The 71380-nt window shown below is 41.9% G+C and overlaps 3 protein-coding genes across 12 annotated transcripts; 2 read left to right on the top strand and 1 right to left on the bottom strand.

Annotated features, from left to right (window-relative positions):
• The first annotated feature begins 10583 nt into the window (after positions 1–10583).
• On the top strand, positions 10584–13720 carry setd6 (SET domain containing 6, protein lysine methyltransferase). Its single transcript, XM_085461101.1, has 9 exons — positions 10584–10664; positions 10956–11036; positions 11121–11265; positions 11340–11481; positions 12036–12230; positions 12325–12457; positions 12759–12939; positions 13023–13159; positions 13283–13720. The coding sequence occupies exons 1-9, from the start codon at positions 10638–10640 to the stop codon at positions 13619–13621; spliced, it is 1380 nt and encodes a 459-aa protein (XP_085317227.1). The 5' UTR covers positions 10584–10637; the 3' UTR covers positions 13622–13720.
• Positions 13721–17991: 4271 nt separating this feature from the next.
• On the bottom strand, positions 17992–48884 carry cnot1 (CCR4-NOT transcription complex, subunit 1). Of its 9 annotated transcripts, none has more exons than XM_085461095.1 (49): positions 48752–48884; positions 47066–47364; positions 46501–46608; positions 43513–43611; positions 40514–40582; positions 39963–40017; positions 38358–38561; positions 38058–38226; positions 37599–37725; positions 36892–37002; positions 36579–36749; positions 36331–36458; positions 35818–36058; positions 35533–35652; positions 35096–35218; positions 34810–34961; positions 34117–34267; positions 33718–33916; positions 33508–33636; positions 31999–32123; positions 31605–31891; positions 31432–31510; positions 31032–31271; positions 30764–30904; positions 30493–30672; positions 30163–30279; positions 29963–30073; positions 29760–29837; positions 29243–29420; positions 28797–28951; positions 28280–28576; positions 28046–28186; positions 23624–23728; positions 23353–23472; positions 22898–23092; positions 22590–22732; positions 22359–22467; positions 21986–22155; positions 21414–21645; positions 21079–21327; positions 20821–20984; positions 20588–20705; positions 20391–20492; positions 20097–20270; positions 19850–19999; positions 19584–19764; positions 19250–19382; positions 19034–19168; positions 17992–18942 (listed from the first exon to the last, which is right to left on the bottom strand). In XM_085461095.1, exons 2-49 carry the CDS (start codon positions 47165–47167, stop codon positions 18864–18866), a joined length of 7146 nt encoding a protein of 2381 aa, XP_085317221.1. In that variant the 5' UTR covers positions 47168–47364; positions 48752–48884; the 3' UTR covers positions 17992–18863. The 9 variants fall into 9 exon arrangements, with proteins under 9 accessions (XP_085317221.1, XP_085317225.1, XP_085317218.1 ...); XM_085461099.1 differs by having other exon boundaries at positions 28797–28930; XM_085461092.1 differs by having other exon boundaries at positions 31032–31281; positions 31433–31510.
• Positions 48885–54107: 5223 nt separating this feature from the next.
• Positions 54108–64219, top strand: LOC146704134 (nuclear receptor coactivator 5). 2 transcript variants are annotated; one of them, XM_085461090.1, is made up of 9 exons: positions 54108–54329; positions 54439–54525; positions 56096–56169; positions 56345–56468; positions 58648–58847; positions 61704–61982; positions 62101–62271; positions 62444–62683; positions 62773–64219. In XM_085461090.1, the coding sequence occupies exons 1-9, from the start codon at positions 54268–54270 to the stop codon at positions 62808–62810; spliced, it is 1275 nt and encodes a 424-aa protein (XP_085317216.1). In that variant the 5' UTR covers positions 54108–54267; the 3' UTR covers positions 62811–64219. The 2 variants fall into 2 exon arrangements, with proteins under 2 accessions (XP_085317216.1, XP_085317217.1); XM_085461091.1 differs by lacking the exon at positions 54439–54525.
• The last annotated feature ends 7161 nt before the right edge of the window (positions 64220–71380 follow it).

Raw genomic sequence — 71380 nt, 5'->3', positions numbered from 1 at the left:
TGAGTCCCATTGTCGCATATCAAAGCAGCCTCTTTACATGAATCCCTCAGTAATTCTAAAGATGACAAAAAAGATTTTAATTCAATTTTCAATACAGTTAGGGAAGGTCTTTTACTTTTCCATTTGCATTTGTGTATGTGGTATTTGCCCATAATTATCACCACCTTGTGTAGCATGGACAGTTCCTTAGATGGATCACCATTATTATATAAAACTTGTGTTAGAGTCAGTGGGGTCATCCCATCTATTCTTATACTCAACCAGTCTACTAGATCTTGCCAAAAGTCAGTTGTTACTGAGCAGGAAAAAAACAAATGATCAATACTTTCCGCATTTTGTGAACAAAATCCACATGGCTCTACCTCAAACCCAAACCTCTTTTTAAGCATTTCAGCTGCTGGGTAATATCCATTAATTATTTTAAATTGCATTTCTTTGACTTTGGGGGGGATAGGCCATTTTAAAAAGTGCGTATATTTGTTCGTTATTTTAACATTACTCCCTTTTAGTTTTGTGTTACTGTTAAAGTCGTGAAATAATTTGTTTTTAAATATCTTGTTCATGGTTTTATTATTACAGTTTTTATCCGTCAAAGGAATCTGGTTTAGATGTAAAGAAGGTAGACTAATTTGTGCCTTAGAGTAATACAAATAACCTTGAATCAAACTCAACAGAGGTAAGGGGATTGCCTTACAAACCTTGTCATATTCTCTAAGGGAACACTGAATGTTAAACTTCGCATTAAAAACGCCCACTGAGAGAAACTGACCCCTTTCATCAAGTAAGTCTGTTATAAAGATTATGTTTTTTTCAAACCACTCTTTAATAAACAATGACTTCTTATTAATTGTAATTGTTCTGTTATTCCACAAGGTGGAGCAATGTGGTGAAAAGTTATGGGCAAACACCATCTTCCAATAAGACAAGACCTGCTTATGATATTCTGACAGTTTCACAGGCAACTTCAATATATCAAAACCACATTTCAGGAGAAAATCCAACCCTCCCACCTTTTTGAAAATATTTTTTGGGATATGGAACCATATGGAGTCAGGTTTCAAGAGGAAGGCTTTTATCCAGTTTATTTTAAATACTCCAACCATTGATTGAAAATCAATTGACTTTATACCACCTTTAGCGTAATCTTTGACAAGTTGTGATTTTTTAATGTAATGTGTTTTATTGCGCCAAATGAATTGATAGATTATAGAGTTAATCTTTTTAATGCTTTTCGGGGTAATGTATAGTGAGTATGCTAGATAAACCATCTTTGAGACGCCCTCTGATTTGGATAATAGATTGCGTCCAAAAATTGTAATATCTCTCGTCAACCAATGATTTAGTGTTTTGGACATGCCATCAATTTTGTCTTTTAGGTTTTTTGATTCTCTAGTGTTGATGTCTTTGTCTAAATAGATGCCTAGATACTTGACTTCATTTTTCACTGGAATCGTCCTCATGCTATTTTCCAAACAATCATAAAGTGGCAAAAGTTCACACTTCTTTAGGTTCAGACACAAGCCTGAAGCTTTAGAAAAAATTGAAATGACATTCAATGCTTTCTCGAGTATTGATTTATCCTTTAAAAATATTACTGTGTCATCTGCAAACTGACTTATTTTCAGTTCAATATCAAAAATGTTTATTCCTTCGATGTCTGAATGGTTCACAATGAGGTAAGCCATTAATTGAGTGCAAAGAATAAATAATTTTGGAGAAATTGGGCAACCCTGTCGAATTCCACAGAATATGTCTATCCTAGATGTTATGCCTGGATTGAGTGAAACATAACTATAAATTTGCTTGTAGAACAGTTTGATCACTTTGCAAAATTTGTTTCCAAATCCAAAAAGTTCTAAAGATCTAAATAAAAAATTATGGTCTATTGAATCAAATGCTTTAAAAAAGTCAATAAATAGTATTAAACTTTCTGAATTAATAAAGGATCGATAGTCAATCATATCTAATATTAATCTTATGTTATTATGAATCTGCCTTCCTTTAATAAACGCTGATTGGCACTCATCAATCAATTTGGTTAAGACGCTTTTAAGCCTATTTGCATATACTAAGGCTAATAATTTGTAGTCGTTACATAAAAGTGTTATGGGTCTCCAATTGTCTAGCATTTGTAAATCTTTGTTTGGTTTGGGTAATAAGGTTATTAATCCTGTTTTCATTGTTGGGGATAGTTCTTCATTTTTTAAACAATCCAAAAAGCCATTAAATAACAAATCTTTAATGTCTTGCCAAAAGGTTTTATAAAATTCAATCGTTAAACCATCAATTCCAGGCGATTTTCCATTTTTCATTTGTTTTAGAGCTGTATCTAATTCGGATATTTTCAAATCTTCTTCTAACCATGTTTTATCATCCTCTTCCAATTTTTTAACCTGATCTTTAATCATATCAAAAAAGATATCTGGATTTTCTTTTTCAGTTCTTGATTTATACAGATTACTATAGAACATGTTAATTTCCTCACTTATTTTGTTTGGTTCCTCAATTATAGTACCATCCTTACTCAATTTAGTTTGTCTACGCTTCTCTAGACTATAGAAATAAGATGAATTTTTTTTTCTCCATGCTCAATCCACTTGGCTCTAGACCTTACATATGCTCCTTTAGCTTTAATCAAGTACACCTCATCTAGCTTATTTTGTAAAGATTGTAAGCGTTCTGACTCTTCCGCAGTCATACAGGGTTTACCACATAATAAATGAATTTGTTCAATTAGATTTTTCTGTTCACATACGCGTAGGGCAGACACTTTCTTTCCCGTTTCTATAGCTAATTGTTTCACATTATATTTAAACCATTCCCATTTACTGACATTAGTCATGCTCATATTGTTAATTTCTGATTTAAGTTCTTTAACTTGTTTACAGAAGTCTTCGTTTTGTAATAAACTATTGTTAAATTTCCATATGTTGTCAGATCTTTGTTGTTTACGTAGAGATAATAAGAGACTTATCAGACAATGATCAGTAAGTGGGGTTGACTGGGTCTCACATTTCGTAACATATGATGATACTGTTTGGGAGACAAGCCAATAATCTAATCTTGAACATACGTTTTTATTTGATGGACTAAACCAAGTATATTTCTTCGTATTTGGGTTTGTCATCCTCCAATAATCGATCATATTGGTTGTCGTACAAAAGTCACAAATAATGCTATCGTGTTCTGGTTGATTTCCTCTTTGTGGTTGTCTGTCAAGCCATGAGTTAGGAGCCAGGTTAAAATCGCCTCCAGTTATCACCTGGGTAGAACCATATGTAGTACTCCACTTTGCAATTAATTTACTTAAGTTAGACATCATATTTCTATTTAGCGACCTGTTATTGTATCCATACACGTTAATAAGAATAATTTTCTGTTCACAGACTTCTACCAACACCATGATCCAATGCCCCATTCCGTCGCTTTTATGATCAATAACTCTCCCTGCAAATTTGTTGAATAAGATCATAACTCCTGCTGAGTGAGTAGTACCATGTGAATAAAGAATACTATCTCCCCATTGATGTTTCCAAAATGTTTCCTCTTCCTTACCAGAATGTGTTTCTTGTAAAAACAAAATGTTTGCCTAAATTTCCTTGCAGAATAAGAACATGGCCTTACGTTTGACATTGTTTTTTAAGCCTCGAACATTTAAGGAACTTAATAGAACAGCCATCTATAAGATAAAGAAAAAACAAAAACGCAAGAACAAAATACAAAACAAGAACAGTAACGGCTTCCTTGGCACTTACTAGAAGAAAAAAAAAGTGCTTGAAGCAGGAATAAGCCTAGTGTCCTACCTATGTAATCATAACAGTACTCCGACCCTATCACAGTACTACCTCTTTATATATGCGGCAATTTTAGCTCTGGATAGCCCACGTTTAACTACGGCTTTGCTTTTTGACCCTCTCCTATTTTTTATTTGTGTATTTTTAACAGATATGTATATATAAACATATATATACACACATACATACCCACATTTTATGGTTAACTTGTAGTGACTTCTTCAAGTGCATCTCACAGATCGATCCTTTTACCGTCTATTATTGCATAACCCTCCTTTAGGAATGCTCTTTTGCCGTTGTTTCGAGCTTCCTGCACCTTGGGCCACAGCTTGATCCGAGCTTCACGGTCTTCTTTGGAGAAGTCTTCTTTAAATTTTATGTTCAGTTCTTTGCAGACCCTGGCCTCTTTGGATTTCCTCCATACTTCATCCCTTGCCGTCCTCATGCTGAACTGTATGATGATTGGTCTTGGCACCTTGTTGCTCACTGCATTGTCTTTCTTCCCCAGTCGGTGTACTGTATCAACCATGAGCTGCAGTTTTTCCACTGATACAGGAACCACTCTTGTTAGAATGCCGATCACTGTTTCACGTGTATTCTCGTTGTCCTTCTCTGTCAGACCCAAAATTCTGAGGTCCCATCTTCTGCGGTAACGTGCACTCTCCCGACAGCTCTCCTTTAATTCTTTGTTTTCCTTCATCAGCGACTCCACCTTCGTCGTCAGCTTGTCAATTTCCTCTCTGTTTTTTTGGGTCGCCTGTGTATTTACTTCAATGCGTTGTTCGAAGGCTTCCAACTTCTTTTCAAGCGAATCAAACCTTTCCTCGCATCTCTTTGTGAAGCCAAGTAAAACTTCATATACATTCTCGATGCTCACCTGCTTCTCAGTTATTTTGCTTTTCATTTTTTTGGGATTGGGACTTGGTAACGGTCCGCCATCTTTCTCTCCCCCGCCTCGGGTAGTGATAGTGACAGCAGCCTTTGGATTGGGACAGCCTTCGGCGCGCCGCTGTGACATAATCGGCCTTGAAATGCGTACTTTAAGGCTGCAGACCCTGAATTGGGAGACAGCCACTGTTACACTAGGCAACCTGGGCAGCGCGGGGGAGAGAAAGATGGCGGAATAAGCGGTTGTACAATCTGCGGGTCTGATTAAGAAACGTGATTTTGATGTCCTGTAAAATACTTTACTGACAAACTGTTACTCCAAAGGAAGTAGAACGCAAGCGAAACCCCCTGGAAGTTACTTTGACAGACCTTCAGGCAGACACAAAGATAAACTTAGAGCGATAAAAATGGCTAACCCCAAGCTAACAGGTAGCCTCTCCGACCATGATTACAACCTTGCTGCTATGCGGGAAGCATGTGAGGATGAAGATATAGAAGAGATGGAACTTCAGAAAGAGATCGGAAGACCCATAGGTGACCACACTCCGTTACCAAGTCCCAATCCCAAAAAAATGAAAAGCAAAATAACTGAGAAGCAGGTGAGCATCGAGAATGTATATGAAGTTTTACTTGGCTTCACAAAGAGATGCGAGGAAAGGTTTGATTCGCTTGAAAAGAAGTTGGAAGCCTTCGAACAACGCATTGAAGTAAATACACAGGCGACCCAAAAAAACAGAGAGGAAATTGACAAGCTGAAGACGAAGGTGGAGTCGCTGATGAAGGAAAACAAAGAATTAAAGGAGAGCTGTCGGGAGAGTGCACGTTACCGCAGAAGATGGGACCTCAGAATTTTGGGTCTGACAGAGAAGGACAACGAGAATACACGTGAAACAGTGATCGGCATTCTAACAAGAGTGGTTCCTGTATCAGTGGAAAAACTGCAGCTCATGGTTGATACAGTACACCGACTGGGGAAGAAAGACAATGCAGTGAGCAACAAGGTGCCAAGACCAATCATCATACAGTTCAGCATGAGGACGGCAAGGGATGAAGTATGGAGGAAATCCAAAGAGGCCAGGGTCTGCAAAGAACTGAACATAAAATTTAAAGAAGACTTCTCCAAAGAAGACCGTGAAGCTCGGATCAAGCTGTGGCCCAAGGTGCAGGAAGCTCGAAACAACGGCAAAAGAGCATTCCTAAAGGAGGGTTATGCAATAATAGACGGTAAAAGGATCGATCTGTGAGATGCACTTGAAGAAGTCACTACAAGTTAACCATAAAATGTGGGTATGTATGTGTATATATATGTTTATATATACATATCTGTTAAAAATACACAAATAAAAAATAGGAGAGGGTCAAAAAGCAAAGTCGTAGTTAAACGTGGGCTATCCAGAGCTAAAATTGCCGCATATATAAAGAGGTAGTACTGTGATAGGGTCGGAGTACTGTTATGATTACATAGGTAGGACACTAGGCTTATTCCTGCTTCAAGCACTTTTTTTTTTCTTCTAGTAAGTGCCAAGGAAGCCGTTACTGTTCTTGTTTTGTATTTTGTTCTTGTGTTTTTGTTTTTTCTTTATCTTATAGATGGCTGTTCTATTAAGTTCCTTAAATGTTCGAGGCTTAAAAAACAATGTCAAACGTAAGGCCATGTTCTTATTCTGCAAGGAACTTAAGGCAAACATTTTGTTTTTACAAGAAACACATTCTGGTAAGGAAGAGGAAACATTTTGGAAACATCAATGGGGAGATAGTATTCTTTATTCACATGGTACTACTCACTCAGCAGGAGTTATGATCTTATTCAACAAATTTGCAGGGAGAGTTATTGATCATAAAAGCGACGGAATGGGGCATTGGATCATGGTGTTGGTAGAAGTCTGTGAACAGAAAATTATTCTTATTAACGTGTATGGATACAATAACAGGTCGCTAAATAGAAATATGATGTCTAACTTAAGTAAATTAATTGCAAAGTGGAGTACTACATATGGTTCTACCCAGGTGATAACTGGAGGCGATTTTAACCTGGCTCCTAACTCATGGCTTGACAGACAACCACAAAGAGGAAATCAACCAGAACACGATAGCATTATTTGTGACTTTTGTACGACAACTAATATGATCGATTATTGGAGGATGACAAACCCAAATACGAAGAAATATACTTGGTTTAGTCCATCAAATAAAAACGTATGTTCAAGATTAGATTATTGGCTTGTCTCCCAAACAGTATCATCATATGTTACGAAATGTGAGACCCAGTCAACCCCACTTACTGATCATTGTCTGATAAGTCTCTTATTATCTCTACGTAAACAACAAAGATCTGACAACATATGGAAATTTAACAATAGTTTATTACAAAACGAAGACTTCTGTAAACAAGTTAAAGAACTTAAATCAGAAATTAACAATATGAGCATGACTAATGTCAGTAAATGGGAATGGTTTAAATATAATGTGAAACAATTAGCTATAGAAACGGGAAAGAAAGTGTCTGCCCTACGCGTATGTGAACAGAAAAATCTAATTGAACAAATTCATTTATTATGTGGTAAACCCTGTATGACTGCGGAAGAGTCAGAACGCTTACAATCTTTACAAAATAAGCTAGATGAGGTGTACTTGATTAAAGCTAAAGGAGCATATGTAAGGTCTAGAGCCAAGTGGATTGAGCATGGAGAAAAAAAAATTCATCTTATTTCTATAGTCTAGAGAAGCGTAGACAAACAAAGAAAAAAAATAACTAAATTGAGTAAGGATGGTACTATAATTGAGGAACCAAACAAAATAAGTGAGGAAATTAACATGTTCTATAGTAATCTGTATAAATCAAGAACTGAAAAAGAAAATGCAGATATCTTTTTTGATATGATTAAAGATCAGGTTAAAAAATTGGAAGAGGATGATAAAACATGGTTAGAAGAAGATTTGAAAATATCCGAATTAGATACAGCTCTAAAACAAATGAAAAATGGAAAATCTCCTGGAATTGATGGTTTAACGATTGAATTTTATAAAACCTTTTGGCAAGACATTAAAGATTTGTTATTTAATGGCTTTTTGGATTGTTTAAAAAATGAAGAACTATCCCCAACAATGAAAACAGGATTAATAACCTTATTACCCAAACCAAACAAAGATTTACAAATGCTAGACAATTGGAGACCCATAACACTTTTATGTAACGACTACAAATTATTAGCCTTAGTATATGCAAATAGGCTTAAAAGCGTCTTAACCAAATTGATTGATGAGTGCCAATCAGCGTTTATTAAAGGAAGGCAGATTCATAATAACATAAGATGAATATTAGATATGATTGACTATCGATCCTTTATTAATTCAGAAAGTTTAATACTATTTATTGACTTTTTTAAGGCATTTGATTCAATAGACCATAATTTTTTATTTAGATCTTTAGAACTTTTTGGATTTGGAAACAAATTTTGCAAAGTGATCAAACTGTTCTACAAACAAATTTATAGTTATGTTTCACTCAATCCAGGCATAACATCTAGGATAGACATATTCTGTGGAATTCGACAGGGTTGCCCAATTTCTCCAAAATTATTTATTCTTTGCACTCAATTAATGGCTTACCTCATTGTGAACCATTCAGACATCGAAGGAATAAACATTTTTGATATTGAACTGAAAATAAGTCAGTTTGCAGATGACACAGTAATATTTTTAAAGGATAAATCAATACTCGAGAAAGCATTGAATGTCATTTCAATTTTTTCTAAAGCTTCAGGCTTGTGTCTGAACCTAAATGGTAAATGGACTAGTTCTTATATAGCGCTTTTCCACTCTTCTGAGCACTCAAAGCGCTTTACACAACTTGTGCATTCACCCATTCGCACAAGCACAACTGACATTCACACACATTCATACTCCGATGAACGCATCGGAGAGCAATTTCGGGTTAGTATCTTGCCCAAGGATATTTGGCATGCAGACTAGGGGAAGCCGGGAATCGAACCACCAACCTTCCGATCAGTAGATGACCTGCTCTACCACCTGAGCTACAGCCACCCAGAAGTGTGAACTTTTGCCACTTTATGATTGTTTGGAAAATAGCATGAGGACGATTCCAGTGAAAAATGAAGTTAAGTATCTAGGCATCTATTTAAACAAAGACATCAACACTAGAGAATCAAAAAACCTAAAAGACAAAATTGATGGCATGTCCAAAACACTAAATCATTGGTTGACGAGAGATATTACAATTTTTGGATGCAATCTATTATCCAAATCAGAGGGCGTCTCAAAGATGGTTTATCCAGCATACTCACTATACATTACCCCGAAAAGTATTTAAAAGATTAACTCTATAATCTATCAATTCATTTGGCGCAATAAAACACATTACATTAAAAAATCACAACTTGTCAAAGATTACGCTAAAGGTGGTATAAAGTCAATTGATTTTCAATCAATGGTTGAAGTTTTTAAAATAAACTGGATAAAAGCCTTCCTCTTGAAACCTGACTCCATATGGTTCCATATCCCAAAAAATATTTTCAAAAAGGTGGGAGGGTTGGATTTTCTCCTGAAATGTGGTTTTGATATATTGAAGTTGCCTGTGAAACTGTCAGAATATCATAAGCAGGTCTTGTCTTATTGGAAGATGGTGTTTGCCCATAACTTTTCACCACATTGCTCCACCTTGTGGAATAACAGAACAATTACAATTAATAAGAAGTCATTGTTTATTAAAGAGTGGTTTGAAAAAAACATAATCTTTATAACAGACTTACTTGATGAAAGGGGTCAGTTTCTCTCAGTGGGTGTTTTTAATGCGAAGTTTAACATTCAGTGTTCCCTTAGAGAATATGACAAGGTTTGTAAGGCAATCCCCTTACCTCTGTTGAGTTTGATTCAAGGTTATTTGTATTACTCTAAGGCACAAATTAGTCTACCTTCTTTACATCTAAACCAGATTCCTTTGACGGATAAAAACTGTAATAATAAAACCATGAACAAGATATTTAAAAACAAATTATTTCACGACTTTAACAGTAACACAAAACTAAAAGGGAGTAATGTTAAAATAACGAACAAATATACGCACTTTTTAAAATGGCCTATCCCCCCCAAAGTCAAAGAAATGCAATTTAAAATAATTAATGGATATTACCCAGCAGCTGAAATGCTTAAAAAAAGGTTTGGGTTTGAGGTAGAGCCATGTGGATTTTGTTCACAAAATGCGGAAAGTATTGATCATTTGTTTTTTTCCTGCTCAGTAACAACTGACTTTTGGCAAGATCTAGTAGACTGGTTGAGTATAAGAATAGATGGGATGACCCCACTGACTCTAACACAAGTTTTATATAATAATGGTGATCCATCTAAGGAACTGTCCATGCTACACAAGGTGGTGATAATTATGGGCAAATACCACATACACAAATGCAAATGGAAAAGTAAAAGACCTTCCCTAACTGTATTGAAAATTGAATTAAAATCTTTTTTGTCATCTTTAGAATTACTGAGGGATTCATGTAAAGAGGCTGCTTTGATATGCGACAATGGGACTCAATCTCTATCCTTTTAATGATTGTGTTTTTGGTGTACTAAGTAAGCCACATGTATGTTAAAGTGTTCGCAGAAAGGAAACTGTTATATGTCATAAAAATGGCCTTCATATATTTATGTATATGTATATATGTGTTTTTTTTGTTTTGTTTTGTTTTTTTTGTTTGTTTTGTTTTTTTTTCGTTTGATTTCTTATTCAACCTTTTCAAGATGTTGTTGCATAAATGTTGTCTCCCAACGAGAGATTGTAATATGTGCATAAATTTAATTAAAGTATTTAAAAAAAAAAAAAAAAAAGCCTCTCACTTCCGCACTTCTCGTACTACGAGTCACCGCGAGGGCCAAACTTAACCTGCACATGTTTCACAGTGCGCATGCTCGAGTTAGCTTCGAGTGTACTTCTGCGGGATGGCAGCAAGAGCGAAACGAGCCAAGGTAACAGTTTGATCCGGTTTGTTTTTAAGCAGCAAACACGACGCCGCGTGTTTCTGTGTACGTGTAACATGCTGTGGTGCACACGCTGGGTTTACGCAGTCGATCGTGATCTGCTACTTAAAACGTGCCGCCATTCAGCTCACTTTATCACTTAGCATTGATGCAAGGAACACAGTTACCTTCTTCTAACTGTAATCACGTGGCTTCGTTTTAGAAGCGCGTGAAACCACGTGCACGATAGCATTAGATAACACGTGCCTGTTCGTATTGCTGATGTTTCTGCGCTGACAGGTGGAGGATGGCTCAGAGCTGAGCCCTCTGCAGAGCTTTTTACAGTGGTGTGACGGAGTCGGCCTGGAGCTCAGCAGTAAGGTTTGTTACGGCGTCGTGCGACTGCATTTACAGCTTCTTAGTCAGCACTAAGACCTGGTTTAGGACTGACGTTTGTACCTGTAGGTGTGCGTGAGTAAAGAGGGGACCGTGGCCGAGTACGGGATGCTGGCCAAGGATGACATAGAGGACGGGGAGGTTTTGTTCACCATCCCCAGATCAGCTCTCCTCCATCAGGGAACAACCAAAGTTTCTACCTTGCTGGAAAAAGGTGACGTGCAACGCTGCAAAGATGCTGCCTGCCTGCATCCCTCAGTTTGTAACTTTCTCCCTTTTCCTTCACAGAGCAGTCGACTCTGCAGAGCTCGTCGGGTTGGGTTCCCCTGCTGCTGGCTCTGCTGTATGAATACACATCCTCACAGTCCCACTGGAAAGCCTACCTCTCTTTGTGGACAGACTTCAAAACACTGGATCATCCCATGTTCTGGTGAGGAACACGCTTCGGCTCCCATCCTATCCAGAGGTGTGGTGTTACTTCCCTGGTACGATGGCGCGTACATCGGCGTGCTCGCTGGAGTTGTGTTATTTGTTTCCAAACCTGTTTAAATAGCTCACTTAATGAAAGAGCAGAATCCCTTTCCTTTCTGTTCTTCTAATATTTTGTTGAAACTGAGCTTAGTCACATTTCTGCACAGAGATCGGTGTAATTAAAACGTCTCTTCTCAGCAGTGAGCACACAGAGCAATGTCCATGTAATTTCTTTTTTTGCTAAAGATTTTCTCTGAGCCACACACATCAGGTCCAAATGTCTGTCCTTCCTAACTGCACGTGCCAATTTTTGAGCCGCTAATTTGCGTTTGTTTAATTGGCCTGATCTTATTTCAATAATTACCCTGCAGGTAATTATTGAAAGAAAGTGACTGTATCTTTGTTTAGTCTTTCTAAATTATACTACCGTACATGAAATAGTGTTAAATTAATATTTTATTTCCTCTCTTATGGGAAAGAGGAGGAAAACATTTGAGCTGTCCATCCTTTCAGGTCTAAAGAGGAGAGAGGCAGCCTCTTGAAGGGAACAGGTGTGCCGGAGGCAGTGGACAGGGACCTGGCTAACATCCAGCGGGAGTACACAGATGTGGTCCTGCCATTCATGACCAGACATCCTGACCTCTGGAACCCTGGCACACACACTCTGGACTTGTACACACAGCTTGTGGCCTTTGTCATGGCCTACAGGTTAGCATGCATAAATACATAAGACAGTTACAGCAGGGCACGAGTATGTGTGTTTGTTTCTTCTTTCCCATCCCGTCTCTCCATTCGTCTGCAGTTTCCAAGAGCCACAAGATGAGGATGACGACGATGAGGATGAGGAGAAGCCTCCCAACCCACCAATGATGGTTCCCATGGCTGACATGCTTAACCATGTGTCCAATCACAATGCTAATCTGGAGTTCACACAAGTGAGGAGACACATCTGTTGTGGCAGCTTTGCACCTTTGAAAATCATATACTGTAGATAAAAAATGGGAGAAGCCAGCGTGATGCCCCCCATTAGTTTTTGATGTCCAAGACAAGCAAGAGGTGGCGAAACACTCGTACAGCACCTGTCTGTGTATGCTTGGACAGTAATGTGGCCATGATGTATAAAATTAGCTTGAAACGAGGGATTGTGGTCATGAACTCATCAGGAAAGCGTAGAATAGAGTCGCTGTGTTTCCAAATTTTAGTTTTGAACAATGAATTTGCGCAACATTTTTTCAGGATAGCTTGAAGATGGTCTGCGTGCGCCCTATTCATAAAGGCCAGGAGGTGTTTAACACGTACGGGCAGATGGCCAACTGGCAGCTGCTTCACATGTACGGCTTCACCGAGCCGTGTTCCAGCAACAGCAACGACACTGCCGACATCCCCGTCGCTAAAGTCTACGAAGCTGCCGCACGAGGTGAACGATAACAACGATAACAGCTTTGTTTCAAAGCGTTGTGACGTGACGGTGTGAACGACATCCCTCATTTTCCCTCCCAGGTGCTCAGTCGGATCTGGACCGGCAGCTGGTTGAGGAGCAGTGGGGGGTGTTGTGTCAGATGACGGAAGAGGAAGCAGCCTTTGTCTTTGGTAAACAAGGCTGCCTTACAGACACAGAGCTCTATACGGCGCTCAAGGTGAGGGAGCACGTAAAAACAGCGCTAGTTATCGTCTGTTTTTACTTATGACAACAGTCGGGACAAACACTTGAAGCAGCGCCGTTTGAGATAAGATTGTTTGCTGATTGACTTTGTTTTCAGGTGCTGTGCATGTCAAAGGAGGAGCTTTCAGAGTTTAAAGACAACGAAGGATGGGAAGAAGACGACGAGGATGATGAGAAGATATCCCTGGCGCTTTCCAACGAGGGTCTTTCCGAGTTAAAGGCTTCATGGAAACGACTGATTTATGAGGCGGCCCATCTGACATTGAGGTCCTACGGAGACGGAGAGGACGAGGAAAAAGTCATGGATGTCGACCGGGCGTTAATGGAGGATAAGGCGGCACTCGCGGGACTGAGCTGCAGGCAGTGGAAGGCGCTGCAAGTACGCTATGGACAGAAGAGCATCCTGCATGGACTCATGGAGCTAACCAAGTCATGAGTTCGGCTCTGACGGGAACCGCAGCCGAGGTTTTTAATCGTATGTGTGCGCAATCGTTTTTAGATGACACGGTTAATAAAACAAATGTCTTACAAGATGGTTTGGGGCTTTTTTGGACTGTTTTCTTCACTATTAATATTGAGATTTCACATTTCATCAGAACATCTCGCAAAAACAAAATCAAGTATTAATATACAGAACGTGAGCCGCTTTAACTCGGACTCGCTCCCACCAACACTGACTTCACTGTCCAGTGAAGGAAAATGTAGTAAAACTATTACACTGAGAACTGACCAGGCTCTAACCATGAATGTCGTGTCACGGTACAGCATACATCTGGAATTAGTTTTAAAAAGTTATTTTGGATTTTCTCCAAACCACTGAGGCTCATGTCTTATCCTCATCAGAAAAATCAAAGAAACAACCGGTTCTGGTATACCCTCCAGTAGGGCTGCCACAAACGATTATTTTGATAGTCGACTAGTCACCGATTATTTTTACGATTAGTCGACTAATCAGATCATCATCCATTGGACGTAAAACTACAGCTTATTGCACCAGCAGCATCTGCTCTTATGTAACTGTCATTAGCTTACAGCTTTTAAGGTCTGTGCTAACTAAAAATAAAGACAAGATGATAGTTTATTAAATTTTAATGAAATTTGCAGATTGTTTCGGTGAAGTTTAATAAACTCCTTGCTATCTAAAATATAACAGGACACCGGAGTAAATTCTCGAGCATCTCACACTTCTGATAATCAGTTGTCTGCTTGACGTTTATTCAGCTGTGTAAAAACTTTAATCTCAAACTGATTTACTCAGGAACAAATAAAATACTAAAAAAAAAAGCCAAACAATAACATTTTAAGTTATCTAAGTGACTCATATATATTTAACCTGAGTAGCGAAAGATGGCGGTTGGTTTGAAAACGATTTGCGGGGAGTCCGGTGTTCTCACGGCGCTAGTGACCTAGCCCCCGGCTCGCTATCGAGCTAGTGGGTAACAGACGTCTCCGAAAACGTCGGAGCACTTTTGAAAATATGTGGTGTCCTGATAAACTGAGCAGATATTTGAGGTTTACACAGCTACATTCTCACCTGAAAATATGTTAAACGTTTATTTTGTGACCCAGAAAGAATAATAAGAGTAACATTAAAACTAACTAGCTGCCGCCATTGTTGGAAACTGCGCTGGGCCGCGCTATGAATTCTGGGACACAGCTGCTTCTGCTTCTTCTTCTTCGGGGTTTAACGGCAGCTGGCATCCTTGTACATGCAGTGCTGCCATCTTCTGTTTCAGTCCGTTATTACACTCTTAAATCCTGCCACTTATTCCTGCGTCTTTTGTGATCTTACAAAGCTTCAAACGACGCGTCGACTATTAAATCAGTCGTCGACGATTTTGATAGTCGACGTAATCGTGACTAGTCGACAAATCGTGGCAGCCCTACCCTCCAGCCACCCGCAGGTCTGTTTCTGATTGTTTGGTCAGGAACATTCTGGTGGAGGTCATTTCTCCTCTCACTCTCTTCAGATGGTGCTGGGAACAGCAAACCTTCTGGCATCAGCATGTATTGATGTGCTATCTTGGGTCCAGATGTCTCCTGTTAGGCATACTGATCTGAGCCAAATGTTGAACTGGTCAAAAAATAAATGTCAGTGGCCTCGACCTGTAAAATCAGTGGTGACGAACTCCAGGCAACACAGCTGATTTAAATGGCTAAATGACCTCCTCAACATGAAGTTCTCCAGAGGCCTGGGAATGAACTCATTTGATTCAGGTGTGTTGACCCAGGCTGAGATCTAAAACCTGCAGGACACCGGCCCCGAGGCCTGGAGTTCCCCACCGTTGTGTGAAATCATTCCTGTTTTGGGCATTGGCTCATTGTTACCTCTGGACTTAGGGCTGTTCGATACAATGATATATATCGGATGACGATATAAAAACAGCTATCGTTTATTTTACGACACCACGAAACAAACTGTTTACGGCAATAGTTTTTCATCGTTTTGATGGTCACTGTAGCGGCTATATTCATTTCTTAAAGTTCTCTTATATTTAATATAACCACACTACGGACGGACAAGCGCCTGTTTTTACGTGTTGTCGTTAGCAACAACGACAGTAAAACCATCGCGTGGCTCTGCTTTTTTTTGACGTAAACCTTTCACAATAAAGCTCACGATCCTGTTGAGACTTTTCAAAAGAAACTGAATCACGTGAAAGAATGCAGAGAGTTTATGGATGAGAAGCAAAAGCCGTCAGGTGCTAAAAAAAACCCCAAAAAAAACCCTTAGACTCAAACTTTGAAAGAAAATGTCGGCCGTTACAACTTTTGTCTAAAAATATAGTTTCATGATCTGTTAAAACACTCGACTCCAGGTAAAGGACGCCAGCTGGAAACACTTCACACAAGTCGAGCTGCCCGAGATTCACAGAATTTACAGAAAATGTTACATTTTTGTGATTTATATCGTCAGGACGATACATGTCTTAAATCAGGATATGAGATTTGTCATATTGCACAGCCCTTTCTGGACCTGTTGTTAACTTTAAGACTAAGTCTGTCAGACTCGGCCCCCACCGGTCCAGCACCATCACACTCAGCACCGGGTCTCCACAAGGATGTGTTTTGAGTCCCCTCCTGTTTACGCTCTCCGACTGCTCCCCTACCCATCTCTCAAACACCATCATAAAGTTCGCGGATGACACCACAGTGGTTGGACTCATCTCAAGGGGGGATGAGTCGGACTACAGAGATGAGGTCAACAGACTGACTGAGTGGTGTTCAGTTAACAACCTCCAACTGAACACCACGAAAACTAAAGAACTTATCTTGGACTTCAGGAAGGGCAGAGCAGACCCGGCCCCACTCTACATCCACGGGAACTGTGTGGAGAGGGTACAGTCCATGAGGTTTCTGGGCGTGCAGATATCTGATGACCTCTCCTGGACTGCAAATACTACAGCGGTGGTTAAAAAGGCCCAGCAGCGTCTCCACTTTCTGAGAGTGCTCAGGAGGAACAACCTGGAGGAGAGGCTGCTGGTGACATTTTACAGAGCCACCATAGAGAGCATCCTAACGTACGGCATAACAACATGGTATGCAGGGTGCTCAGCTGCAGACAGGAAAGTACTGCAGAGGGTCATCAACACAGCCCAGAAGATCACTGGCTGCTCTCTGCCCAGCCTGGAGGTCACTGCAAACTCTCGGTACCTCAGCAGAGCTGGCAATATCATCAAGGACCACTCTCACCCCAGCAACCAACTGTTTGAACTATTACCGTCAGGCCGACGGTACAGGTCACATAAAACCAGGACAAACAGATTCAGGGATAGCTTCTTTCCCAGAGCTATCACCGTAGTAAAGAAGCACAAAAACAATTGAACCTATTCCATACCGTCACTGTCATTATATTATGCTGCTATTCATACTGTCATTATATTAATGCTGCTATCCTGTATATATTGTACTTACTATTGTTTGAGTACTTACGATTGTTTTTTTTGTACTTTTTATATTTTACATTTATATTTATTATTGAAACTTGCACCAAGGGAGTGGCACTCCAATTTCGTTGTACTCTGTACAATGACAATAAAGGCTATTCTATTCTATTCTAAAGCAGCTGAAACTGATTTACAACCCTGTTTGATAACTTAACTTCCCAGAAGTTTTGACTTGATGCTTAAGAAGTGTTTGATCTTTTGAGCAGTGCTCATATACTTAAATCTGTTTAAGTGGTGCCGTCTTAACGTGACACAGCCAAGCCTCATTAACAATCGTGATAGTCTACAACTGGTAGTTTCTCTTTGGCAGCATATACAGGATTTGACATCAGATTGACCAATACCAAGTCCAAGGACCTTCTCCAACTGAGAAGTTCTCTTTAAACCATCACCTAAACATCTGCAGATCCCTAGATGATCAGTTCAAACCCAACCCAAATGGTTGCCCTCAGATGTGAGGAAACCGGTTATGTTTAGAAACAACTCCAAAGACTCCACTATAAACTGCTGCTGCACCAGCATCACCGTCTACAGTGAAGTATTTGGACTGAGAGTGCGCCAACCAAGAAGCCCGGCTACAAAGCAAAGACATTTATGCTTAACTGAAATTACTAACTGCCCATATGAATAAGCCAAATGTTTTCTGGACAACAGTTCAAATTTAAATGAACTCTGGTCACTCTTTAGCAAACAGACGGCCAGAAACTCGCTGACTACAAAAAGCATTTGGTTCAAAGAGTCCATTTTTCTGGCTTCCTAATATTTAAAAACTAACATGCTTGAAAACTTATTACTGCTAATACAGTTAGTCCCACTTTGTTAATCTTAGTCATGCAGTCCTGAAAGAAGACAGATGAAATAGCAGTTTGAATGCTTTATTTACTGTATGTATGCATACTGCAGTTAAGTAGCAAGAACTAAAGGCAAACTAGAAAGGACTACAAAATACAACACATGGACCAATACATTTACAAAACATTCAAAATGTTACAAAATGGGCTGTATTGGTCCTTCTATTGTTGTTCTTCAATTTGGATCTTTATACAAATTTGTCAAGATACAAGGTTTCCATCACTGCATAATTTTACACGTGCCAGGGAGAGACTTCCAGAGCCAGTTTCAAATGGACAAACCATCAGCAAACGTTCTCCACCAACACACCAGGAGTAGACCCCCACCCCACATGGGAGAACTACATCTTTCTGTCCCACTTGGAGATAAAAGGAATCAAATGAAAGTAGGCAGCTTTTCTCGTCACTCTACCGTTCAGCCGCTGAAGAAAAACAACAACAAAAAAGCCAGGAAAAAAAGGATGTGTGGGAGGGAAGCAAACAGAGGACTTTGGTAGTGAGTGAAAATATGTTTACATGTCTTTACATGTCAAGGTACATTTTATTTGACATGTGCATTGCTTTCCACTTGTCTACTCCCCTATTTTCCCCTTTTTTTTCTCCAATATTTACATCAAAGCGTCAAAAAAAGTATATTAAACAGCATGTCCCGATCCATCTCATCTCAACTCCAAAGGGATATGACAAAAAAGGGGGAGGGAAAAAAAACCTAACTAGATCCATGAGCAGTAGTCCTTTCATCCACAGTCCAAATGACTATGGTTGCCAGTTTATCCAGTGCCAACAGTAAAGAGGGAGGTGTGTATGTGTGGGGTGGTGAGGGGGGTGGATCAAGGCCACAGCATCTCTCCGGGGGGCTACGAGCTGGCTGGTACACAGGCTAACTGGCACCGGTGCCCTCCATCACCTGCTGGGCCTGCTTCTGTCCCATGCAGCACTGGGCGACAGACTGAAACAGCCTGAGGAGAGACGGGAGGAAAAGACAGCGTCGGTTTAAGGCGCCACAACAACAGCTGCTCCCAGACATCGCATATCAAACAGGCAACATACTTTTCAATCTCGGGCGCACAGTGCACAAAGTCGTGGCTCCAGAACTTGAAGGCAGGATTCTTGATCAGCTCGATGAAGGTGATGAGGAGACCCCACGGGTGAGGCCTGTTCACTATCAGCCTCTCCAACAGAACCCTAAAGAACAAGGAGGAAACATTAACCAAGTATTCGCAGACGACGCTCAACGACATCGTCTGGACCTCGGATCGGTCTCACCTGGTGATCTGCTCCTGGATGGCCTCAGTGTTGGCCTCGGCAAACAAATAGAGCATCGTGCAGCTGAAGTAGTGAGTGTGACTGTTGGGGTAACGCAGCTGATTGGCGATCGCATTCAAGAACAGGTAACGCCCTGGAAAAAGACAAAATCAGAAGCCTGATGATTTGCTTAAGGTCAGATGCTCAACACCTAAAAATCCAGCTCCGTCTGCACTACCAAGAGCCAGCAAAGACATTCGTTATTTGGGTGAAAAGAGCTTTAAACACAGTTGGTTTCTAAGGAGTAGTGTCTAAATATCTATGAAAAGACCTTAATTTAATGCTGCTAGCCTACCCTCAGTGTCCAGGTCCACAGCCAGATTCTGGAAGATGTCCATGTGAGCGGAGTGGGTGATGGTGCTCATGGAGGGGGTGCTGCCCTTATTGTGGATGTGAGCGATTGCCTGTGTCCCCACATACAACACTAGAGCATTGATCAGCTGGATGTTGTAGCGGTTTCCTGGTTCATTAGACACCTGGGAGACAAAAGACCGCCACAAGCTCGTCACACCTTTGTGCTTCTCTTACTCCTGATTTAAAGTAAACGGACACCAAGCCTACCTGCAGGTTACTACGGAGCTCCGACAGGAATGTCACAGGTGAGCGCGTCTTCAGATACGAGTCCAGATCCTTTTTGAACTGTGACGGCATCACGCCTGTGAAGTTTGTGAGAATCCGCGGAGCGATGTTGATCTCGCTCAGCATGTCCACCTGCGGCAGGAATCGATAAAGGACAGGCCTATTACATCTTTCGGTCTCGAACCAACTTGGCTCATATCCACGATTCACACCAAAGCGCTAATCGAACCTTCAGGTTGGGTGTGAAAGGGTCAGGAAGCCTCATGTTGCGTGGAAAGGCACTGAGGATGAGGTTGCGGAGCTGGATGCAGTTGGGTGGGATGACGTCACAGAAGCCGTAATGGTAATCGCACAGAAACTCTGGGAAGTCGTGAAGCAGAACCAGGAGCACTCGCAGCGTGCCCTGAACAGATCATCAGAACAGCAGACGTTTTCTACACATCACTCAAAATACTCCTTGCTTCAAGAGCAACATTAACACTTAAAAGCCAGGATATTGATTAAAATGACCCTGAAAGATCACCTTGTAGAGGATTTGCATAGGTTTGTTGAGCTCTACGTTCCTCAGGAAAGGGGCCAGGTACTTGAAAAGATCAATCAACAGTTGTGCGTACATGGGCCAACCCTAGAGGACAGCATCGGTTTAGAACAAATATTCAAAAACTATTCAAACAAAAACAGCCATGTGATGTTATTTATGTAAGATTTCTCCTTAAAGACCTTCTGCTGCGGGGTGTGTGCAAGCATCCTGGCAATGAAGATGCGATGAGAAATCAGTTCCAGCCAGGCGTACACAAACCCAGGTGCTTTGGTGGGTCTCAGGATGTGGAAGGTATTGCTGCAGATAAAGGCAAACGTTGGACGACCACATGGACCGAAGAAAACATCACAAGAACTCGCCGAACTACAGTTTCTCGGCAGGACGAGGCCCTTCAGAAAAAGCGACTACTTACCAGAAGGCAGTGAGTGTCTGGAAGTTGATGGTTTCCAGGACATGTTCAGGGGCGTTGAGCTCCAGCAGCAGCATGATGAAAATGCGGTGATACGGCAGCTGCTGGAATTCAGTCTGACGAACATCGTGGTCCTGGATCAACACGCCAACTACAATACCGAGCACCTGTGGAGATATTAAGGTTATACCATAATGAAAATGAGTGAAACTGGGCTATAAATGATATATCAGAATAATATTCAGTGTGATGTGGGTGCACCTTGTTGAGGAGGTTGATTTTTGTCACTGTGTTGGTGGCCTCTCCAGAGTGTTTCACCAGCAGGGCTATGAGCCTCACAAAGGCATCCAGGTTGTGGTAACATTTGGCTCTGATGATGGCTGCACTGGCTGCTGGGTTGTGCTGTTGTTCAGCTTGTGCCCGATAGCTAATCTCCACACACATTTCTGTGCACAGCCGGAAGAAGCGAGTGATCAGGTCATCTGTCTTCAGAATTCCCTGCTGGTGCATCTAGGAAAAAGAAAACGGGGATGCAAACATGAGTAACAGTACTACTTTTTAATCATTCCCATTAACTAATAAATGCTGATAAAAACCTGGCCAACAAAGGCAGAGAAAGCTTTGGTGCTATCCCTGCCAGCAGCAGCGGAGTGATACAGGTTGACCCATTCCCTCAGGAGGTACTCCGCTTTCTCCCTCAAGCCTGGAGGATCATCATATTCTGACGCCTGTGAAATCCCAGAGTGCATCATGAAGTTGGGTCCACCGTGGGCCCGGTCAATCATGGCTTCATAGTTGGAGCGAACCACATCCATCAACTGGGGAAGCCTGGAAACGAGGTGGTAGAGGGCGTAGGAATCAGGTCTCAGCACACTACACCTCCAGAACTACTCATGCCATCAGAGCAAAGGTCAAGCTAGGGTCTGCCACCTCAGACGAGCAGACCACAAACACATGTTCAGATCACTGAACATCAAACACATGTAAGCGCAGTGAACAAATGCCATCACAGAGCAAAGGGAAACATTACCGTCTACCAAGATTTTGCACTAGCATCATAAAACTGGCCAATGGAGCTGTAAAGCAGCCCTGAAGGTTAATCTCCAGCCTCAGATTGTAGCTATAATCATTCCACTTCTAATGAATTAAAACTGCTGTGGTTCATTACCCCTCAGGTGCATTAGCTCTGGAGTGCGCACAGGTCCTCATCAAAGTCTCAATTGTGTGGAAGAGGTCAGCTTCTGTGACGTGGCTCACACTGCGTTCATCCACCAGCAGCAGCTTCACCAACTGCATGGCAAATGCAACCGCCATGTAGTGCAGTCCATTTTCCATTGACTGGAGGGAGGAGGGGAAAACATTTTGTTAATTTAAAAACACATTGACAGAGCAACCAACAGCAAAGGAAACTGATTCAATCAGAAAAAGCATGTTTATGCCTCCAGAAGTTTTATTTCACCAACTTACAGAACAGATGTGAAGACCAGTTAATGGCAGTGAACAGACAAAGACACTACCCACAGAAGTAGAAATGTGTGTACCTGTGCTAGGTGCAGGTCATACTGCTGCATATTTACAAGATGGTTCCTGATCAAAAGCTCCACCGCCTCGACGTTGTACTTGTATTCGTCACGGCATTCAATCAGACACCTGCGAACATGAAGCAAGTCAGAGACACTAAATTTAACAGATTCATGGAAAATGTTACAATAGCTTTTAGGATGGTGCAGGATATCCCATTCTGCACAAAAACTGTTCCAACATAGACACACCTGGTGATCTGCTTATTGCACCACTGTGGGCCATAGGCACGTCCATCCTGCAGGGCTTTAAGCACCAACAAGTGGCACTCCCTGTAGCGAAGCAGCAAGTCGGCATCGGCGCCACTTGTAGCATCCAGAAGACCTTCAACAGCCTGGAGGATGGAATGAGCATTAAGACCTGACCTGTCTAACAGCGATTGTGAAGACAAAACGACATCAGTTCTATAAACTGCTTCTAAGTATGCACAAAACGAGAAGCTACTGTGCGGAAGACGTCTACGAGCCAAAACTAAACCAGCAACATTTAGTTATCCCACCTTCTGCAGCAAGCCAAGCGCTGCAATGCCATCCCTGGAGTTTCTAGCCAGAGCCACAGCTTCCAGCAAGCTCCGCAAGGCCTGGGTAAGAGGGTTCATGGCAAGCGCTGGAGGGATGGCATGAAGATGCTGCTCCAGGTCTGCTATGCACTTATCATAGATCTGAGCAACATCATCCGTCGCCCATGCCTGTTGCTGAGATAACATGGGGAAAAAAAGTTTGAGTTAAATGCGGCAACACAAGAAGTATTTAGTTAAATGTTGCTTTCTGAGCAACTCATCCACTGAATATTCATAAATGATGACAGAATAATAAATGATGATCTCTCCATGCTACTCTAACCTGCAGGACATAAACTTCTAAACATGTTATCAGTTCTGTAACACTGTGGTACTTTTCAGCATTCAGCTCTTGTGTTTGGGATGAGTGCGTGGGTCCCTGAAAATAAACGTACCTTCATGGGCTGAGCCAAGAAGCCAGTTGGTTGGGAAAGGTCATTACTTGGCAAGAAACCTGGAACGTTTCTAGCAAACTCCTCATACACAGCCAGCTGCTTAGGGTCCACTCCTCCCACCTGCAGCACAGGCACACCGTTACTCAGAGACTGTATCCACAGATTATGAGTTCTTTTTGTTGCATCTCTTCAAATTAATACAAATTCAGGGCAGGTTTCCATTGTTAATCGTGCGTTTTAAGATAAAACTAGCATGTTACAGTGACCTCACCTTTAGCCTGATCTGCTCTGGCATACGTTCAGCCTGGTAAGTCAGAACAACGGGATCACAATAGCGACGTCCCTCCTGGCGTGCATGCTTCCTCAGCTCAAACTCCTGGAAGAGTAAAAAGGAAACAATGTCAAGAAATTTGACTTAAACGTTTCTACACAGTTACAAAGCTACCGTATTTTCGCGACTATAAGGCGCACATAAAAGTCTTAGATTTTCTTCAAAAAGTGCGGCGCGCCCTATAGCGCAGTGCGCCCTGTGTGTTGTAAGGAGGACATAGTAGAGAACACCATGAGAACGCTAAAGGGTGAAGTGTGGGCGTTGATTGTTTATAAAAGAACAGGTATGTGCGTTATGCAGAACATCGTTGTTTTAACAACCCTGAAAATGGCAAAGAGACACGCTTATGAAGCACAGTTTAAACTGAAGGCCATCAGCTACGCGGAGGAACATGGAAAACAAGCTCCGACAGGTCAAGAAGACGCAGCTGAGTTTCCGCGGACATAAGGCGAGGTGGCCCGAGTTGGAGGAAAGACTCGAGCGGTGGATCATCGAGCAAAGAACGAGCGGGAGAAGCGTTTCGACTTCACCATTCGACTAAAAGCAGTTTCGCTAGCAGAAGAAATAAAAAATTGAACATTTCCGAGGAGGTCCGTCTTGGTGCTTTCGTTTTATGAAACGGTGCCATTTTTCCATCCGGACCAGGACTACGGTAGCGCAGCAACTTCCAGCGGATTATAAGGAAAAGCTGGCCATCTTCCGCTCCTACTGCAGCAAACACATTGGCGACAAAAACATCCAGCCCAGCCACATCACTAACATGGACGAGGTCCCGCTCACTTTTGACATCCCGGTGAGTCACACTGTGGAGAAGAAGGGGACCAGCACGATACGCACAACGGGGTATGAAAAGTCTTCTTTCACTGTTGTGCTTGGCTGCCATGCTAATGGACAGAAACTGCCGCCTATGGTGATTTTTAAGCGAAAGACTTTGCCTAAAGAGAAGTTTCCAGCAGGAATCATCATTAAGGCAAATGAAAAGGGCTGGATGGATGAGGAAATGATGAAAGAGTGGCTGAGGGAGGCGTATGTAAGGAGACCAGGTGGTTTTTTTCCACGCATCACCATCGCTGTTGATCTGTGACTCTATGCATCTCACAGCCGATGTGAAAAAACAAGTGCAGCAAATGAATTAGAATCAGAATCAGAATACTTTATTGATCCCTGGGGGAAATTATTTTTTGTTACAGTGCTCCATTTTAAACCAACATTAAGACAAGACAGACAATACGCTAACTAAGAATAGTACAATATATACATATATATACATACATACATACATAAGTCACTCATAAATAAATAGTTGGAAAAGAAACATGTGTAGTTGTAGCAGCAAACAGTGTGTTAAGTGGATGCGTTGTACAGGGAGCCACAGGCAGGAATGATTTCCTGTGTCGTTCAGTGGTGCTTTTCGGTAATCTCAGTCTCTCACTGAACGAGCTCCTGTGACTGACCAACATGTCATGGAGTGGGTGGGAGGTGTTATCCAACATTGTCTTTATCTTGGACAGCATCCGCCTCTCCGACACCACCTTGAGGGAGTCCAGCTCCATCCCCACAACATTGCTGGCCTTACGGATCAGTTTATTAAGTCTGTTGGCATCTGCGACCCTCAGCCTGCTCCCCCAGCATGCAACAGCATAGAGGATCGCACTGGCCACAACAGACTCATAGAAAATCCTCAGCATTTTCTGGCAGATGTTGAAGGACCTCAGTCGCCTCAAAAAATAGAGACGACTCTGGCCCTTCCTGTAAAGTGCTGTGGTGTTTTTAGCCCAGTCCAGTTTATTGTCAATGTGTACTCCAAGGTATTTATAGTCCTCCACAATGTCAACACTGACCCCCTGGATTGAAACAGGGGTCAAGTGTTTCCTGGTCTTCCTGAAGTCCACGATCAGTTCCTTGGTCTTTGCCACGTTGAGCTGCAGATGATTCTGCTCACACCACGTGACAAAGGAGTCGACCACAGCCCGGTACTCTGTCTCATCATCCCTGCTGATGCATCCAACCACCGCAGAGTCATCAGAAAACTTCTGAAGATGGCAGGTCTCTGTGCAGTGGCTGAAGTCTGTGGTGTAGAGGGTGAAGAGGAAGGGGGAGAGCACAGTCCCCTGTGGTGCCCCTGTGTTGCTGATCACCTTGTCAGACACACACTGTGGGAGACGTACATATTGTGGTCTTCCTGTCAGGTAATCAACAATCCAGGACACCAGAGAAGCATCCACCTGCATCGCTGCTAACTTATCACCCAGGAGGGTCGGCCTGATGGTGTTGAAAGCACTGGAAAAGTCAAAAAACATGACCCTCACAGTGCTCGCCGGCTGGTCCAGATGGGTGTAGACACGATTGAGCAGGTAGATGATGGCGTCCTCTGTTCCGAGACGAGGCTGATAAGCGAACTGAAGGGGATCCAGATGTGGTCTTACTATGGGTCGCAGCTGGTCCAGGATGAGCCTTTCCAGGGTCTTCATGATGTGGGAGGTCAGTGCCACGGGCCTGTAATCCTGGGGGCCACTGGGACGAGGAGTCTTTGGTACAGGGACGAGGCATGATGTCTTCCACATCACCGGGACCCTCTGCAGACTCAGACTCAGCATAAACAGTTTATGAAAGACTCCACACAGCTGGGGGGCACAGGTCTTGAGGACAAGGGGACTCACTCCGTCTGGTCCAGCAGACTTGCCTGAGTGAAGTCTCCTCATTTGCATCTCAACCTGGTATTGAGTGAAGGTGATGGGTGGGGGAGGGGTGTCAGGAATCTCACAGGAGGCAACATGTGAAGAGAGAGGCTGGCACAGTGGTGTGGCTCTGGATTCCAGGCTGACTGCAGGTGAGGTTGTGGGGGTGGGAGCAGACACTGTGGTGTCGAATCTATTGAAAAACAGATTCAACTCGTCGGCTCTATTCTCACCTCCCTCAGCTCCCCTGCTGTTGGTTGGCCTGAATCCAGTGATGGTCTTCATGCCCCTCCACACCTCTCTCATGCTGTTCTGCTGGAGTTTCCACTCCAGCTTCCTCCTGTAATTGTCCTTAGCCTCTCTGATCTTGTCCTTTAGTAACACCTGGACCTTCCTCACCTCCTCTTTGTTGCCCCCTCTGAAAGCCCTCTTCTTGTTGTTGAGGAGGGCTTTGATGTCCTTAGTCACCCACGGCTTGTTATTTGGGTAACAATGAACAGTCTGAGCTGGAACAATGGAGTCGGTGCAGAAAGTTATGTAGTCTGTGATACACTCAGTAAGCCCATTGATGTCCTCGGCGTGAGGCTCACAGAGTGTTTCCCAGTCGGTCACCTCGAAACAGCCCTGTAGTTCTGCTAAGGCCTCCTCTGACCACCTCCTAACAGTCCTGGTGGTCACAGGTTCCCTCCTCACAATTGGCACATAGCGGGGGGTGAGGTGAATCAGGTTATGATCTGACCTACCAAGTGGGGGGAGGGAGGAGGAGCTGTATGCATCCTTGACGTTAGCATACAGTAAGTCTAAAGTTTTCTCTCCCCTGGTGGGACAGTCCACATATTGTTTGAATGTTGGTAGTGTATTGTCCAGTGATACATGGTTGAAGTCACCCGAGATCACAATAAAGGCACTCGGGTGCTGAGTCTGTAGCCGAGCTATGGCAGAGTGGATAGTGTCACATGCAGCTGTGGGGTTAGCAGAGGGGGGAACATAGACAGCCACCAAGATGACTGTGAGCTTGCTGTCATTCAGGAGGCCTGACAAAGGAACTCCAACCGCTGGACATCACTGTGAACCGGCCGTTCAAAGTAAGGCTGCGAGCGGCCTGGGAGCGATGGATGAACGATGGAGACCACAGTTTCACCAAGAGTGGAAGGCAGCGCCGGGCGAGTTACGCCACAATTTGCCAATGGATTGTAGATGCTTGGGCTAACATGTCTGCTGGCACTGTTGTCCGAGCTTTCGCAAAAGCCGGCATCATTTCCGAGGAGCCGCACGGCACGGAAAGTGACTCTGACAGGGAAGAAAGTGAACCTGGCATGTTTGATGAAGATTTAGCGCAGCTGTTCAATTCAGACACAGAGGATGAGGACTTCGATGGGTTTGATTGATGACTATTACCGGTAATAAAAATGTGAGTACCAAACTCAGTTTTGCTCCCGCTTTATTTTTAAATACGCACACTTGTATGCGCCCTATAATCAGGTGCGCCTTATGTGTGTGTTAAATACAGTAATGGCACACATAACTGAGACTGCGCCTTTTAGTACAGTGCGTCTTATGGTCGTGAAAATACGGTACATGTATTCACCACTCCAACTTGGGCCATAGGCCAATGATCAGTTCCATGAAAATCCAAGTAGATTTGTATTTGTGCCTTTTGGGTTAATCCCCTTTAAAGTCTTACCGTGGCTAGTCTCTTGTCCATTTCAGGGCCAGCCTTCTCCACTGCCGTTTTCTGAATGAAACAGCAAGCAAGTTCACAGTTGTCTTGAGCAATTCTGGCTGCAGCCTCTTCCATCATGTCCCTCTGTTGGGGTGTTGGTGCCTAAAAGGAAAACAAGTTTGTTATTTGATGCATGCTTTTCCTCTTTCTTCTGTAAACTAGCAATTTAAATACACACCCTCGTGGAGGCCTTACCCTCAGAGCTGCAGCAAAGCTATTCTTAAGGTTGGTGGCAATGCTCATGAGCAGAGGCTCACGGCAGGTGATCATGGCCATGCCAGCAGTCAGGTTTCTCATCATATGGTGCGCAGCCACACGCATGCGGGACTCTTCAGAATCCAGAGCGAAGTCCTTCCTGATGATCTGCTCACAGGTCGTCATTGCGATTTTGATAGAGCGATCGACCACAGGGTGCACCAGCTCCTGGACGGCACGCTCCACTGACTGACGCACACATTGCTTTAGCTGAGGATGAGCCTGCAGCAGAGGGATCTAAGAAAACAAGAGCAGCCCAAGAATGAGAGAAACTACTAAGAAGAGATCCAAACACATGAAATGATTACTCATTAATTAGTTACTCTCGGTGTCATCAGGTCCCTGAGGGCGTCTAGCGTGCGTAGCTTCATGTGTGCATAGCTGAAGTGTATAGAATCCTGCAACAGTCTACAACTCTGCTCAGACGCCAAAATCATGACGCAGTCTTTATACTTACGTTGACATTTATATTGATGTGGGGAGCCAGGCCTGCCAATGCATACACATTGATGTCATGGTAACTAAACTGCGGGGTGGGCGGCCCGGTCGTTGTACAAGTGGTGGTGGTTGCAGCTGGGGTGGAGGGAGGAGCTGCAAATGGAACAAAGTCTCCTGTTGGTTGAAAATGCTAATTTGATTAAAAAACTCACAAGAAAAGGCAAAACAAACAGCAAGCACACAAAAACCAACGAGCTTCTTAAAGTGTTCTCAAAGGACAAGTGATGGCCCCAACATGACAAGATTACAAGTAACAATAAGATTCTGACATGTTCAAGTATTCAAAACAAAACAATTCAAGTTTCAGACGTAACAGAAGTAATGCATTTTGTTTCTACATGACAAAAACAAACATTTGAGATGTTTAAACTACAAAGACAATTTAAAGAGGAATAACATGATCACCTGCAGTAGAGACTGGCAGCATCTCCTCTGGAGGTTTTGCCTCCTTCTTTGGTGCTGATAGCTGCTCCTCGAGGTTCTTTAGCTTCTCCTTGTCCTTCAGCAGGTTTCCTGGCTTCAGCTCGTTGATGTCCAAAGATAAGTTCTTACACAGAACTTCAATCTCAAACTTCAAATTCAACTGTAGTAAACAAAAGCATGGAAGCAATGAACTTCTGATACCTTTTTATTTACCTAAGGAAACGTCAGTCACTTGAACTGTAATTTTATTCATGACGTTAAGTGATAATGACGGTTTAGACAAGTGCAGTTTTCAGTGATAAGACATCCTGCTATGCATCATTGTGCATTTAATCTTAATTGTTAAATATCACTCAGTGCATCCAATCAAAAACAGGAATTATGGGAGGCAGCTCCACTGTTGTTACTGTAAATGTAAAACAACCGGACTGGAGTTTAAGACTACGGTACAAATCCAGATGTGTTTTCTAAATAGCAACACACAAGGCTAACTTATTACCTTCAGGTCATGTTCCTGATGCAGCTCAGCGAGAACATTCATGATGGCCATAGTCCAAGGATTCTGGGGTCTGAAAACCTGTGGACTCAAAAATATAATCACGCTGAGTGGTTTGGACATTTCCCCCCACTGTATATATAGAAAAGTTGGTATATGGGCCATACTGCTTAGGGTCTACTGAGAAGTACACCTATATTTCTCACCATGCTTCGCACGCTGGACTCCAAAACTTTGGCCACAAAGGGAACCACATAGAGCAGCTCCTGCTGGCCTTTCACATAAGCTTCCAGTAGCAAAGACTTTACTTCTAGATCCTAGAAGAGGGGAAAAATAAAAATTAGGCCACTCTGAAGCACAAAAACCAGCAGATAATTTTACGGAGCAAGTAATAAAATGCTCTTACTGTATAAAGGATTGGCTTGTTTTTGGCCAGTGTAATCATGCCTAACCAGTGGCCAAGGTTCTTCAGCAGGGAGCGATCAGAGAAGTTGGCAGCTGCCTTGTCTGAGGTCAGAAGCACCTGAAAGACGCAGGGGAAAAGTACTTTACAAAGGATGACAGTTTACCAGAGCAAAACTAGTTTACCCAACATAATAATGTGACGTGTGAGAAACGTAACTACAAGCGCATCACACTAGGCAAGTTTTTGGCAATAAGACAGCAGAGCTCAATCCGACTTTTGGTAGAGGTGTCAAACATTGCACTGAACTAAATATTCCGTCTTTAAGTCTACCTTGATGTTCCTGTAGGTTTCATTAAGAACCATCTTCACAAACTCGGGGTTTTTCAGTGTGTCCAAAAAGTTCGAGTAGAGGCTGTGAAAGTTGGGCTCGATGCTGACTCGCTTCATCACCAGGTACTGAGACACCCAGGGCATGAACTCCTCTTTCACCGTCTCTTTCAACTCCTCGACCTGACAAAAGAAATGTTCTGCTTTTAAAAAACAGCATCTTTGATTATTAAGGTTGTTCTAATGCAGTAATATTTTGTTTCTTTGTCTTTACCTTCTGAGTCATGTTGGATTGAGAAAGGTTGTTGAAAATAAAAGCAATCTTCTCCTGGACATTCTCCGGAGGTTCTACAATCCTTTCCGTTTGGTCAGTAGCCACCAGCAGGGTGTCAATGTTGGTAGTGTTTATGGAGGGCTGTAGGTAGGAACGGAGACTATTTATTATTATTGTGTGTGTGTGTGTCTGTCTGTCTGTCTATATCTAGATATATCTCTCTCTCTCTCTATGCTGCCGCATGGTGTCCGGTCAAAACTGAACTCACAGGCACATCCTTCTTGAAGTTAGTGGCTGTCGGCCTTGCGATCGTGGACGTCTTAGAGGCTGTGGTTGTAGGCGTGGTGGTTGTGACGAGGGTGCTGGGCTGGCCTGGCTGTGGGGCTTTAAGGCCGGCAGGTTGCTGCGACTGTGCCTGGGCTTGTACTAGAGCCAGGCTCCCAGGTGTGGTGATGGACCCCTGCATCTTCACTGGAGGGTCCCGTGACTGTTGTCCATACTCAATATACTGCACACACAGGATATTTGAAGATGCAGAGCGACAGATTTAATTTAGCTGAATCAAAGGCGCGCTTCTCTCTCCAGCAAGAGAGAGAACTAAGTAAAACTTAATGAATGCTGATAACAGAAAAAGGATCACCACAAATAAATTAAGGAAACCTGATTACCTCTTGTAAATGGTGGGGGAATTGCAAGAAGTGACCAATTGAAGCCAGGTGCTGACAGTACTGAGGGTAGTCCTTTAGCCTAGGGGAGAAAAAAAAAAAAAAAAAAAAAGAGATGTCAGCTGTAACATAACGCCTTATACTTACACTTGTTTTGCAAAAGAAAAAGCTAGTACCTGTTTTTGAACCGATCTAGGGCAGCAATTCCAAAGTAATACATTTTGGATCCGTACGGTTTTCGTAAGGCTTCAAGAACATATCGGAGGGCCAAACCCAGGGCCATGTAAGTGACGAGACCTTTCTCGATTATTCCACCAAAAAGACAGGCAGTGATATGCAGCTCCTTGTCTGGGTACTGGGGGAAGAATCTGTATTCCTCAAACAGGTTTCGAAGCATGCAGTTGAACACCTCTCGCTCCCGCTTGATGGTAGAATCCTTAAACCTTTGCAGCATTTCCAAGACCTGCATGAGTCCAATGACATCACATATGAATTGTTTGACAAGTGTGGAAAGGATTCTATTTGAAGAGGAATGATATTCGCAGAAAAAAATGTCATGTAACTACTCACTTCATCCACAGACATGGTTGGGTGAGGTGGGTGGTTGTAAATGCGCTGGAAGTAACTGTTTGCTTCGTCATCTATTTCCTTACTAAAGTGCTGGTTTGCTTCGGGCCACACCTGAGAAAGGTCGGCTGGGAACAGAAAAGCATAAGTGATCATTTTAAGTCCAACAATGAATAAGAATGCACTCATTTTCACTATAATAAAACACAAAAGTGTCTTGGTTTATCTACAACACGCAAGTCACATTGTTTGTGTTGTTTAAAATTTCTTCACACACAAGAAAAAGAAAATAAAAATTCCCGTAGGGGCCCTTTCGGAAATGTTACAGAGGCGAGCAAACACAACAACAACAGCTGAAACTGAATGACCTGATTCAGCCCAAAGTACAGGCGACAGCTGGAAGTCAATAACAGCTGAGAAAACTTCTTTCACCGTTAACCTTAAAACACCAACATCTAGGGCTGCGCGATATGACCAAAATCAAACGTAACATTTTCTGTAAAGTCTGTGAATCTCGGGCAGCTCGACCTGCGTGAAGTGTTTCCAGCTGCGCGTTGTGTAGCTGGAGTCGAGTGTTTTAACCGATGCATGAAACGACACATTTTTAGACACAAGTTGTAACGGCCGACATTTTCTTTGTGAGTATTTATTACACGGCGTGCTGCGGGGAAAAGCCTGTTCTAACGTTTGAGTCTAAGGTCTATTTTTTAAGCACCTGACGGCTCTTTTTTACTTCTCATCCGTAAATAATCTGCTCTTTCACATGATTCAGTTTATTTTGAAAAGTCTCAACAGGATCTTGAGCTTTATTGTGAAAGGTTTATGTGGAACATTAACAAGCGGACACGCGATGCTGTTACCGTCGTTGTTGCTAACGACAACGCATAAAAACAGGCGCTTGTCCGTCCGTAGTGTGGTGATATTAAATATAAGAGAAAGAGAGAAGTTTAAGAAATGAATATAGCCGCTACAGTGACATCAGAACGATGAAAATAATATTGCTGTAAACAGTTTATTTTACGACACCACGAAACAAACGATAGCGTGAAATGAAACGACAGACGTTTTTATATCGTCATCCGATATATATCGTTGTATCGAACAGCCCTACCAACATCAATCATTCATGTTCGTCTTTATAGACTGGATGAAAGAAAACAAGTGTCTCCTCATCTTAGAGGCCTCTAACAATTCAGTACTGTAGACAATTACGTCATGTTGAAGAAGCTGAAAAATATTAAAGTGGGGCTGTCAGCAAAAGCAGACAAGGAATGGAAGACTGATCTGTATTTCCTCTCACACTGAAGTCTACAATCATTTTATGTAAAACAAATCACCAATTAACTTGTTTCAGGAATAAAATCTCACGTTAAGGAAACGTTTTGGTGCGGCAGACAAAGTGCCCTGAAAGCCAATTTCTTTAGTAAGTGATTGTTGTCAAAAGCAGAGGAAATACAGTGCTGAGCAGCGCGGGGCGGGGCTCTCAGTCACACCACTACCACCACCACTTACAGGCCTTCATCTTACTCTGCTGAAAGGTTGGTGGGTTCAGGCCCGGTGTGCTCATCTTCCTGGGACCAAAAGGATCAGTGCTCCCTGCTGGCATCCCTAGACCAGGACCGATGCCCGTGCCCAGTGGACCTGGAAGTAACAATAATGTCACTTTTCTGCTTCACACTTGATAGCATGTTTGGATTGAAATACAAAAACCTGAGGTCATACCAGGGAGTTGTGAGGGCAGGCCGGAAATGCTCCCAAAAGGTGTGCTGGGATTAGGATTGGGAAGTGGTGGAAAGGCTTTTGCTGGAGACTGGGGATTATTGAAAGGTGTATTCACTGGGGTTGGGAAACTTATGCTTGGATTGAGGGAAGTAGCTGAGGGCCCCAAATTCAAACCGCCAATGCCACTCAGAGGGTCCATCTAAACAAAGGGACATAAAGTTAAGCAGACAGGAATGGAACAGAGCTACTAACGTCAGCTTTTTACAGTAAAAGAAAACATGACAGAACTGTTACAGAAACCCAAAACATTGTACACTTTATAAAAGTGTTAATATCAAAATTAGCATCCACAAAACCAATCATGAAAATGTATTTCAAAAGACGTGATATGCAAGATACCTGTACAGGTGAGATGGCATCTAGGGTGCTGGTGCTCGGGGCACGTCCCTTTGGCATTACACCTGGTGGTGGCTGTCGGGCTTTATTCATTACATTGCTGCAATTAGCCACCATCGTCAGGATAGTCTCCGACAACTCCTGGGATACACTGCTAAGGATTTAAAACAAAAACAACATACATGTAAGACAGATGTTACACTGCATCGAACCAGCGTTGGGCTCCACTCGAAGCTCCAAAAGTCCAGGAGCATCAAACAAAAGCCCCTTTTCCTTTAGCACCTACTCGGATCAACTGGCCACAGTTTTCCACTAAGCCAGTCTCTGGTGCTAAAATAGTACCCGCTCGGCCGAGGTTCAAGTGATCCGAGCAGGTACTGAAATGCGATGTCACCAGAGTGCATGCTACTGATTGAGAGATGAGTCGTGAAAGCAGCACGTTCACGAAAATCACAACCGCCATTTTCATAACCTGGCATCGAGGGAAATGGCTACAACTAAGAAGAAAAAGCCGCGGCCCGAGTACGATCACCTCTGCTTGTACCTTTGTTGTAGTGTGTTGCATACCAATTACATCACAGGACGCTCGCTCGCGTTGCTATGATGATGACCACGCACAAAAGGTGGTGCGCAATTGCAATGGAAAAAGCAGTCGATCCGAATAGGGGATAAACACCAGGCTTTAAAGTTCCTCACCCAGCACATGACTGCAAGCAGGCCAGCATGGTGGCTAGAGTCTCTGGAGGCAACTGGGCACTTTTGGGCTGGTCCTTATCAGGAGCCAAACCCCCCATAATGGATGGACAGCGCCTCTTCAAGAACGTCACACAAGCTTGGATGAAAGGTTCCTGTCACAAGAACAAGAAATATAATTAATACAAAACCAGACTTTTCATGAAATACGTTTAATGTTACACTAGCATAAACAGGAAACCCATCTAAAAAGACATATCGATTAGCAATCATTAGTTTAAAGACCTACCCCGTGCTCTCTAATTTTGTCAGTAAGCCATTTATCGAGTTTGAGGTATTCACGACGCGAGGCAAGTGCAGCGAGATCAATAACAAAGGCAAACGGAGTACCATTCAGCAGCATTGATAGAGACTGTAGAGAGGAAAAACACATTCATGTTCACATTGGGTTCACTTAATTTGTCTCCATTTATTACATGAAACATTTAATAATCCACCTTTACAACTATAGACACGGACTCTTTAAATCCAATAATCAGATTATGTACAGAGGTCTGTTATTGCAGCAAATACAATGTTTTTAAATATTAAATCAAAAAAAGTTTCTAAGGAGAGAACCGACATGCTATACAGCGTGTACCTTTACCCTCTACCTTAAATTCAGATGAAATGTTACAAGAGTACAAAAACTTTAATGGTCAAGGAGAACGCAGTATTCTAACCAACCTTTAAGTCTTGGGCCACATCCAGGATGCGAGATAACTTTGCTTGGTCATACTGCTCCCCTCTCATGTACCATTCAGCCATCGAATGCATAATTAGCTGACGTATGGAAGGAGACTGTCCCTGCAAGACAGACAGACACAGTTTTGTATGCAAGCAGGATTTTTTTAGTTTTTGTTTTTGAACGACGCACCAAACTAGTAGAAAACTTGAGAAACACTTAACTGAAGACATGACTTGCCAAACAACATGTTACCCAGCAACACTGATCTAATAACAAACACCAACCTGTCCATGCCAGGCATAGTGCAGGATAATGGCGGAGTTGGGGTGATTTCCCAAAAAGATGGGCATCAGGGTGGAGATGAGCTCGTGGCGCAGTGTGTGCCACGAGGTGGTAATCTGCAGTAACGCCAGCACCAACATGTCGGGGCAGTGTTTGATCGGGAAGCTGAACAGCTGCTTCACCTGCTCATACTGGCCCACCTCAGACAGTCGAAGCAGACTCTCCACCAGATCCAGACTTTTCCTGTGAAGAATTACAAAAAGATGAGCGCTTTGGCAGAGTTTTAAAGTGTCGTGGTAAACTTGATTTGAAGTGATGGATTTTTTTTATTTATTCATTTTTAACGTGAACACTTCAGTACACACAGAGGTCCAACTTTGCCTCCAGTTTAAGAGCCCATCAAGGACACCTCAATTACATTTTTACTGCTTTAAAGCAAAATCTGAAGCCACAGTAAGAAAAATACGCAACGGCACACCGTTCTGCAGAGGCAAGGTGATATTCAATTTCCATACCATGTGGCAATCTCTCTATTGTCATCCTCTGGTGGGGCCTTGAGGATGTCAATGGCCACAGTGTGACAAGGGTAGTCAGCAAAGCAAAACACGTCTGGGTTCATCAGGGAGTGTTGAATGAATGACAACTGGAAAAAATACAGAAAAGATGCATTAAACTACACAAATCTATTCCAACTTGACAAAGATTCCTCTCATAATTTTCCCCAAACACCTGAATTTTTACCCTCTCGATGAACATAAGTTACCTGTCCCTCAGCATGTTTCCAAGGCCGATAGATGAGATCCACAGGAAAACTTTCAATGCCCAGCCCTCTCTGGATCCCATACACCACTACCTGCAGGCCTTTGCTGTCTCGGATTATAAAGCCCGGGTGGTCCAGTTCATATGTCACCTCTTTGAAGTTGAGATTGGGATTCTAGGGTATAGGTTAAAAATAAATAAATAAATAAGCAGTGAAAATTCAGTCATTAAAAAGGATTTTTTATTTTTGTTAAGTTTTCCATCTCAGCGTTTCCTGGAAAATTTCTGGTTTTCAGATGAACTGACAGTTCACTTACCACTTCTTTGACAATGTCGATGAGGACCTCAACGTTCCACGTATGTGTCTGCGAACCATCGTTCTTATCTTTCCCATCGCTCCAGATACCGCTTCCTGGAGCAGAGATAGACTGCAGAAAGAGGAAAGCCATCAATCATCCATCAAAATCTGTGTTTGAGCCACCGTCTCCACCTTTGTCCAGTACCATGGGACAGAGTGCACTCACATTTAAAAACAAGAGAAGAGCAAAGCAGGTACGCCTGGGCTTTGATAAGGTTTCTTTTTAACATTAAGCCCACGGCGTGAAGGCTTAACTAAGAGGGACAGAAAGAGCCGAGTGTCGAAGGTGAACTGCTACATGCTTACAGAACACAGCATCAGACAGAAGGGCTGCTCGGCCTTGTATGATAACAGGGTACTCCATTCGACTTCATTCTGTCAGTTAAGGCCGACTTCAGCATGAAAATAAAACATGTGCACACGGAGAAGCTGCCTGACATTGAGAAGTCCACAGCTGTGCTAGCCAAATCTTTAACTGGTTGATAATAAAACAGTGTGAACTGCTAGACTGTCTCCTGCACTCAGCAAAAACAACAGCAGTTTGAATCTTCATGTTTGCACTTACAGTAGTTCATGGCAAGTCTGTGTGAAGAGAAACTAACTATGAAGCAAACCAAACAGCGTTCTTACACTTTCCTGTCCCCTCCATCAAATAAAGAGTCTCACCTGTAGTGGGATGCCGTCAGTTAGACCAGAGTGGGTACGAGCCATCATGCCCAGGACCCTGGCTACCTGGCTGGCCGTCACCTCTCTCACCCCATATTGAACGATTATGTTTCTGCACTCGTCCAGACTGAAGAGAGGAAAGAAAAGGTCAATGTTGCCTACAATCCGTCATTACTGAGCACTCGCATGTAATTTCAGACCAGAACTTATATTAGGACAGGATTAAGTAATAACTCACTTTGAGGTTTGTGATAAAGCGTGTTCAAACAATAAAAAGACTGCCAGTTTTCTTTCATATTTATTTAACACAATTTACCAAACACGCAAGAGCTTCTTGGTGCCAACACACGGTCGTTCAAATGATTACTTAGAATTTAGATACAAGACAAATAACTGTAGTCACAGGTTTATTTCTTTTAAATCACTTTGTTCACACAGTTTCAAACAAGCCACACTCACCTAGCACAGAAACCATAGCCAACTTCTTGAATGAATTCTGCAAGAGAACTCTCCATCCTGGTCTTAGCTAACTCCCCCGAGTCAGGTAGGATCCTGTCCATGAGAATGTCCCGTTTTTCAGGGTACAGCAGTGGTGCGAGCACCACAGGACAGCGCTCCTGGGGGAAATCTGACAGCAACACACAGAAAGCGTGGCAGAGTCAGATTGGGAAAACAAAACTGGCCGTTTCACCATATCGAGTCAGTCTGCGTGCATATTTAAGATTTACAATCAGCCCCCCCCCAACTGATCCTCCATACCTCGGCAAAGTGTTTTGAGGAAGGCGTCAATCTGCTCTTGCCCTACCCCACTGGCTCCCTTCTGTCCAAACAGTAGATGGGAGAGCAGTAGGTGCAGCACCTCTATGGCAATGTCTTGGAAGCCACCTTCTTGGTTTCCTCCAAGATCTGCGTCAACGTATGACCGCAGGAGGTCTGGAAGTTTCTGCTTGATGAACTGTGCAGCTGAGAGAAAAAAAACAGTTTATCATGTGCTTTCCTGTGTACTATGTTTGGAAAAAAAAAAAAAAAAAAAAAATCATTAGGTGCAGCTAATGTGAAACATTTAAGTGATTAAATGTTCAGAAGAATGATAGGGACAGTACGCCATGCCTTCCAGAAATGACTGCAATCAAAGCACACAATGCTCCTTAATGCATCTCCGCAAGAAGCGTGTTTGTGTGCAAAAGAGATGAACTGAAATCTTGAAACAAAGTCAAGCATTGATTTCAGGATTTCTCTGCATTGGTAAGCGTGTGTGTGACAGGTAGAGCTGCCACGATTAGTCGACTAGTCACGATTACGTCGACTATCAAAATCATCGACGACTGATTTAATAGTCGACGCGTCGTTTGAAGCTTTGTAAGATCCCAAAAGACGCAGGAATAAGTAGCAGGATTTAAGAGTGTAATAACGAACTGAAACAGAAGATGGCAGCACTGCATGTACAAGGATGCCAGCTGCCGTTAAACCCCGAAGAAGAAGAAGCAGTGTCCCAGAATTCATAGCGCGGCCCAGCTCAGTTTCCAACAATGGCGGCAGCTAGTTAGTTTTAATATTACTCTTATTATTCTTTCTGGGTCACAAAATAAACGTTTAACATATTTTCAGGTGAGAATGTAGCTGTGTAAACCTCAAATATCTGCTCAGTTTATCAGGACACCACATATTTTCAAAAGCGCTCCGACGTTTTCGGAGACGTCTGTTACCCACTAGCTCGATAGTTAGCCGGGGGCTAGGCTCACTAGAGCCATGAGAACACCGTAAATCGGTTTGGCTGATGCAAAACGAGGGATTTAGGAGAATGATCAACACCCTAGACAAACGCTACACAGTGCCGTCCCGCAACTATTTTTCTATTGTTGCACTACCTGCTCTATACACGCAGCATCGAGCAACGGTGGAGACAGAATTTCAAGCAGTACAACATTTTTCGGCAACAACAAAACGTGAGACATTTGTTGTTTTTATGTTTATTTATTGTTTTTATGTTCAATCTCAACTGTTACGAAGTTGATGTGCAGTTAATAAGTGCAATAAATATTTATACTGGAAAAGAAAATCGTGAGAGAATCATGATCTCAATTCTAAGCAAAAAAATCGTGATTCTCATTTTATGCAAAATTGTGCAGCCCTAGCTGGCATAAAGAATGCAAACTGCATACCAGCAGCAGACTACCAGGCTCATTTCAGCCAAGATTTTAAGACAATTCAGGAAGAACAAGCATGAAATGTATTAGTTCATCTTTAGAAATACAAGATTTGTTGGAAATATAACCGTTTGTTCACTTTACTGACAAATACTGCTAGAAAAACACTGTTTATTCACTGGGTTTAAATAAATGAAGGTGTGCTAGAAAAACTTACCAAAGCCACGAAGGTCTGTGTTGCTGGAGTTGAGCAGAGCAAGGCCAAATATAACCTGAGGGGTAAAAAAACAAAACACTTAAAAGGAGAGCCTAATGTTTGCTTGATTTCATACAGAGAATCTTTAGATCAAAATTTAACTTTATGTTCATACAAGTGCCAAAGCTACTATATTGCATTTACATTGTTTTCACTTGATCCTTTACCACCTAGTGTCATCGAGGCCACTTGTCCTTAATTTGTCATTTTTCGCTGAAAAGTTACAAAATACATTCTCATCTTTCAGGAACTACTTAAATTTTCTATTTAGCCCAGAATGGTGGGAGCTACAGTTAAGTAAATCATTGCAAAGTTGACTTCTGTCTGTTCAGACATCAGCATATGTGAAAGCTTTGAAGCTCGTCTTCTCTTCTTTCCAAAACAGTTTGAATTTTGTTTAAGGGAAAAACTGTCTCGGAGTTAGTCATTTAAAGAATGCTTGTAAAATGGGCTCGCTGATGGGCCAATGGTTTAAAATAAAGAAAGAAATAAAGTTGATAGAGCGGGCTTACCTCTTGGACTTTGCTGAGCTTAAGAACTTTGCTCAATTGAGTGAATAAGTGAGCAGATGGCTTCAAACTCTGAAAGACAATTTAAATCAACAATGAAAACCGGTTGTTATCTTGTGTTTCACCTGAAGGTTGAAAGACAATTCATTGTTAGTATTCGTAAACACCTTTAACATGTCGGTACAAACATGGGTGTCTCGAGTTTGTCTCTCAGCTACTTAACCCTTTAAGACCATAGAACCAAGTTCGCCAGAGCTTATCTTTATATTTTTCATGCTGTACTGCCAATTTTGGGAGCACTTCAAGTTGCTACGCATCAATACAACCGTTATAGCCCAAATTTTAATAATATGTCTGCATTAAATCCATAGGAACTACAGTGGGGCAAAAAAGTATTTAGTCAGCCACCGATTGTGCAAGTTCCCCCACTTAAAATGATGACAGAGGTCAGTAATTTGCACCAGAGGTACACTTCAACTGTGAGAGACAGAATGTGAAAAAAAAAAAAAAAAAAAAAAAAAATCCATGAATCCACATGGTAGGATTTGTAAAGAATTTATTGGTAAATCAGGGTGGAAAATAAGTATTTGGTCAATAACAAAAATACAACTCAATACTTTGTAACATAACCTTTGTTGGCAATAACAGAGATCAAACGTTTACTATAGGTCTTTACCAGGTTTGCACACACAGTAGCTGGTATTTTGGCCCATTCCTCCATGCAGATCTTCTCGAGAGCAGTGATGTTTTGGGGCTGTCGCCGAGCAACACGGACTTTCAACTCCCGCCACAGATTTTCTATGGGGTTGAGGTCTGGAGACTGGCTAGGCCACTCCAGGACTTTCAAATGCTTCTTACGGAGCCACTCCTTTGTTGCCCGGGCGGTGTGTTTTGGATCATTGTCATGTTGGAAGACCCAGCCTCGTTTCATCTTCAAAGTTCTCACTGATGGAAGGAGGTTTTGGCTCAAAATCTCACGATACATGGCCCCATTCATTCTGTCCTTAACACGGATCAGTCGTCCTGTCCCCTTGGCAGAAAAACAGCCCCATAGCATGATGTTTCCACCCCCATGCTTCACAGTAGGTATGGTGTTCTTGGGATGAAACTCAGTATTCTTCTTCCTCCAAACACGACGAGTTGAGTTTATACCAAAAAGTTCTACTTTGGTTTCATCTGACCACATGACATTCTCCCAATCCTCTGCTGTATCATCCATGTGCTCTCTGGCAAACTTCAGACGGGCCTGGACATGCACTGGCTTCAGCAGCGGAACACGTCTGGCACTGCGGGACTTGATTCCCTGCCGTTGTAGTGTGTTACTGATGGTGACCTTTGTTACTTTGGTCCCAGCTCTCTGCAGGTCATTCACCAGGTCCCCCCGTGTGGTTCTGGGATCTTTGCTCACCGTTCTCATGATCATTTTGACCCCACGGGATGAGATCTTGCGTGGAGCCCCAGATCGAGGGAGATTATCAGTGGTCTTGTATGTCTTCCATTTTCTGATGATTGCTCCCACAGTTGATTTTCTCACATCAAGCTGCTTGCCTATTGTAGATTCACTCTTCCCAGTCTGGTGCAGGTCTACAATACTTTTCCTGGTGTCCTTCGAAAGCTCTTTGGTCTTGGCCATGGCGGAGTTTGGAGTCTGACTGTTTGAGGCTGTGGACAGGTGTCTTTTATACAGATGATGAGTTCAAACAGGTGCCATTCATACAGGTAACGAGTGGGGGACAGAAAAGCTTCTTACAGAAGACGTTACAGGTCTGTGAGAGCCAGAGATTTCCCTTGTTTGAGGTGACCAAATACTTATTTTCCACCCTGATTTACGAATAAATTCTTTACAAATCCTACCATGTGGATTCATGGATTTTTTTTCACATTCTGTCTCTCACAGTTGAAGTGTACCTCTGGTGCAAATTACTGACCTCTGTCATCATTTTAAGTGGGGGAACTTGCACAATCGGTGGCTGACTAAATACTTTTTTGCCCCACTGTACATAAATTGCAAAAAAGTGCAATAAACTACAAAAAAAAAAAAAAATGGAAAAAAAAACAAAACTATTTTTTTTACATATATTTCTAGTTAGAGAAATTTAAGAACTTTATCCCCCAAAACTGTAAATACAAAAAAGTTGCACAAAATGGTTTCCAGAGGAAATTTGTGCTTCATAGTTTTATTTTTGAGATGCACCATTGTTTATGGACTGCAGGAAAAACCAAAATAAATATCGTAATGCAAATTTGCAAAAAAAAAACAAACAAAAAAACCACCAAACACACAAACAAACAGCATGTGCATCAAAAACTATTTCCAGCAGTTCCAAGAAACAATACAGAAAAGCATAAAGTCAAACAGGACTTTTAAAAACACCAGTATAGGCTTATAAGGCCCTGAAGGTAAAAAACAAAAACTGTTTTCTGCAAAAAATGACAGCACTTCCGGTTTTGGGCAGGTAATGGCGGATATGTGATAGTTCGCGCTGACGTCTATTCCAATGCAGGAAGTGTTTTGAACAGCTGATCGGATCGGCAAAGCCTGTTTCTGGAATATTATGTATTTGTTAGCTTGCTTCCACCAGTGTGTGAATGTGAGAGTGAATGAATAGTGGCATTGTAAAGCGCTTTGGGTGCCTTGAAAAGCGCTATATAAACCCAATCATCATCATCATCATTATTATTATTATTATCATTATTATTATTGTTGTTGCTGCAAGTGCTTTTTACGCAGTTTCTGCAAAGCTTTATGTGGAAGGAAACTGACCTATGACAAGCTGATGGCACAAGATGTAAGTACAACTCCTCCGGTTTCATATGCAAAAAAAATTACTGCGCTAGCTTACGTGGTTGCAGAGCTACAGGAATTTAAAAATAGTTACACAACATGGAGCGTGCCCACTCCGACCGGTCTTAAAGGGTTAAAGCCCAACATGTAAAAAAGTGGTTTAATAGATCAAGAGCTTATCTTACTGATACGCTGACATTTCAGCATCTTTCCTTACCTTCTGGTAGTGCAGGGGATTGTCGATGGCGTAGCACAGAGTAGAGATAAAATTTGGTTTTGATATCAGCGACACACACTCCTGGATCAGAAACTGTGTCTTTGACAGGTTGGAGGAAAAAAATAAAAAAGTTTAGGGTGAAGAACAAAATCAGAAAACTCATAAAAACAATAACCAGACTAAGCCATTTTAATTAATGTAACTTTCCTAACAGAGTTACCAGTGACTTATGAAGTATAGGTTTCCCCACTTACAGGGGCACAAACAAAGCTGCACAGAGACCGCGGTGAGCTGTCAACACACCAAACTGCATCTCGGAGAAAGTGTATTCTGTTTTTTAATAACGTCAAAGACACAAACAACGTGCATTTCAGGGGTTTAAGCTAATTTTCTGATTATAATAGCAGTGTCCTAAGCAAGGATTCATCTTTCTTCTGCAAGTTTTGTTTGCCCAACTCCACTATTACCAAATATGAAATGTATAAGATTGTCATTAAACATAAAGTGTGAAGGAGTTGATGACAGATGCTTGTGTCTTACAGCTTACAACATCAGAGCTCAGTTAATAAGTTACTGTCAAAGTGAAAAGAAGGTACTTGTACTCTTGGACAGCCACCCACAGTGGACTCACACTTTGCTGCTGGAAGCTGATTTTATTACAATAGTTGCTCCAACAGTTTAAAGGTAATTTCAAAGGAAGATGTATTTTCATGTTTTCATGGCCAACAGCTTTCAGAAAATGACAGATTTAATAACAAACGCTAAGTTCACAAAAGAAGAAGAAAAATAAATATGATACTAAACAGGAATTGATTACATCAGCCTTCTACGTATTACTGGGGCTCCAAGAAGCAACAGCAGTCCGACTCTCAAGAAGAGATGTGAAACTAAACCAGAGGTTAAAACGGATCTTACCAAGTGAAACCATTTTACATTTTAGTTTCCATATTGCAACCCCCTAACCCTAATGTTTTGTTTACACCATTTTTATTCTTTCCAAATAGAGTCTAGTTGAAATTCGAGCAGGATAAATTTTTCTCTTCATTTCTGCCAAATTACTGCTGTAAACACAACCAATAATAAGTTAAAGGAAAGTTTCAGGCAACTTTAAAAGACTGATTATTTTCTGAAGTTGTTTGGAGCGAGAACAGAGTTTCTGGTCATCCACTGCTAAAAGCTTACGTGTCTGTTTGATGTTGGATGATCTGATAGCCTCGTGTTGGTGTTGTTCCCAGACCATCATGAAAATGTTGTTCCAGGTTCAACATTGCAAGTGACCAATCACATTGTTGTGACGTTATTCTTTTGCGCGCCAAGCCATTCGTGCATTTATGAAATTCCAATGTTGCAAGGACAATATCAATTCTGCTTACTGTTTATTAAAGGGTCAGGGTCCGTTGATCGGCGGACAGAGGCGGTTTCTCGCAGCTTAAGTACAGTTTTTTGTTTTACGCCGGTTTTTCCCGAAGTCGCAAAAGTATGACGTCACAACATTCTGATTGGTCACTTGCAATGTTGATCCTGGAACAACATTTAGTATGATGATCTGGGAACAACACCAACACGAGGATATCAGATCGTGCTTTGATGTTAGTCATCAAGTAAGTAGATGGCAGTGCAAGGGTCAGAGTCTGTAACTACTGTATTTCTGACACGTCAAACGCCTATATCCTTATACATTACATTAACTGGTGTTCAAAATGGAGAAATTGCAGCCAGCGGTTGTATATTTACAGTTATTATCACTACAGCAAAACAAAAGACCCCCAATGTTGCAAAGGCAGTCTAAGGAGCAAGCACAGACAATTAGTATCAGCCCCATCTCCATCCCTAAGGTCTAATATCTCAACTCTCACAGAGTTCACTGATGCCACATGTGTTCACAGCTGTATAGAATAGAATGCCTTTTACTGTCACGATTCTCACATACAATGTGATACAGAGCATCTCCTACCCAATGCAAACATGTGGGAAAAGAAAGGGGTGTGAGGTGCACAGTTCTGCAGCACTATATACACATGAACAGTAGTCAAAAAAAAATATAAAAAAGTAAAAAAAAAAAAATACAAATCTGCAATAAAATAAATAGTGTTCTAAATTTATGTGCAATAAGCCACACTGTAAATAAAGTAACGCATAGTAGTGATGGTAGTCTGTTTGAAGTCGTTGGATTGGGGGGTGAAGTGTGTGGTCAGTGCATGTGTGAGTTCAGGGTGGTTATGGCTTTTCTGTAGTGCTTGAGTGAGTCATGCTCAAAATACTATGAAAGGAATGGGACATTTTGCTTGGAAACAACATCCCCACTGAAATTTAAAAGAAAAGAGGCGCTGTTACTTTGTTATTGGTCCTTGTTTCTGTCATTCTAGCGGTAATAAATGTCAAAGAAAAATGCCAAATTCAAAGAAAGCAATGAACATATCCTGTGTAAACATTTAAATTTTAAAAACACCATGCTGCCATTTGGCAGCCAATTTCTTATCTACATGCTCCATGGAGCATGTCTTTATGGATCCAGCAATTTTTCAGGATCAGGCCTTAAAAAAAAAGAAAGAAAAAAAAATACCCTTGCAGAAACTGAGGTATTCTTCCTAAACAAAGTGTGTGTATGCTGTGAACAAACAGCCACCTTGGAGGATGTCAGTGAAAACATATCAAAGGGTAACAACAAATAAATTTAAAAACATTTAATTAAAATGCCACACCGCACCTTCTTAGATCCCCCATCAAAATCTTTTCCAAGTACGAAGAAGTTGAGATAAGCAATGGTTGAGCAAACTGAAGAACAAACACGAACACTCGGCCACCATGTTAAAGCTAAGTGTGTTTTCCACCTAATGGCTCTGCGCACATCCCTTCTAGTAAGACAAAAACCTGTCAAAACCCACTCAAGAGTTTTGTTTTGCTCCTCTGGCAAAATTTAGCTGCAGCCTTATATGACAACAGCACATATGAAAATCCAGAATTCAAACGTCTCAAATTTAAAGTTACCTGGTGAAAGTCCTTGCCACTGCTTTTACCATCGCCACTGAAATCCACATGGGAGAAGAGACAGCGTAGTAGATGCCTGTCTGCCTCAGGACCGTGACGATTTACAATCTGGGAGAGCACATGAAACACACCAAAATGTCAGAACATGTCACATAGACCATCACAGACACACTAAGCCATATAAAGTTCAAGTTTTCATAACAATGTGGCCACAAGTGAAACATCAAAACGGCAAGACCGTGTCCTCTTTGCTCCTCCTTTCACCGAGGGAAAAAGAGCACTGCCCAGCTGATCCAATAGTATCTTGAAAGTGAGCCAACTTAAACTTCTCTGATACGCAGACCCTGATCAACATTGGGCAGTCCTAGCGTATTAGCATCATAAAATTTACACACACACAGCTCTCTAAAACAGAAGAAAAATGCAATTTTTTGTTTAATTAAGGTTTTAAACATCTACAACTTTAAGTGAATAGAATATCTTGTGGTGTTTAAGTATTCCAAGATATCTGTTTGCAAATTTAAAATTAAATAAATAACGGTAAAGACTTTTCGCTACCACTCACATGCTGTATTTCCTGCTGGCTGGCTCGGTAGTTTTTCTTTGTTAAATTGTCCACCAGATAGCTGATTTGAGACAAAGCCAGCGAGAGCGAGTCAAGATTCATTGCTGGTTGGGGCGGAAGCAGGCGGCCGAGCACGGCGCAAAATCACCATTATTCCCCTTTAGTCACTTCAGTGATAAGTTACTTCTGCTCCCCCCCCCCAAAAGGTGTGAATAATGTTGACTTCCAAGGTAATGGTGGGTGGGTGGCTCCCGGTGCTAAGTAGGTAGAGTCTTTCAGTTTAAAATCAAGTTCAGCATCTGAAACAAGAAAAACAAACACAAAAATCACTTTGAAATATAAGAGAGAAACTTACTTTTGAGCTGCACTAAACTTTATGTGCAGCCTAGGTGCCACTAATGAGGCCTACTTGAATGACAGACCCAACAATGCAGTGAATAACTGCATGGCTACTTATCTGCTAATAAATTCAGAAACAACAGTGAAAGAAGTTACTGCCACACAGTTTGGTACAACATATGCACTAAGATTGTATAGGGTTGCATAAACTACACTAGGCCTTAAAAACACCGTAATGTTTGGAACAGAGTCACTCCGGTTTGGTCACTTAATGAAATGCCCCCCAAAAAAGTACGTGGCGTTAAAAGCAACCAGCCCTGAGTTTACAATGAGAAAAGGACAAGTGTGGAAATCACACACTGAAACAAAGAGCAGGCTAACGTAACTTACCAAATCTTGGAGAGTACCTATGCGCAAGCATGAGACATTTTTATGAGCGTTAACAGATTCATAATTTACCCAAACGTCTTAATATGCGAATAAAGACAACGTTTAAAAAATGTCAAGATTCAGGGACTCGGTTCATGTAGCAAGTAGTGAAACATGCCAAATACTCGAGCTAACTATCACCATGACGCTGATAAACACTTGCTACGGAGCAGTTAGCCCTTATGTTCACCGAATATTAGCTTCGTATTAACATAAAACATGAGATGTATTATTGTTTACTCAGCCAAGTCTAAACGGGAATTTAAATCGGATCGATACCATTCGTCGCTGATTAAATACCAACATTAACCCATTACCAGCCCCGGGTGCGAGAGTACAGGCTAATGCTATCTCATTAGCAATGTGAAGCTAACGGCAACGTGAGTCCCGTTTCATGTTGGTTATTGTTATACAGCAGAATCGAATAAAATGGCATTCCTTTTACACATTCAGATACAAGTTGTTTATGTAAGCAACTACTAAGGTTTGGAACGCCACATTTGGCCGGAAGCCTGAAGGCCGCGAGCGCAATACTCGGACGGGTTTTGCGCGATCATGTCAGCTAACGTTAGCACTAACCTTTTTAACGCTAGCCTCGCTCTCTCTTCGGGCTCCGACTAGTTTATGGAATCGCTAACACTTTACTTAAAACTGCTATCTTCGGACATAACGTAAATCTCACGTGTTACCTGAACAAATACACGTATACAGCGGTACCTTCGCTACACGAAAAACTTTGCTAAATTATGGAATTTTTACTTTTTTGCGTTCACCAATATGACAGCTGTTTCTCAGCAAGTAGACCTCCCCCGCTCCGGGAGCTAACGGCTATTCTCCGTATTAATATCGCTGCTTTTGTGCCAATTTCTCAACCTAAAGCAATCCACGATCATTTGTTAAATACATCACAAGCCTCACCGTGCTCTCAATAAAGTAATTCAGATCCTCATCTCTTTTTGTTTCTCGGAACAAACTTGACGAAATGGAAGGGTTGCCGTGCCTTCAATTCAGTTTGATTTTCAAAATAAAATGGCGACTATCACCGCCGCGGCGCGCTCACGGTTCGAGAGAGACGAGTGCGTGAACTTATTCGCGCGACACACACCTGAAACCGCCACATATTCAGTCAGTATTTTATTCATTTAAAACGATAAAAGAGAAGAAGTTATATACGACAAACAATGAAACTGGCGATATTAAAAATATCTAAATAAAAAGGTTTGCTGTGCAGATTTTTTCCCCCTAAACTAGGAAGGAATACATTTTAAAGGGACCTGTGCAAATTTCACACGTGAAGGTGAGCAGGCTGGTGCTCTGCAGCCTGTGCTTTCTGTTTCTTTTGTAATGATGAAAACGATGTCACTGGGGTTGTAAATTCAGGGACATGGCAGACGATTTGGGTTTCATTAGGTTGTAAATAAAAAAGGATGGTACGGCTAAACAAAAAAAGATCCCACCTATAGCCTGCAGGGTTGGCCAGATACCTACAAGGTTGGTCTGACTACAAGCAGGCGGAAAGGCAGTTTGGTGTCAGCGTCAATGTCAAGAAAATAAATGAGATATAGATTTCAGGTGGCACAGAAAGTGGGGAAGCAGGTGTGAAAATGGTCTCCAGCAAGGATTTTACCTGGAGCCAAAACACTTCCTTCCTTCCTTCTGCAGATGTGTGGTTCGTGCATCACTATGTGGTGTGGCGGCTGCTCTGTGACAGGGAAGAAGACTCTACTGAGGGTGATGAAAGCTGCACAGAGGATTGTTGCCAGCAGCTTCACCACCACCACGGACATCTACATCAGCAGATGCAGGAAAAGGACCTGCTGTATCTTGAAAGAGCCTATAGTCACCCAGGACACACACTATTATTGTCCCCCTCCCCTCAGGCAGGAGCATCAAGAGTAGAGTTCCCAGACTAAGAGACAGTTAACACGGTTGAACTTTGGTGGTGCTTTCTATCATCTGCTACTCCCAACCAAAAGCAACAGATATGAGCAATCGCCTGTCTTTGTGCTATTTGCTGCACATGTTGTAAACATGTTCAGTTCCTTGGTTCTGCAAATATTCCTCTTGTGTTCACATTGTTGTTGATCAGTACAGGTGTTGGAATGACAATAAAAATCCTTGAATCAATCCTCAAAGTTTGGATAGCGTTAGTTATCTAACTATCCAATAACATAAATAGAATTATATTGAAAATATTAAACAAGATAAAATCAGTTTTTATTCATAGCTTGGTATTCTTAAGGTGAAATCTTACCAAGTCTTGACATAATACAACATGTTAGCTGTATAGTTGTCCAGAAATGGTAAATGGCCTGTATTTATATAGCGCTTTACTCGTCCCTAAGGACCCCAAAGCGCTTTACACATTCAGTCATCCACCCATTCACACACTGGTGATGGCAGCTACATGGTAGCCACAGCTGCCCTGGGGCGCACTGACAGAGGCGAGGCTGCCGGACACTGGCGCCACCGGGCCCTCTGACCACCACCAGTAGGCAACGGGTGAAGTGTCTTGCCCAAGGACAAAACGACCGAGTTGGTCCAAGCCGGGGCTCGAACCGGCAACCTTCTGATTACAAGACGAGCTGCCAACTCTTGAGCCACGATCGCCCACAGAAACCTCTTTGGGTGCTCCCATCTTGACTGACAGGTATTGTTTCCTTCATCAAAACCAACATTCATTCGACTGCCAAGTATTCAACATCTTTTTTTTTTTATCGAGTCCTTGTTTTTTTGTCTAGAGTTTCACATTTTGTTGAACACAATGAATTTGAATTCATGTTTTGAAACACACTTGCTCGGGGACTCAGAGATGCTTTCTTTCTAGGAGATAAAGGAGGACAATAAATCCCTTAATGAGCAGTTTTAAGATCAACACAGGAAGGAAGTAGGGGGGAAAAAAGCTTGAAGGAAAACACAAGCTTCTAATAAATCATCAGTAAATATAGGGCTTCATACTAAAGCTCATGTGGTAACCCTGGAAGTCCTTCTGAAAAAGAAAATGGTTGAAAAAGAGGGGGGGCAATAAGGACAAAAGCTTCGAACTGGAGATGCAGTGGAAATGAAGAAGGCTCTGCTCTGTGACAAACAGTTTAAACAACAGGAGGCGTGCCAAGAAAAGAAAAACAGGGGTGAACTCTGAGTCAAGTCACGATAGCACACTTAAAATAATAGTTGATTCTCATGCCATCATGAAGACATATCTTCATTAAGGTAACTAAAACATACATATGTATGTTATTAGAAAAGGTCATAGATAGACTTTTCCCCGTGCTGAATAACAGCAAATTTGAAAACAAAATTGGCCAAGAGACACGTGCCAAGGACTGATGGACTTTGATACAATTGCCAAGGGTAATTTTTAAAATGTTGAACCTCACTGAACCATCAGTTACTGATGATATGTCCTCAAATCGAGATTTGGAGATGAACGGAATATAATGTGATCATTGTACTGACGTGTGCAGCTGTCTCAAGGTATCTTGAGGGCTGCATTGTCAGTCGTAACCTATATTAACCTTTCCAGAAACAGGCAACATGGGACTATACACACCCAAGTCAGCTGCACAACTCAGTGCAGCTGATTTGGAGTCTCCTGGGACGGTACTGTCAGATACACCCTGGATAATAGTTTCAGGATATGGAAACAGAAGAATATGGAGATCCAACCTGGTTCAGTTCAATTCGCTTTTATTTATACAGCGCCAAATCACACCAACAGTCGCCTCAATTAGGTTTTTTTATTGTAAGGTAGACCCTACAATTATACATACAGAGAAAAACCCAACAATCATATGACCCCCTATGAGCAAGCACTTTGGTGACAGTGGGAAGGAAAAACTCCCTTTTAACAGGAAGAAACCTTCAACAGAGCCAGGCTCAGGGGGGGGGGCATCTGCTGTGATTGGTTGGGTTGAGAGAAGGAAGACAGGATAAAAGACATGCTGTGGAAGAGAGACAGAGGTTAATAACAAGTATGATTCAATGCAGAGAGAAGAAACACCCAGTGCATCATGGGAATCCCCAGCAGCCTACGTCTATTGCAGCATAACTAAGGGAGGATTCAGGGTCACCTGGTCCAGCCCTAACTATATGCTTTAGCAAAAAGGAAAGTTTGAAGCCTAATCTTGAAAGTAGAGATAGTGTCTGTCTCCTGAATCCAAACTGGAAGCTGGTTCCACAGAAGAGGGGCCTGAAAACTGAAGGCTCTGCCTCCCATTCTACTTTTAAATACTCTAGGAACAACAAGTAGGCCTGCAGAGCGAGAGCGAAGTGCTCTAATAGGGTGATATGGTACTACAAGGTCATTAAGATAAGATGGGGCCTGATTATTTAAGACCTTGTATGTGAGGAGCAGGATTTTGAATTCTGGATTTAACAGGAAGCCAATGAAAGGAAGCCAAAACAGGAGAAATCTGCTCTCTCTTTATCTTCGGTTGTCTTCCTTATCTGTAACCACAGATGGCATGGCCCTCTCCTCCAACCCACAGTACACAGTATGGTCGTCACATCTTTCGAAGCATAACCAAACCCATTAACGTATTTGTTTCTAAGCAATCAAAGCTTTCTCTAAAAGATAAAAAGAACATGCAGGTGTGCTTATGATTCACTGAAGATCAGACAGGCTATTATCTGTAAAGCCACAGGCAGATCATTCACCTGGATTGCTGAGTGTTGATTAAAGTGAAAAATCCTAAAGTGGTATCCTCACAGATGCTTCCAGCTTCCCTCTTAATTAAACCAACCCAGGTATTGGTTTTTTGTTTGTTTTTTTGTGATACTCAGTTTTTACTTTACTGCTGTCACTTGAGTGAACCTGATATGCAAGGTCAGGGTTTGTTTGTGGTCACTGTTTTTTACATGGATAATTTTGAAAAGGAGTACTGCTAAAAAATGTCAGCGAAAGAAAAACTAAACAGGTAATGAAGAGGAGAGGAGGCAAATGAGTGATGTGAGTGACCTGAATGGACAGGATTGTAAAGGAGAATATCAGAGAAAATACTCAAACTGAGTATTTGGACTCAAGTATGTTTGGACATGTGCAGTGGGAGGACAGTGCATGTATTTTACAAAGGATGGCGAATACGGAGCTGACAGGCAGGAAGAAAGGAGGAAGACCACAAAGAAAGGAGGACTTGCTGTGAGTTGGTGTGACAGAGATGCATGCTAGTGAGATGGAGGGAGATTATTAATCTGAAGGAGCAGAAGCAACAGCACCGCCTACAACTGCAAAGCTCTCCAGCGAGTAGTGCGGTGCTCTGAACGGATAATTGGAGGTGAACTTCCCTCCCTCCAAGACATCTACAGGAAGCGGTGCCTGAGGAAAGCGGGGAGGATCATCAAGGACTCCAGTCACCCCAGCCATAAACTGTTCAGACTGCTTCCATCAGGAAGGAGGTTCTGCAGCATCCGGTCCCGTACCAGCAGACTGAGAGACAGCTTCTTCCACCAGGCCATCAGACTGCTGAACACGTCATAGACACCTCAGCTTCACTACTGGAACTTCAACATTATGCACTCCACACTGTATATAAATGCCACTTGTTTTGCACATATTCAACTCTGTATATTTTATATATTTTATTATTATTATTATTATTATTTTATTTTTTTACTATTTAATTTGTAAAAATGTGTATACACACACACACACACACACACACACACACACACACACACGTAGGAAAATATTTAGTATACACATCCAGAAATGCATACACTATTATATATTGTACATATATTTATTAGTTTCAGGTTGGCCATTCTTGTATTTTGCTCGTTTGTGTTGTTGTGTTTGCACATCTCTGTTGCTTGTGGGGCTCGCACACAAGAATTTCACTCGCATGTGCTGTGCCAGTGTGCCTGCACATGTGATGTGACAATAAAAAGTGATTTGATTTGATTTGATTTGAAGAAAGAAGAAAAACAATATGACAATAAACAGCAGTGTACAAATGTAAATGCTGTACTGAAATCTGTATTTTTAATTCAACTAATTAATGGAGTTATATGTCATATATTTATTTACTAATATATGTGTTTCACGATTATTATCACTTTATATTTCATTTTTTTACATCCTTAGTTATTAATTATTTGTCAAGTTTTAAATTTAACACCTACATTTAGTTAATTTGTAGTTTCGTTTCTGCCTGTTTGTTTACAAATCACTTTTAATGTGTAAACAAAGAGCTACAAGCTGCTAGGAGTTTCAAAGGCGCAACCATTAATGTTATTAGAGGGTCGTCCAGCAGGGGGCGATGGTGCACCTACACACTGTGAGAGCAGTAAAGCCAGAAGAAGAGCTCTTCCCCTCCTCGTTCATCACCACAGGCTGTATCTGGTAACATTGGCGGAATAACACCAGGAGAGCGTCTTTTTCTGGGTGTTTTTAAAGCTGCCTTTTGCTGAGGTGAAGTTTAAAGGCAGGCAAAATGTCGTCTTGGGTGAAATCACCTGCGGGTGGTCGGCGGCCATCCGGTAACCCTAACGGAAGGTGAGTTTCCAGGCTAGCGAGGTTAGCATTAGCTGCTAGCTCACAATAATATAGAAACGTGAAACGCTGTCAATTAGCGGCCCTATAAACCGCCACCTGTGCTGTGTAGTGCTCCACAGCCGCGTGTGTTTCGGAGGGCAGCTCCATACCCAACCAGAGAGGAGAGGACCGAAGAGCTCAAGGATGCCCTGGACAGGTACCAGCCTCGGGCAGCCTTTTTGTTGTCGGCAATGGTTTAAAGTGACCAAAGCTTTATTATGAGTGATTTACTGTGCACCTTCACTTCTGTGTGTAGTGCTACACGTCATTCATGGTTTTGTTTTAGATGAAAGAAAATGCACCGTCTTAGTAAATAAAAACTGCATTTAAAGCCTCCAAGTTGCTATAAGTCATATTTATTAATAATAATAATAATAGTTCCTTATAGCTGCCCAACTCTCTTTATGTCAGCACTGGGGAACATCTTACTTCCTTCCCAGCCAGACTTTTCTTTCCTCCCTGAAGGTAAATCATGAAACAAATAATTCTAGGATCTTGTTTACAGGTTTAACTGGTTAGACCAAACTTTGAATGCAGCTCTCCAGTTTGAGTACACTTACAGTTTCAGCTGCCTAGCGAGGTTGTAGACTCATCTTTAACACAGAAATCACTTTTATTTGGGTAAGTTCATAATTGCATGTGCAACAGGCAAAGCAGGTACTGATAGAAGCTTGGTAGTTTGGAATCATAGATGTAAAATGAACTAAAGTTACCTGAACATTAATTTTTAGTGTGTGTTGTAAAACTGTTAGTGCTTAGTTAGAGTATATAAGCTGAAAGCAGCTGTTCTGAGCTCTGTGCAAACTGCACTGACTTTTTTGCGGCCATGTCACCAGACTAGTATAGAAGTAACGTGTTACTGCTGCTTCCTGATGAGAAAAATATTGCACACTGTTCACTGTAGAGCATGTGCTATATGGATGGAAGAATTGGGGCCCACCTTTTATCTTTAAGTGAGGTGTCACAGGTGTGTGCTCCTGGCTGTGGCGTTCCAAACATTTGTGACGGGATGGGTCATTCAAACGAGTACGCTGAATTTGAGCGTCGTACTATAATAGGATACCGTCACTGCAACAGTTTCTTCTCTCCTACATATTCCACAGTCAACTGTAAGATGTGTTTTTGTAAAGTTTAGCAACCAGCCACTCGGTCACGAACGTAAAGTTAGAGAGTGGGGTCACCGACTGCGCTCTGCTGACTCACCAACTCCACATTTCCAAACTTCTCAATGAACATCTGTGCTGACATGCCACTGGAGTTTCAGGGTTTGGGTTCCGGCAGCTGAGCAGCTCCCGTGGGTCTAAAGTGTGGGTGATCCCATACTTTAGTCTCTATTCTGTACTTTGGGACAGAAGACGGATGTAATTTTACTGTCAACTATGACAAAATCAAGTATTTCAACACTTTAGCTGTGAATCCTTTGAAAGTGTGAATGTCAGAATATGCTGACGTAATGTTTTAGTAAGACATCAGGAATACGGTGTTTGCAACAGTCTACTATTGTTTCTGTGTTGTGAGGGGAAAAAGCTGTTTGAGTGAAACTTAAAACTTTGATGCACTGAATGTCGGACGCACAGGCTCCTTCGTGCACTTGCTCTCTGAGTCTCACTTTCAGAAAATCTATTTTTGGATATTTATATGCTCGTCATATTAAGGTGTCGTAGAGGAGGCATAGAAATACCTCCCATATTAAACTGTTATGACACTTTTCACTGCTTTTTTTTCAGTTATGAAGAGCTAGAGCAAATCCAAAACTACAGTGGAAGTGTGAAGTACGAGGGCTACAAGCATCAGCCAAATGGTGAGATTTGTTTCTTTGTTTTGTCCGTATGAGCAAAATGGATACGCTTTACACAAGACATGTTTTTAAATACTCTAAAATCTTAATTACACATTGATCCAAAGAAGAAAAGAGTGCAGTAATATTTTTGCCGCTTTTCGAGTCTCTTTCAACGTCACCGTTCTCAAACTTCCAGCCAAACCAGAGGGTGGCACTCCAGCAGACAGACGTAAAACGCTGTATCAGAAGTTCTACAGACAGGTGCAGGAGGAGAGGAAGCCAGCCGACTGCGTGGTTCTCTCTGTTACCAAACAGTGCCTGTGAGTATTTATTCATTGCCAACAGAATTTGCTGGTTTATCCTTTACTATCAGCGTGAGGAGACTGATATCATTCAGTGTTTCCCCACACTCGGGCCGACTCATATTATCTTTTGTTTTTCTATCTTCCTCAGTCTTATATTAAAACCTTAGTTGATGCTAACAACCTTTCCCCGGCTGGTGTTTTCCCTACCGGTTGGCTTGCTGGCCAGGTTACTGTTGTAGTGTTTCTCAGTGTCATTGAGTCAACTGCACCGTCTTGGACTGCAGCTGGCCACAGTAGTCGTCCTCCTGCTTTGGAGCTCTGCTGTGAGCTTTAGGGTCACTTTAATCAGAGCCTGCAGCAGATGGAGGACTGGTTCTTGTGCTGCTGTGCTAAGCTCACAGAGACCGCAGAACAAATGAGTGCTTCCAGCAGCAGCTGCAGACCATGACTGTGGAGTTTTGGTTCCCTGCAGGATGAGACTTATTGGATGAAAGCTGTTTTGATGTGTCAGTAAGTATGAGGCAATGAAAGTGTTAGGAGCAGAAGGACTTATAACTCTGTATCAGATCTTATCCTTTTATTATCACCGTCAGTTTTTTGCTTGCCTTTCTTTACTTTCTTGGTGTGCTGTGCAGGCTGCAAATCGTTTCAGCTACGAGGCTTTGTTCACATTTAACGTGCTGTAACTTCAAATTTGTTCTGGCTACTCAAGTTTAGGTTCTTGTTCCCTTTGGAAAGTCTTTTTGTTGATGTATTAACAGTGTTTCACACGCAGACCCTGTGTGTAAGTGTTCATATAACCACATTTCCAATGCAGATGTCTGCTGTGAAGCTTTGTCACCATGGCAACAAACAAAAAAACAACAAAAACCAAAGTAAAAGCCCACAGGTTTTTTTGCACACGTAGTTTTCTTCCTGTGTTGTGTTGAATGATTGTCTGTTAAATTAGTTGTGATAACTGACAACCACAGACGAAGCAACGTGAACACCAGCAAAAAAACACCTCACTTTGTCACTCACACAAACACATTTACATAAAGTTGGAACAGCTGTTTGTTTTTGGTGTCTTGATCAGTCAGTAACGAAGATTGTATTCATTTATGCACAGTCAAAAAATGTCATGTAGCACATCTTTAAAATTCAGTGTTCAACTACACACTGATTTGCATTGAAGTACATTAACAGATACATACATGTGAAGGTTAAACATTCTTGAATACACCTTTCACATATCAAATGTGCCACTTGGATCACGTTCTGTTAAAATACTCTTTATTTTATGCTTTTGAAAAACTGCCACAGTTGTAAACCAGTAATCAATCAATCAAACAAACCTTTATTTGTCACATGCAAGTTTGCACCTGCAGTGAAATTGGACCCCCCCACCCCCCGACCATGACATTCTACACATGGTAAAAGTCTAACAGAGTAGCGGTCAAAGCACACTAAAAAACTTGCACTCCTTATGCTCTGCAAGATTGCAACATCATCAGTCAATTTTCACGCACTTCTACACTAAAAGCAACGATTAATTTGAATCACAAATATGGCCGCTTAGGCTTGATTTAGGCCATACTCCTGTGTTGAATGGCACGGCCATGCACCCTATACTGGGTATACAGACGTGTCCAAGAAGACTTGCTGAAGTTCAAACTGAGCATCAGAATCAGAGAGAGTGCTGATTTTAGGGGACACATTTAATGTGGAATGGTTTCCAGCACCTTGTTGAACTTGCAGGGTGTACTTAATAAAGTGTCCTACTAGTATAGTCACAAGGGTGTCAACCACTGGAATTGGTTCAGCACAGGAGTATAACTCAAGCTAACTATGAGACTCAGTTGATACAGATGGACTGGCAGTTATAAAATGCTTATTGATAAGTATAAATTGATGCAGCACTTTATTTGACTTTCTCAGTATCCCAAAGACACTATGAAATACTAGTATTATAATATTTACGGTACAAACATCTCATTAAGAATAAACCCACAATACAACACTAATCACACCGATGAGAGATTTGAAAATCTGTGTTAGCTTCACATAAAACACTGTTTTTGTTGGGAAAGCACATTTTAAATGAAGGAGTCACCCTTTGCTCCGTCACAGATTTAACTCGGGGTATCTCCTATACGAGGTGAGTCGCTTAATATAGAAATGTCACGTTAACAAAGTGTTTCTCTTCCTCTCAAAGGGATTACCCCAAATCGCTAAGCCAGTGCTTGCAGGAGCGTGGCCTGTCAGTGGAAATGCTCTACCTTCAAGCGGAATCGGGCCTGACCCGGGCCCTACAGGATGTCCGAGCAGAAGGCTCCCCCTTATGTATTCTGGTGGAGCAGACAAACGTAGCTCTGTCCTCCTGCACTGTTATCATATTCTCAGAATCCCTCAAAAGTAAGTTCGTACCCCTCGTATTCCTTCAAACTTACCAAACCATCCCTTTTACTAGGCTCAGTTCAACAGTCTGTAGATTCCACATCTTTAAACACGAGGTCTAAAACAAATTTCTTGTAAAACCAAATAAATTAAAAAGACACACTACCATTTAAAAGACCACTATCTAAAGTTACACAAAGCTACAGTTCTTCAGTCATGCATGCATTTAAAAACTGTGCCGAGTCTATCATATCTACATGTTAATAGCTGGATCTTGGCAAACGATCCTTTGGCTAGCACATGCATATACTTCACACAACAATACATGACAATACATCCCAAAAAAACCAAACCAAAAACTAAAAAACGGTCAATTTATTACAACATGTGTTTCATTTTATGGGTCATCAGTTCTGTCACTAACTGCTATCTTAAACCAAATAACAAACCAGACCAAACCAACAATCAGACTTCTTTGGAAGACGGCACAAAGGCAACGTTGTAGCTACCATTCAGACTATTTGTTAGCTTACACACCAACTTCACTTCATCTTTGATTTTTGTGCGATAACGTGAGTGTTACTCTTAACAAAAACAAATAAACCAAATCTGTATTATTATCAGACGTATGCACGATCTGTGCCAGGTGCCAAACGCAAGACCTGGGCTTGAGGTCAGGTTCAGCTGCATATGAGGTGCAGTCGAGACGTTTAGCAACACAGACCATAAAAGTATTTCTGTGTCACCTCAGTCCTGTGGGAACCAGATGTACCAAGTGTCGCAAAACTACAACGTTTCAGCTGAAACTTCATTTCAGGGAGGACAGAAAATTCTCAGGATGGTGTGAAGTAGGGCTGCCACAAACGATTATTTTGATAGTCGACTAGTCACAGATTAATTTTGTAATTAGTCGACTAATCAGATCATCATCCATTGGACAGAAAACGTACAGCTTATTGCACCAGCAGCATCTGCTCTTATATAACCATCATTAGCTTACAGCTTTATGTGTTTAAGGTCTGTGCTAACTAAAAATAAACACAAGATGGTAGTTTATTAAATTTTAATGAAATTTGCAGCTTGTCTCGGTGAAGTTTAATAAACTCAGTCGTCTGCGCTTTGCTCCCTAAAATATAACGGGACACCGGAGTAAATTCTCGACCATCTCACACTTCTGTTTAATCAATTTTCTGTTTGACGTTTGTTCAGCTGTGTGAAAACCACCCAGTGGATTAATAAAGTTTTATTTTATCTAATCTAACCTAATCTAATAACTTTAATCTCAGCCAAACCGATTTACTCAGGAACAAATAAAGGTCTGTCATCTCGGTTGTGGGCAAAAGACCTGGAACTGACAAATAAAGGCTATCTCATCTCATCAACAAATAAAAAACACAGAAAAAAGCCAAACAATAACATTAAGTTATCTAAGTGACTCATATATGTTTAACCTGAGTAGTGAAAGACGGCGGTGGGTTTGAAAACGATCTGCCGGGAGTCCGGTGTTCTCACGGCTCTAGTTAGCCTAGCCCCCGGCTAGCTATCGAGCTAGTGGGTAACAGACGTCTCCGAAAACGTCGGAGCGCTTTTGAAAATATGCGATGTCTTGATAAACTGAGCAGATATTTGAGGTTTACACAGCTACATTCTCGCCTGAAAATATGTTAAACGTTTATTTTGTGACCCAGAAAGAATAATAAGAGTAACATTAAAACTAACTAGCTACCGCCATTGTTGGAAACTGAGCTCTTAAATCCTGCTACTTATTCCTGCGCCTTTCAGGATCTTACAAAGCTTCAAACGACGCGTCGACTATTAAATTAGTCGATTAGTTGATAGTCGACGTAATCGTGACTAGTCGACTAATCGTGGCAGCCCTAGTGTGAAGATTGTATACAAATCCTTTCACAGTTCCACAGCGGCGTGTATCACAGTTCAGCTGACCCAGTTTTCTCCTTCGAACTCCTACGGTCGGACTCCTACTGTAGGACTGCATTTTCACATCTGAACCTGGGAAGCAGATTTGCTGTGAATGTCAAAAGGAGACCGTGACCATGCTCCTGATGCCTGTGGTTTCTCAAACTGAGAAATTTTAGGTTGAAGCTGAACAAGCAGCACTTTTTAACAGAGAGTAATCCTCGACTCCAAAGCCTGAGCTGAACTTTGGATCTGCATCAGATCAGATACTGGCTCTAAATATGATCACGAGGAGGAAACTGGCTACATTTAAATCAGTTATGGTTTTATGGACCTTTATGATCTAACCTCGTAACTGTGGGGATTTTCATTTTTATCTTTTGTATCCTCCTGGACGAAGCGTGCGGCCGGTTTTACAGAGGCATGACCCAGGCTCTGGATAAAATCAAACTCAAGTTGTAATAATGTGCAGTTTGCTTTAAATCTGCTTAATATGACATTTTATGCTTTATTAGCACACATACACGACCTAATCTTTATAACACAAATGTTAAACACATTGTTAGGTGAATTCAACCAAAATTAGATCAATTCAACAAACACAATTGTCTGTCCTCAGAAACAAAGCTGAAAAAGCGTCACCATTCATTATATTTAGAATAAAATGTCTGGATGCACATTTAGATAAATTCAGTACTTACTAATCAGGTTGTATTAAAGTTACTGATAATGCACGTATTTGCACAAAATGCATGTCCCTCAGTGCCACACATCCAGCAATCCAACACCACCCCCACCCCCCGAAGCATTACTTACCAAAATACTAATTTAATCAGCTGATCCCAACATTGACATCAAAACGATCTCAGCGCGAGCTGAAAGGGATCTTTTTTTCACCTCTTTCTCCTACCTCAGCCTCATGACACTTCACCGTTACCGTTCCCTTTCCCTCCTCAGTCCATCGAAACATGCCCAAAGACCAGGCCATGGACTTTGTTCTAGCAGAGTACAACCGTGGACTGGCTAAAGAGCGACCCCCGAGGGACCCAGCAGACATTGCAGCCGAGGCGTCGCAGCTGCTCGATGACTTTCTGGATCGAGAAAAGATCGCGCGCCACACCGTTCCCTCTGAAACACGTCAGCTCCTCGTACTGTTAGGCGAGGGTGTCCATCTGTACCCCGAGGAGTTGGAAACCATCTCGGAGTACGTGCGCTCTCGGCAGGACCACGTACAAGGTGAAACGATTACACAGCAGTTCCTACAGAAGCGCTGTTTCAGCTTTGACTTCTTGTATCAGCTTTGCTTTGTCCTTAGGTCATATATCTCTGTTTCACCTGCGTTTTATCTCTTCAGCTTCCAACAGTGAGGGTGAGAAAGGGATCATGTTACCTCCAGGGTTGGGGAAACCACCTCCTCTGCTTCCGACTCCATCTGGGCCACCACAGCCTCAGCCTGCATCTTTAACAGGGGGGCCCATGGGAGACCACGCCTCACCTTCACCTGTACCCCTCTTGCCTTCACCAGGTTTGGGTTTTCCCTCTTTGTGTCTTTTTAAATCTGTCAAACCTTTAATGCTGTGAGGCTGTGAAGCATGATGAAAAGTCCTGGTGTCCTACTTTGGTGAGAGTGCTAAAACCTACCACGGCATTGCTAATCATGAACAGCTAGAGGCTGATTTGCTTCTTTTTATTTTTAGTTGCTCATCCCAAAACCAAACCTCCTCCGCTGCTCTCCTTGCATCGCCTTCCTGGTCCGTCGTTAGGGGGCCCAATTGTCCGAGGTCCCCTGTCGTCACACATCCCTTACGGCGGTCCCGGTGTGCCTCGTGGGCCCCTGCTCCACCCTCCTCCTGTGTTCCACCCAGGCCCCAGAGGTCCCACTAGAGGAGCCCCTCCCACTCTAAAGAGTGCTCGCCCTCCACTTCTGTCGTCTCCAGGTTGGTCTTTGGTTTCTTTTGGGGGTTTTTTCTTTCTTTTCTTAAACTTTTGTCCTAAAGTCGTGTTTTTTGCCTCTTTGTTTTCTCAGGTGCTCCTCTTCTTCGTCAGAGTGTCCCCCGGCATTAGGAAATGAGACGCACACACACACAAATTTGCAGGTTATGAACAGTGTATCACTTCATGTTAGAGCAAAAGCATCCTTTTTTATGTTTTTTATCTAAATTTAGCTGGAAGATAAATGAAAGTTGATGTTATGTCTTCAGCTCACTGTGGATGGTTTGAGTGGTAATGTTAAGACCCCCCCCAAGGCATCGGTGCCTTTTTTATGTTTTGTCCGTCAGGGTCTGTAACTGTTGGTGAGTGTTGCACAGGTCCATCAGGTAGTTCGTTTAGCTGATTGCACAGAAATACAGCCACGCAGTAATCAATACCCAATCACGGCTGCAACAGGACGTCTTCTGTATTAAACGCCACGAGCCTACTTGCTGTGTACAGTTTTTCAACATGGTGCTTTGAATTTCTCAAAGTTTCTCTGGACAACAGATATTTCACTTTATAATGGTTTGTTCTTCGGAGCCGTATGTCTGGTTCAAATATAACTTGATTCATGTGTAATTTTATTTGTGCCACAGAGGAAAACGGTCACTCTGAAGGACTCTGTATGATGCATGCAGTATCTTCATGGCAGAACACAAACACGTGTATTTGTTAAATTGCATTTCCTGCACTGTGCACAGTAAAATCGCTGTCGTGTACAGTACATTTCAGTAAAATAATCGTCCTTGTGACGTTGGAATTGCAACTATCAGCTTTGTTTTGTTACCCAGGCTTCTGACAGAGTCTTTCTATCAAAGCACAAGACTAAGCTCCAACTATTTCCCAGCATAAATGAAAGAAATGCGACTCTCTTCATTATAAGTCCAGTGACCACATATTTTCTGAATGGCAGGTCTGATGTGAGTAAGAAGGCTCCACGGGTTTGGTTACACGCTGTGGGTTTCAGCCTTTAAGCTTAATATCTGTTAAATATGTGATGCAGGCAGAGCACACGAGTCTGGAACAAACAACTACTTATCATATGTGGCTTTTTTTGTCATTGCTAGAATTTCTAGCACACTGTTGTTTTGTTGCTAATATTTATTAGCATTACTGAAAAGCATTTATCTGGTTAAGAAGCCTTTTTCTGTTGGAGCTGCGGGAGGCTGAGGCCTCACAAAGACAAACACTTTGCTTTGCTTTTGTAGATACTGTAAAAATGTTTTTTTCTTCATGTTTTTGAACCACTGTATGCTTTTCCCTTTGCTGTGCGGCGTGCTGATGTTGAACAGGTTTGGAGTCCCGATTATATTTTCAAAGAAAACATTTATAAATGTTTTGAGACGTTTTTCTTTTATTACGAATTAAAATGAACATCTTGATACAAGTTCACCAAACTGACGCATCTTTCTGTAAGAGTCTGAATAGATGTTAGTGCTCAAATTCCTAACACATACGTATTGATCAGTCTATTTAAGTGAATAAAACATAAAAGTGAACCCTTTGTGTATTTTGTACAACGAGCTGCTGCAGCAGCGAGTGAGGCCTGGACAGGCTTTGGTTTCGCTGCATCGGTTTTTAAAGTTGTATGAGGATTTTTTTAAGCTCCAGTTGAAGCTCTCGCGTGGATGGAGATTTCTGGACTCATTTTTATTTCCATACTGGAAGCTTGCCTGAGCTGCTGTACAGTAACACACAGGAAACAGCTTCCAGGCTTCATGGTAGCGAACTGCATATTAAGTGGCACAGAAGTAGTTGTGTACATTTGTATTGGTGATTTTCTGTCGCGTGTTTGCTGTAATGTTCTTTTGACATCTTAGTGTAGTTTTAAACACCAGAGTCTCTACTTTGCTCTTTTTATACACAGTCATGTTGCTGACCTGTTGCCAGTTGTTCCAGCTGTTTGTTTTTACTGCCACCTGCTCGTCTAGCCTTTGTTTATCAGTTTATATATGTTCATATATTCTACTGTGAACAATCAAGATTATTATATATGGTTTTAATTTATTTACAGTCCTGTGCAAAAGGGTTTCGGCAGGTGAAAGGTGCTTTCAGAAATATAAACGATTGTTTATTGGCCCCAAATGTATTCTGCAGGACAACGACCCAAACACACAGCCAAAGTCATGAAGCGCTATCTTCAGCGTAAAGACGAACAAGAAGTCCTGGAAGTGATGGTACGGCCCCCACAGAGCCCTGATCTCAACATCGAGTGTGTCTGGGATCAGAGACAGAAGGATGTGAGGACGCCGATATCCACAGGAGATCTGTGCTTGATTCTCCGAGATGTTTGGAACGACCTACCAAGATTCTTTATTTGTCATGAACATAGTTAAAAAATGGTAAATGGCCTGCATGTGTATAGCGCTTTTACTCAGTCCCTAACAGTGTTGGTCAAGTTACTTGAAAAAAGTAATCAGTAACTAATTACTGATTACTTCCCCAAAAAAGTAATCCAGTTACTTTACTGATTACTTATTTTCAAAAGTAATTAGTTACTTAGTTACTTAGTTACTTTTTAAAAACACGATTTACAACCTGAGTAGGTGATAAAGCGATAGATCTTTCAGCCTAATTCTACTTTTTCTGCATAATCCATCATACAAAATGTAATCAAATGGAAAAGTCTCTTTTTAAAACTTGTTTTATTAGTTTTAATCTTTTAACTTTATGCATCAAGCAAAAATGTAATTATCTGCAACATTCTCTGACTGGAAGAAATTAGTTTAACATTTAAACCTATTTTCTGCACATTCCAGCTCATAAAATAAAATATTTTTTGTGTTTACACTCAGTCTTTCAAATAGATGCAAGTAAAACACAGCAGAAAATAAATAAAGTCAAAGACTCAGCGGTCCTGTTGCTCTATTTTCACCTGTAAAGCAGGAGTGGGGTAGGCGGAGGTTTACCCTGGTGCAGGTGTGCCGCGGTCAGTGGAAGAATCCGCGAGTTTCTCTGTGAGTTTCCCATTACGTCGTAGCTACTCGGTGCTTGTTTGGAAGTTTAGGGGTTTTTTTCGCTGTAAAAAGAAGTTTTCTTCCCACGCACAGCGGACACTAATGTTTTTGTCACTTTTTATGGAATCAAACTCAAAGTAAGGTCAGTACTTCCACGCTTTAAACGCTGCACGCTCATACTCTCTCTGCACTGGATATATGATCCACTGTTGATCTGCACACAGCTGTTGTGAACGGCGCACTCGCTTACGTCACTGTCATGAGACATTCTCGCAAAAAATCACGGTTTTAGTAACGCAGCGTTCCTACAGGAAAGTAACAGTAATCTAATTACCGTTTTTGCAATAGTAATCCCTTTACTCGTTACTTGAAAAAAGTAATCTGATTACAGTAACGCGTTACTGCCCATCTCTGGTCCCTAAAGACCCCAAAGCGCTTTCCACTACATCCAGTCATCCACCCACTGGTGATGGCAGCTACATTGTAGCCACAGCCACCCTGGGGCGCACTGACAGACGGACACTGGTGCCACTGGGCCCTCTGACCACCACCATCAGGCAAACATGGGGTTAGTATCTTGCCCTACAGTGGCTACAGCCACCCCTAATAAAAGTACAACACGCAGGTGACCTGATACGCTCGACTGTGCAAAAAGAGAGAGAACATTATATTCAGTGAGTGAGTTACATTATATAAATAAAACAATCTGGAAATTTACAGTTCAAAATCTGAGCATTGTGTGAGTGGGGTGTTAAAGTGTGCTGTAGTGAAGCCAGAAGGCTCAGCCGTGATATGAGAATGTGGTAACAATGACAGGAGAGAAGCTCCTCTTCAGCCTCTCTGTTGCTCGGGTGGTGTTGCACCTTCTGCCTGATTGCAGAAGTTGGGACAGTTTATTGCTGGGATGGGACGGATCCTTCAGTATGTGAGCTGCTCTGGACCAGCATCTCCTGGTGTAAATGTCCTGTAGCGAGGGGAGAGCAGCCCTGCAGCAGCGTTCTGCTGTATGGATAACTTTGAAGAGCTTTTTGGTCCTTACAGCCGAGTTCCTTCAAAAACTGTGTGCCAGTGTACTATTAGATTATTCTGTTATTATATGTTACCTTATATATGTAATCAAAGTAGTTGAATTAGAATACTGCTGTAGATCATATTATACCCTTTAATATAGAGTGTGTGAGCTGTATGTAGTTTAGTTCTCGTTATACTTTTGAGTTAACAGAACATATTCACTTATTAGTTTATTAGATAAGTGTGCATCACTCTGTATCCTTGATCTGCTGGGAATGTGTTACATGCTTAATTGTTGAATCATGAAGAGAAGATTGTAAGCAGGAGACTCTGTGTCTAAGATAGGGGAGATAGACAGACCACATTCCACACCCCCACCTTACAGAAAGCAGAGAGACAACTGCCGAGGTCATAACTTAGGCGCTGTAACAGAGAAAGAATGTGATGTTTTGGCTTTTACGACTAGATGGGGGCCACTAGAGACTATAAAAAGCTGAGCAACCCGTCACCATTTTGAGACTTGCTGTGACCCTCTTCAGGCATGTCTCCCCATCATGATGGTCCTTATGCTCTTAAGTGTTGAATTGTATGGAAATAAATGATTGTTGATTGAGCATAAATACACCGAGTATTGTCCTTCCTTCAGCCCAAAGATTCAAAGAATTGGGAGATTTCAACAGTACCTAGAAGAAGGCCAAGGCTGCTCACACCAAATGTGGATGTGATTTAATTTCTCCTTCTTTCATTCTCTGCATTTTGTTGATTGATGAAAATAAACAATGCTTTTGTTTTTGAAAGCTTTCTTTGTTTACAGCATTTTTTCCTCACCTGCCTAAAACTTTTGCACAGTGCTGTATTTTTTTAAATTATATTTCACAACTTTTTGCGGGTACTGGGGCATCAGATGTTACACACTATATGTTCAACCAAACTAAGTGGACAAGCAGCCTGGTGTGTGCACTCACGCACGCTGTTCAGAGGTTTCATTAAGCGATTTTGCAATAAGATGAGACTTTATTGATCCTACGCAGGGAAACCTGTGCGTTACCACAGCTCAGGTACAGATAGCAGAAGAATACAAAGAGTATACCAGAATACAGTCAAGTAATACAAAATAAACAAGATAATACAACAAGGACTTGCAACAGTAGCTGAGGTTCTGAACATGTTATATATTTTCCATCTACTATCCATATGAGGCTTGTGGAAATATGCAAGTATTAAATTTCAACTATTCTACTCTTACTGTGTAAGTAACAGATAACTATAAGTATAGACATGTACATGCACACATACATGTACAAATACACATACACCAAATATGTAGACATATGCATGCACACATCCATACGTCACCACTTCATGCATAATGCATCAATAGCAAGAGATTTGGGGCTTCAGTCATTTGAGGGATGTTTTTCTTTTCTTTTGTCAAAATAAAAAAAATCTAACGTTACCTTAATCCCGTCATGTGACACTGCGAGGCAATATTGTCCTCTGAAAGGAGAAAAACATCAGTTTCCAAAGCTGCAGGTTAAACTGGATTTTACAGCCCAACATTTTAATTCAAAACATGAAACTGGAATAAAATCGACTTTCTGTTTGAAGGAAAAACGATGCTGCTGCTTGGATTGTATCGTGTGTGCTTTTTTGAGTTGACATGAAGCGTAAACCTGTAGAAATCCTGTGACGTTGCACCTTTTCACCTCTAGATGGCGACACAGACCTGTTCTTTTATTTGATGTCACAGCAAAAGTTTGTCCTGTCAAATTGTTTATTCTTATGAAACTTGCTAATTTAAACACTCCTGAAACACAAAGTTTTCTCTGACAACACGACTGTGTGCCAAACCGAGTGTGTGACCAGCATTTTCATTCATCACTGTGATGCTGGCATCGTGACTGCAGTTAGTTGTTGAGCATCTTTACAGTCAACATCATACTACCCAGAGTCAAAGTAATTATATGTATAAATAGAAAGTGACATCTGCATTACTGTGTCGTCCTAGCTTTGCATGAATGAAGATGTTATATCGTGGCACGATCTTCCTGCCTCCTCATCTCTCTCATTTAACAACAAGGATCAGGTTTTAAATTGGATGGAACTGGGTGTGGATGTGACGGAGTGCTGCGTTCCCGTCTCTTTCCTGTTCCTGAGAATAAATTGTTACTTTTCTTACTGTATAAAAGTAGAAAAGAAAAGAACAACTTGTGAGATACTTGCTGTGTAAGTAAAAAGTGCATTATGATTATTTCACTGATGACATTATATGTGGGAGTCAAATAAGCTGTGACACAAACACAGAGCAGGAATATGGCTGAATGTGTCTGATACTCTCCTCATGGTGCCTCCACCCCCTCTCCTCCAGCTGTGGCTGCACTGCTGTGAGGAGCCCATCAACTCAGGAAGTAATGGACAACTGTCTTCACCTCATTACACCAGCCTACACACAGACTCTGATTGGACACTGTGTGTGTTTGAAGGCAGTGCACTGTCAAGTAGCTCAAATTCATATTTCTCGTGTCTTACTTTGAAGAATTATTCCAGCCTTTGCAGAAATGTGTGCAGGAGAACATTTCTAAAGAGTTTGATTTAGCAGACTGTGTTTGATTTAAGTTTTCCTTTTAAAAAGCAGCATCCAGAGAACTGACAGCTTACAGATACTTCAGTCATACTTCTGTCATAACTGATGTCGTTTTTCATCTGTGTGGGTATCATGTATTAATAATACCTTAAGCACCTCATGAAAAGGGCTTTTTCTAATAACTGTGCAGTTTCATAATTTAATTGTGCATCATAATTCACAGTATCCTTTGATTGTAGTGCAGTAAAATAAAGCAGAGTTTGTGGTTGAGTCAACCTCTGAAGGGAACAATTACTGTCCCTGATTTTCACAAACACGTTTGTATGAACATTTTTCTCATTTGCTGCACTAATAAAAGTTCAGTTTGGGGTACATGCTGCACTTTCCTGAGATTAACATTTGTGCTACATCCCAGTTTATGGTTTACAACACTGATGAGAGGCCAGATGACAGAAACCTTATCATTACTTAAAATAAGAATAGTGCTTGTCATGGTGCCCGTGTCCGCCCAGCCGGCCCCCAAGGCTGCATGTGTTCTGTACTCTTTCTCCCTCTCTCTCCGCTCTGCCTGGGCGGAGCTCACTGCGGGCTCCCGCCCTTGGCCCACACACCTGTTCGCGATTAGTTGTCATTACCTGTCCGCTATTTGAGGCTGGGACAAAGACCTTCTCGTCGCTGGATGATTGTGACACGTTAGTCATCCTCTCAGCTCCCGCGAATCTGTGCTGAAGTGTTTTGTACCTTGTGAGTAATTTCCCTCTCCTGTGCGATAGTTTTCCTCCCCGGACCTGTGACCTTCCTGCTGTGCGAACGTGTGTGAGTTTGGATGTGAAGACGAGAACGAGTGTGAGAGAGCTTCCTCTTGGACCTTTGGAACCCTGGATTTCCCTCACTGTATTTATTCTGCGCTGCTGTTGTAAATAAACTGTGTTTGGAAGCATCAACCTGCTCTGCGCTCGAGTCCCTGCTGTCGACCGTGACAGTGCTGAAGCCTGTCACTCTGGTTTGGTTCCTACCTATACTTAATTAGAGCTTCGTACATCTCTGCCATAAAAACACATTATTTTAAATAAGCTGTCATTTTATGTAGAAAATGATCCTGCTTTAAACTTCTTTAGTTTGATGTGTATTTTGTGCTGTTTGAAACTGAGCCCGAGGCGTCGTCGTCACAGTCAAAAGGACATTATTGAATCCTTTTTGAAGGCTTCCTGCAGCTAAATAAATATCAATTAAAATATCAAAATAAATACTATTCAGTTACTACAAGCCATCTGGTCGCTTTAAGTACAGCCACATGGTGCGTGAGGATATTATTAAAAAGCCATGCATTTAAGTGCATTTATAGATAAATACAGAAAGCTTCACACTCAGCTTTATTAGCAGTTTTTCTCCTGCACGCATAGATTTCATTTTTCTTTTTATTTCTGATTTACCATTTACATTGTTCTCTCGACTAATTAAAATGAAAAGAGTATGGCTTTACTTTCAGTCACTAGTTTCTGGAGGTCGCTGCTGAGCTTGCTGGGTCAGCACATTAATGCAAAAGCTGCAGCAGACCTGCATACATGGAGTTTGTTTCTAATTGGAGTGCACTGTTGTGTCGGGGGGGGGGTATGAATATTATTAGTTTTACAACATTCAATTCAATTCAATTTCAATTCAATTTTATTTATATAGCGCCAAATCACAACAAAAGTCGCCTCAAGGCGCTTCATAGATACAGAGAAAAACCCAACAATCATATGACCCCCTATGAGCAAGCACTTTGGCGACAGTGGGAAGGAAAAACTCCCTTTTAACAGGAAGAAACCTCCGGCAGAACCAGGCTCAGGGAGGGGCGGCCATCTGCTGCGACCGGTTGGGGTGAGAGAAGGAAGACAGGATAAAGACATGCTGTGGAAGAGAGACAGAGGTTAATAACAGATATGATTCAATGCAGAGAGGTCTATTAATACATAGTGAGTGAGAAAGGTGACTGGAAAGGAAAAACTCAATGCATCATGGGAATCCCCCGGCAGCCTACGTCTATTGCAGCATAACAAAGGGAGGATTCAGGGTCACCTGGTCCAGCCCTAACTATATGCTTTAGAAAAAAGGAAAGTTTTAAG

The sequence above is a fragment of the Copadichromis virginalis genome, linkage group LG7 (assembly GCF_057382275.1).
Source record: "Copadichromis virginalis isolate Kocher_CV1m ecotype Utaka linkage group LG7, C_Virginalis_male_GT1.1, whole genome shotgun sequence".
NCBI classification, from domain to species: domain Eukaryota; kingdom Metazoa; phylum Chordata; class Actinopteri; order Cichliformes; family Cichlidae; genus Copadichromis; species Copadichromis virginalis.
The sequence above is the reverse complement of the archived record's forward strand: the minus strand, read 5'-3'. Positions and strand labels throughout refer to the sequence as shown.

Coding starts and splice junctions, on each gene's coding strand:
- setd6 (XM_085461101.1), top strand. CDS start 10,638: ATGGCAGCAAGAGCGAAACGAGCCAAG. Junction 10,665..10,955: donor CAAGAGCGAAACGAGCCAAG/GTAACAGTTTGA, acceptor CTGCGCTGACAG/GTGGAGGATGGCTCAGAGCT. Junction 12,940..13,022: donor CTACGAAGCTGCCGCACGAG/GTGAACGATAAC, acceptor TTTCCCTCCCAG/GTGCTCAGTCGGATCTGGAC.
- cnot1 (XM_085461092.1), bottom strand. CDS start 47,167: ATGAATCTTGACTCGCTCTCGCTGGCTTTGTCTCAAATCAGCTATCTG. Junction 43,612..46,500: donor GTGGCAAGGACTTTCACCAG/GTAACTTTAAAT, acceptor AACCTGTCAAAG/ACACAGTTTCTGATCCAGGA. Junction 32,124..33,507: donor GCAGAGTAAGATGAAGGCCT/GTAAGTGGTGGT, acceptor TTCTGTTCCCAG/CCGACCTTTCTCAGGTGTGG.
- LOC146704134 (XM_085461090.1), top strand. CDS start 54,268: ATGTCGTCTTGGGTGAAATCACCTGCGGGTGGTCGGCGGCCATCCGGT. Junction 54,330..54,438: donor TCCGGTAACCCTAACGGAAG/GTGAGTTTCCAG, acceptor TGTGCTGTGTAG/TGCTCCACAGCCGCGTGTGT. Junction 56,469..58,647: donor TCTGTTACCAAACAGTGCCT/GTGAGTATTTAT, acceptor TTCCTCTCAAAG/GGATTACCCCAAATCGCTAA.